The 52,789-nt window shown below is 41.8% G+C and overlaps 3 protein-coding genes across 3 annotated transcripts; all 3 read right to left on the minus strand.

Annotated features, from left to right (window-relative positions):
* Nucleotides 1-4,159: 4,159 nt before the first annotated feature.
* On the minus strand, nt 4,160-16,545 carry LOC142892529 (platelet endothelial cell adhesion molecule-like). The gene is made up of 13 exons (XM_076032741.1): nt 16,527-16,545; nt 15,263-15,547; nt 14,476-14,624; nt 13,995-14,133; nt 13,204-13,476; nt 11,130-11,402; nt 10,664-10,936; nt 10,231-10,509; nt 9,597-9,737; nt 7,873-7,917; nt 7,304-7,393; nt 4,227-4,283; nt 4,160-4,173 (listed from the first exon to the last, which is right to left on the minus strand). The coding sequence occupies exons 1-13, from the start codon at nt 16,543-16,545 to the stop codon at nt 4,160-4,162; spliced, it is 2,037 nt and encodes a 678-aa protein (XP_075888856.1).
* An 8,980-nt stretch (nt 16,546-25,525) lies between these two features.
* LOC142892530 (platelet endothelial cell adhesion molecule-like) lies at nt 25,526-35,060 on the minus strand. The gene is made up of 10 exons (XM_076032742.1): nt 35,042-35,060; nt 33,461-33,745; nt 32,647-32,919; nt 32,287-32,556; nt 31,822-32,094; nt 29,295-29,567; nt 28,857-29,135; nt 28,150-28,365; nt 25,863-25,937; nt 25,526-25,560 (listed from the first exon to the last, which is right to left on the minus strand). The coding sequence occupies exons 1-10, from the start codon at nt 35,058-35,060 to the stop codon at nt 25,526-25,528; spliced, it is 1,998 nt and encodes a 665-aa protein (XP_075888857.1).
* Nucleotides 35,061-35,729: 669 nt separating this feature from the next.
* Nucleotides 35,730-51,597, minus strand: LOC142892531 (platelet endothelial cell adhesion molecule-like). Its single transcript, XM_076032743.1, has 10 exons — nt 51,579-51,597; nt 49,875-50,159; nt 48,973-49,248; nt 48,613-48,882; nt 48,148-48,420; nt 46,250-46,522; nt 45,809-46,090; nt 45,213-45,317; nt 42,815-42,889; nt 35,730-35,908 (listed from the first exon to the last, which is right to left on the minus strand). Exons 1-10 carry the CDS (start codon nt 51,595-51,597, stop codon nt 35,730-35,732), a joined length of 2,037 nt encoding a protein of 678 aa, XP_075888858.1.
* Nucleotides 51,598-52,789: the final 1,192 nt, after the last annotated feature.

Raw genomic sequence — 52,789 nt, forward strand, 5'->3', positions numbered from 1 at the left:
ACATATGTATAATATAATAATATATATATGACGTATACATACATAAAGGTTCATGTAATTTGTGAGGTTTCTTAGGTTATGGATAAACAAGAAAAAGAGATTGCAAGCAGTTACTTAAAAAAGATAGTGAGGAGAGTGAGAAGAACCTGGGTGGGAACGTGCTGCTGATCACTCACATAGTTGTCGTGGTCGTCCATATCTAAAGGAGAAAAAAAATCATGTGAACACATTTGCGAGCCTCCTGAGTCATCGCAAGTCGTCTCAGGAGTCATTAGTTAAAATACCCTCCTACCCCACCGCCACCGTCTTACAAAGGCATCACTAGAAATCATTCAACAGGAAACATTCACATTCACATATGAGCACCCTACTCCAGCTGGCCTGAGTGAAACTTACAAACTGACATACAATGTAGTTTGAACCTCGGGCTGAAATCAACACAGCAGGATGGAGTAAATTTACTTGGAATTCATGTTTTTTTGGGGGATAGTTGAAAGTGTTTACACAACACATTTATATTTAATTTCTTACGTTTTCATCAAGGATGTGTTACTGTAAAATATACTAGACACATCCTGCTGTATGCCACACCTTTATTTTATTGTTTACTGTGCCATAGTAATATAGGACTGGAAGTTACTGCATGCTTTTGTATTCCGTGTTTGTGGAAACAGTTAGAATTGAAAACCTTTTTAATTTTTTTGTTTTAATTTGATGTACTTTATTTCTGTCTGCAAAGTTCAGTATCATCTCTCAAAAATATTTTTAAAAGCCTAAACCTTAATACCTGAAAAATATTCAGGTATTACACAATTTTTAAATGCTAGGATTTAGACTCACCGGGTGGTGAGTTTTGGAGCTCGCTGTACACCCTGTCCGTGCCTTGACTGCACGGGGCTGTCAACGAGAAAAAGCAGCACATAAGCATGATTGGACGTATAATGACGGAGTCAAACAAACACAGACTGTTTGATCTTTGACTAATGTGAAAAATAAGTAGTTAGCTTCGGTAGTTAGACTTCTATTTCTGTATACCAGATTTATTGAATCCGATTAAAACAGTATTTACATCCAAGACATTGTCACAGTCACTCCTCTGTATTTGTGAACAGTGTGACTGAGGGAACTGAGGGAACCCGAAAGCTGTGAGAAGAAGAGGAAAATGTGGTCGCTAACCCACGGACGACGACTGCAGGTCCTGGTCACTGTTGACCTCTGACTGGTAACGAGTAATCTCGTCTTGTTCACCATTGAGCGCAGTGTCTTCCACCGAGCCCTGCAGACAAACAGAGGAGAAGGGCCACTAAATACACACAATCCTCGCAGCTTGTCACATAACATAAAGCTGTTAAGATGGCGCCGACAAGGAGAGCCAAGGCCTTACGGGACAAGTTCAGACGCTCAACAGCAGCGTGTTCGGCTGTCAAAAGTTACCAACAGTCAAAAGTTACCAACTTTAAGAAAACAAAACAAAACAAAAAAAGCTGTGTTTGCTGTAAATCTGTGGAATAGGTGTTCTACTTTATTTTAGTCAGTGAATCATAAAAATGAATTACAATTTTAATGCGGAAACACTTCATAGTCATGCTGAAGTAAATGGGAGTGAAATTAAAAAGGTGTGTATATATGCACACACACACACACACACACACACACACACACACACATACACACATATATATATATATATACACACACACATATGTATAATATAATATGACGTATACATACATAAAGGTTCATGTAATTTGTGAGGTTTCTTAGGTTATGGATAAACAAGAAAAAGAGATCGCAAGCAGTTACTTAAAAAAAATAGTGAGGAGAGTGAGAAGAACCTGGGTGGGAACGTGCTGCTGATCACTCACATAGTTGTCGTGGTCGTCCATATCTAAAGGAGAAAAAAAATCATGTGAACACATTTGCGAGCCTCCTGAGTCATCGCAAGTCGTCTCAGGAGTCATTAGTTAAAATACCCTCCTACCCCACCGCCACCGTCTTACAAAGGCATCACTAGAAATCATTCAACAGGAAACATTCACATTCACATATGAGCACCCTACTCGAGCTGGCCTGAGTGAAACTTACAAACTGACATACAATGTAGTTTGAACCTCGGGCTGAAATCAACACAGCAGGATGGAGTAAATTTACTTGGAATTCATGTTTTTTTGGGGGATAGTTGAAAGTGTTTACACAACACATTTATATTTAATTTCTTACGTTTTCATCAAGGATGTGTTACTGTAAAATATACTAGACACATCCTGCTGTATGCCACACCTTTATTTTATTGTTTACTGTGCCATAGTAATATAGGACTGGAAGTTACTGCATGCTTTTGTATTCCGTGTTTGTGGAAACAGTTAGAATTGAAAACCTTTTTAATTTTTTTGTTTTAATTTGATGTACTTTATTTCTGTCTGCAAAGTTCAGTATCATCTCTCAAAAATATTTTTAAAAGCCTAAACCTTAATACCTGAAAAATATTCAGGTATTACACAATTTTTAAATGCTAGGATTTAGACTCACCGGGTGGTGAGTTTTGGAGCTCGCTGTACACCCTGTCCGTGCCTTGACTGCACGGGGCTGTCAACGAGAAAAAGCAGCACATAAGCATGATTGGACGTATAATGACGGAGTCAAACAAACACAGACTGTTTGATCTTTGACTAATGTGAAAAATACGTAGTTAGCTTCGGTAGTTAGACTTCTATTTCTGTATACCAGATTCATTGAATCAGATTAAAACAGTATTTACATCCAAGACATTGTCACAGTCGCTCCTCTGTATTTGTGAACAGTGTGACTGAGGGAACTGAGGGAACCCGAAAGCTGTGAGAAGAAGAGGAAAATGTGGTCGCTAACCCACGGACGACGACTGCAGGTCCTGGTCACTGTTGACCTCTGACTGGTAACGAGTAATCTCGTCTTGTTCACCATTGAGCGCAGTGTCTTCCACCGAGCCCTGCAGACAAACAGAGGAGAAGGGCCACTAAATACACACAATCCTCGCAGCTTGTCACATAACACAAAGCTGTTAAGATGGCGCAGACAAGGAGAGCCAAGGCCTTACGGGACAAGTTCAGACGCTCAACAGCAGTGTGTTCGGCTGTCAAAAGTTACCAACAGTCAAAAGTTACCAACTTTAAGAAAACAAAACAAAACAAAAAAAGCTGCATTTGCTGTAAATCTGTGGATTAGGTGTTCTACTTTATTTTAGTCAGTGAATCATAAAAATGAATTACAATTTTAATGTAGAAACACTTCATAGTCATGCTGAAGTAAATGGGAGTGAAATTAAAAAGGTGTGTATATATGCACACACACACACACACACACACACACACACACACACACACACACATACACACATATATATATATATATACACACACACATATGTATAATATAATATGACGTATACATACATAAAGGTTCATGTAATTTGTGAGGTTTCTTAGGTTATGGATAAACAAGAAAAAGAGATCGCAAGCAGTTACTTAAAAAAAATAGTGAGGAGAGTGAGAAGAACCTGGGTGGGAACGTGCTGCTGATCACTCACATAGTTGTCGTGGTCGTCCATATCTAAAGGAGAAAAAAAATCATGTGAACACATTTGCGAGCCTCCTGAGTCATCGCAAGTCGTCTCAGGAGTCATTAGTTAAAATACCCTCCTACCCCACCGCCACCGTCTTACAAAGGCATCACTAGAAATCATTCAACAGGAAACATTCACATTCACATATGAGCACCCTACTCGAGCTGGCCTGAGTGAAACTTACAAACTGACATACAATGTAGTTTGAACCTCGGGCTGAAATCAACACAGCAGGATGGAGTAAATTTACTTGGAATTCATGTTTTTTGGGGGGATTGTTGAAAGTGTTTACACAACACATTTATATTTAATTTCTTACGTTTTCATCAAGGATGTGTTACTGTAAAATATACTAGACACATCCTGCTGTATGCCACACCTTTATTTTATTGTTTACTGTGCCATAGTAATATAGGACTGGAAGTTACTGCATGCTTTTGTATTCCGTGTTTGTGGAAACAGTTAGAATTGAAAACCTTTTTAATTTTTTTGTTTTAATTTGATGTACTTTATTTCTTTCTGCAAAGTCCAGTATCATCTCTCAAAAATATTTTTAAAAGCCTAAACCTTAATACCTGAAAAATATTCAGGTATTACACAATTTTTAAATGCTAGGATTTAGACTCACCGGGTGGTGAGTTTTGGAGCTCGCTGTACACCGTGTCCGTGCCTTGACTGCACGGGGCTGTCAACGAGAAAAAGCAGCACATAAGCATGATTGGACGTATAATGACGGAGTCAAACAAACACAGACTGTTTGATCTTTGACTAATGTGAAAAATAAGTAGTTAGCTTCGGTAGTTAGACTTCTATTTCTGTATAGCAGATTTATTGAATCCGATTAAAACAGTATTTACATCCAAGACATTGTCATAATCGCTCCTCTGTATTTGTGAACAGTGTGACTGAGGGAACTGAGGGAACCCAAAAGCTGTGAGAAGAAGAGGAAAATGTGGTCGCTAACCCACGGACGACGACTGCAGGTCCTGGTCACTGTTGACCTCTGACTGGTAACGAGTAATCTCGTCTTGTTCACCATCGAGCGCAGTGTCTTCCACCGAGCCCTGCAGACAAACAGAGGAGAAGGGCCACTAAATACACACAATCCTCGCAGCTTGTCACATAACACAAAGCTGTTAAGATGGCGCCGACAAGGAGAGCCAAGGCCTTACGGGACAAGTTCAGACGCTCAACAGCAACGTGTTCGGCTGTCAAAAGTTACCAACAGTCAAAAGTTACCAACTTTAAGAAAACAAAACAAAAGAAAAAAGGTGAATTTGGTGTAAATCTGTGGAATAGGTGTTCTACTTTATTTTAGTCAGTGAATCATAAAAATGAATTACAATTTTAAGGCAGAAACACTTCTGTCAGGCCAGGAGTAGGGGCAGGACTCAGAGGATTTGAGGACAAAAGCAAATTTATTACACTTGCAGAAGACACTCAGATCAGAGTGATAAAACAAATAGGCTGTGTAACTCCTATGATGTCTAAGCTCGGGGCAATAAAGATCGGGGAAATAATTGAGAACACAAAATCACTCCAGAGGAGGCTAAAGGACTAGAGTCCAAATCATCAAAAACCTAAATCAAATCTAAAAAGTTTACAAAATCAAAATCACTCGCAGGGTGGAAAAAGGAACAAAGCCTATCAAACCAAAAACAAGTCTAGTCAAACAAGCAACAAAATCACTCTTAAGGAGGAAGGAACTCAAAACATAAATCGCCGGGCAATATGTATTAGCTACTAACAAAACTTAAAGTTAACAAAAAAAAAAATCACTCGATCCCGAGGAACAACTGTCTTACAACGTAATCAAGGCTAGACGTCACGAACAAAGACACTCTGGCACAAGACGAGAGGAACACAGACTATTTAAACACACACGGTAAAAAGGCACAGGTGGAAACAATGAGAGTGGTCTGGCTGCAGGACCTACACTACAATGGGTAATTGTGTCAGACGCCCAGAAGGAAAATGAGGAGGGGGGTGTGATCTGAAATGAGAGGAAGCTGAGTTAAGCTGTCAAAATAAAACAAGAAATGACGAGACAAAACCCCAAGACAAGACAAAACCTCACCACGGTGTGACAACTTCATAGTCATGTTTTGAGGTAAATGGGAGTGAAATTAAAAAGGTGTGTGTGTGTATACATATATATATATACATATATATATATACATATACATATAGACAAAACCTATATGTCTATATATATACATATATATACATATACATATATATATATGTGTATATATATATATATATGTATATATATATATATATATATATATATATATATATACATATATATATATATATATGTGTGGGAGGAAGCTGGAGAACCCGTCGTGGGTTCGATTCTGGGCCTGGGACCTTTCTGTGTGGAGTTTGCATGTTCTACCTGTGTCTGCGTGGGTTCTCTCCAGGTTCTCCGGCTTCCTCCCACACTCCAAAAACATGCATGTGAGGTCAATTGAACACTCTAAATTGTCCGTAGGTGTGCATGTGAGTGTGAATGGTTGTTTGTCTCTATGTGGCCCTGCGATGAACTGGCAACTTGTCCAGGGTGTCCCCTGCCTTCGCCCTAAGACAGCTGGGAGAAGCTCCAGCAGACCCCCGTGACCCTGAATAGGAATAAGCGGGTATGGAAAATGAATGTATGTATATACATATATATATATATATGTATATATATATATATATATATATATATATATATATATATATATATATATATATATATATATATAAGTATATATATATATATATATGTATATATATATGTGTATATATATATATATATATATAAATATATATACATATATATATATGTATATATACATATATATATATATATAGTGTGTATGTATAATATAATATGATGTATACATACGTAAAGGTTCATGTAATTTGTGAGGTTTCTTAGGTTATGGACAAACAAGAAAAAGAGAATGCAAAGTAGTTACTTAAAAAAGATAGTGAGGAGAGTGAGAAGAACCTGGGTGGGAACGTGCTGCTGATCACTCACATAGATGTCGTGGTCGTCCATATCTAAAGGAGAAAAAAAATCATGTGAACACATTTGCGAGCCTCCTCCTGCAAGTCGTCTCAGGAGTCATTAGTTAAAATACCCTCCTACCCCACCGCCACCGTCTTACAAAGGCATCACAAGAAATCATTCAACAGGAAACATTCACATTCACACATGAGTAAATTTACTTGGAATTCATGTTTTTTGGGGGGATTGTTGAAAGTGTTTACGCAACACATTTATATTTCATTTCTTACGTTTTCATCAAGGATGTGTTACTGAAAAACATACGAGACACGTCCTGCTGCGTGCCACACCTTTTCTTAATTTAATGAGAAAAATGGGTAGTTAGCATCGTTTTCTGGAAATGCCAAAAATCATACAGGGTTTAGAAAGGCCGCAGCGCCACTGGAGATAGCAGCAGTTAGTGCAGCAACGCAGAGACTTGCCAATTACTTGTAATTAGGGCCCCTTCCAGGATGTGCTGCTGTGCACCATCAACCATCAAGGAATGTGAGCAAAGCAGTTTTTATGAGGACGTCTGTCGTGTGGAAGCAAGTATTGTACATCAGTGTGAAGCGTACATTTTCTTTTTTTTAACTTTCAAGCAAAAAGAATAAGAGGTCGTGACAGGTGGTAAACAGGCAGACAAAACAAGTCAAAAGCGTGATTACCTCTGCTGGGATCCACTGGCTGGGCATTCACCACCTCCGTGTAGTCCACCTCAGGTTCAGTGGTCACCACGCTGCTCTCCTCGTTGTCCACTGTGTCTGAAAAGAACACTGCAAGACATGTCCATGCAAACCCTGTATTCTTCTGTTCAAGTCAAAGTTTGACTGTGATGCTAAATTCACAGAACAGAAACATGCGTCTCTGTCCTATCAGTGAACTCCATCTATTCCTCAACTCTGCTGCTCGTGCCAGTGTTTTGAATGCGTGTCCCTCACTGAGACCTTCACTATGTTAGTTACAGAACCTAATCCTCACCCTATAACAAGTCAGTTGGTTCGAGTCAATGATTCAGAATGTTAAAATTGATCTATGCTTATATTTGGAGAATCTCCCAGTTCTTCCTATATATATATATCTGGTATATATATATCTGGTGACCAAAACTAATTTTATATTGCTGTTTTCCCTTCATATATTTCTTTCAGTATAATTTTAACTTCTTTTATTATCAGTACATGAACCTGTTGTAAAAACAATTTCATGGAGTAATAGGAAAATAAATTTTGCAAACCAGTTTCAGGCGGTCTCTGAGTCCGAACGCTGATGTCAGCGCTGCCTGCACAGATACACAGATACACAGAATGGATAAACTGATGATGTCAGGCTTTGAACAGATTGTGGACTAATGCGGTGAAGAAAAAAATCTTGCCAGAGATTATCATCTGAGGCGACAGTGGCAAAGAAAAAGTTGGCATTTTAAATGGAAGAAACCACTGAAGAAGAAAAGACAAGTCAAAAGATCAGATCAGACCTGTGGGTGGCAGTTAGAGGGGAGAGGGAGCATTGGGTTCATTCCAACTGTTCACCGACTCATCAGTGAAGAGTCCAGTCTTTGAATGAACAGTATTGCGATCAAGTCTGTTTTTTTTTTTTGTTTTTTTTCTGTTTTCTTTGGGAGGCCCTGAAAGCCCATCATAAAGCATCTCCACACTGCGGCTGGGATACTGTCACTGCTCCTGTGGCTGATGTCGGCAGGAGAAAGCCCCTTGGTCGCTCTCCCCTCTTTGCCGTCTTGAATTCAGGCTGGAAGGCCTGGAAGAAGATAACGGGCCACGCTGAGCAGCTCGCAACAACTCTCAGCAAGAGCCACTGACTGACCGACTGGCATCACAGTGTGGTGCTAACACTACACAGTGTGAAGGTTTCGCTGCCTACAACGTGTGCATCCAAGAGGAGGGAGAAACACGGTACATGCATGCAACCAAAGGAGACAGACGGGGAGAGTAGAAGTCTCACCCAGCAGGAAGTGCAGCGCGGGATAAACACTCGGGGGGGTGTTAGAACGTGCGTGGATGAAAGGGGGATTGTTGTTGCTCTGAGGAAAAGATGTCTGCAGGAACGGCTGTTAGGCTGACGACCGATGAGGAAGGTTAGTGGTTCAGAGGTGGTGGAGGAGTAGAACTGAGCTACCTGTGGCCGCAATCTAAACCCCTGTGTCGTGGGTCAGAGTCACCATCAAAGAGTCATCTAGTAAAACTAAAGTCAATGTAGGCCGAGTGAGACATAACGCCACAATGGATTGAGCTTCATCAAAACAGAGTACGAGCTCCAAAAGTTCAAAAAGGAACAAATTACAAACTGGTGATTTTGCATGTGGACAAAGTCATCTTTCACAAAGCTGGAACACAAAGAAAAAGGTTTGAAAATAGTTAAACCCAAGAAGCAATGGCACTTTGTTTCTCAAGTGATCTTAATAAATGTCAATAATTACAACGTATATTACTTTGATTTGTTTTGTTGTTATAAATAAGACAATAAATAATAACTGCAGCTAAAAATGAATGACCATTATTAGTTTTTACGGATACCACCATGCCATTATTATTCTTATTGCTACTACTACTATCATTATTTCTATTCTTCTTCTTCTTCTTCTTATGATTATTTTGATGGTGATGATGAAGTTATTATTATTATTATTATTATTATTATTATTATTATTATTATTATTATTATTATTGCTATCATACATTCATTCATTCATTCATCTTCTATACCCGCTTATTCCTATTCAGGGTCACGGGGGTCTGCTGGAGACTATCCCAGCTGTCTTAGGGAGAAGGCAGGGTGACACTCTGGACAAGTCGCCAGTTCATCGCAGGGCCACATAGAAACATTATTATTGTTATTATTATTATTATTATTATTATTGTTGGCATTATTTTAATGCTTTTTTACACTGGGGGCAGGGTTTTAAAACAGTTATGTATGTGGTCCTGCAGGTTTTTTTGACACGAGAGGCCTGACTAGCCGGAGGATTGTAGGTCTCTTTACCTCTCTTGGATTTGAAGTACAGTTCAAGCACCACCACAAGCGCTGACACGACCAACGCACACACTCCTGCTATCAGGGCTTTCTTCCACAACGCCATGGGCACTGTGGAGACGCACAGAGACACACACAAGGACAGACGGTCAGTGGCTATAAAGTCTAAGATGTTCAGTTAAACACAGGAGCTTTCAGCAGCGTTCAAGGAGTTGATGTCACCTCCTTGCATGCACCGGAAGTCTTGGGCAGTTACTACCTGCCAATACCGTCCAATGGAAACCTGATTGTTTTTCTTTGGTTCGTCCTTTCACCTTCCAAGTTTTTCAGTGGGCCTCTCCTTCACTTTACACATATTTTTATGGATGTTTTCCCCCAGATTGATGCACGAATCCTTGATTATTAAGTTACGACGAAAGGAGACAACCTAGTGGTTAATTTATCATTTTCTCACCAGCTCTAATAATGCATGTGTGAAACTTAGTGTGATTTGGAATATTTTTGATCAAAGCTGATAAACAAAAAAAGATCTATAATAAAATGGTAATAAACAGAGGAAATACAATATCTGCCTCTAAAAATGCTTAAAAAGTTGTTTGCTCACCATGGATGTCAACAAAATCACTGTAGACGATGTTATTGGCGGGGTTGGCAGCCTCGCAGCGGTACCTGCCGCTGTGTTTCCTGGACAGGACCGGGATCTGGTAGTGTGTGTTGTGGCTGTAAGAGGTGACGGCGTACACTGGATTTTCATCATCCGAGCGGTACCACTTAAAGGTGACCGGCGGAGTGCCTTCAACGCTACAGATAAGGTAGAGACGGCCTCCTTCGGTGATTTCTGCCAAGTCTGGGATGACGGTCATGGTTGGGTTGGAGAGAGGCACTGTGGGGAGGAAAGAGATCAATGATTAGTGGAGATTTTCTCTGATCAGTAGCACTGCATTTGTGTTTTTGAGGTAAATGTAACGTAACGTAACATAACGTGACGTGACATGACGTGAAGTTACAATGTGAAAGTGCTAAACAGAAACATTTACCGGTGACCGCGTCGATGAGCCTCTCGCTGAGCTGTGGATTCTTCAGACTGTTTTTGGCCTCACACTTGTAGCTTCCTAAGTCGCTGGTGCTTTCGACAGTGAAGACGGCCTCCTCTGACGCCAGCCGCACCGTGGTAGCCCTCACGGGGGTGTATCCCTTCACCAGGGTGTAGTTGATTGGCAGGCTGCCAGTGTGCGACCGACAAAAGATCTTTACAGGCTGACCGAGGATCGCCGGGCCGACCACCGAGATCTCTGGGATGGAGACGGGAACTGGAGAGAGGAGAGGCAGAGACAGCCAACTGATTGGAGCAAAACAAGCAGCGAAACGTAGGCGTACATGATTTGTGAAGGCATTCAGTCCTAGGCCATCACTTCAGGTAGAAACGGCAACAAGAGATCTGCATTTGTGTTTGTGAGGTAAATTTAACATAACAATGTGAAAGTGCTGAACAGAAACATTTACCGATGACCGCGGCGATGAGCCCCTCGCTGAGCTGTGGATTCTTCAGACTGTTTTTGGCCTCACACTTGTAGCTTCCTAAGTCGCTGGTGCTTTCGACAGTGAAGACGGCCTCCTCTGAGGCCAGCCGCACCGTGGTAGCCCTCACGGGGGTGTATCCCTTCACCAGGGTGTAGTTGATTGGCAGGCTGCCAGTGTGCGACCGACAAAGGATCTTTACAGGCTGACCGAGGATCGCCGGGCCGACCACCGAGATCTCTGGGATGGAGACGGGAACTGGAGAGAGGAGAGGCAGAGACAGCCAACTGATTGGAGCAAAACAAGCAGCGAAACGTAGCCGTACATGATTTGTGTAGGCATTCAGTCCTAAACCATCACTTCAGGTAGAAACGGCAACATGAGATCTGCTGTCAAAGTTATGAGGAGTTATGAGACAAACCAACAAACTCACTGACACTCTTTTCAGGGAAAAATAACACATTAATTCATCTGCACCCAAAAACACAACATGCAAAGTCGACTCCTTCAAACACAAAACGTCAACACATTTTGAAATTCTTCACTGCAGGTGCAGTAGCAGAAAACATCTCGAAGACAAAACCTCATATATTTATGGTTTGGGATTGTTGATGCAGGAAGTGATTGTGTTTTAGAATCCTGGAGCCCTAAACCTTTGAAACTGTGGTCTTAATTTAGAAACCACTACGGATCAGTCTCTTCGTGTTTTAGCGCCATAATCAGCAGAACAATATTCGGTCACGACCTTGTCATCCCTCATGACATCTTGCACTCATCCCAAAATATTTCATCTGTAACATTTTCTGCACACTGGACTGACCATTGAACCATCCCTTTCCTGGTCCAATTAGTTCAGGTGGCACAAGCAAAAATGTGTCAGCTCAAACACACACACTGGCACCGGGACATTTTTACTTTCATTGTTCAGAAGCAAAAACTTGCATCAGACAATTCCAGACAATTTCTGTTCTCTGTTTGTTCACAAGAGGAGCAGTAGGTTGATGCTTTCAATTCAATGTCACTGATAACGTAATAAGGAGAAGTCCTTAAAAAATAAAAATCTTGTGTAACAAACATAAAATGTAACCAAAAATAAATAGAACATGAATAAAAGTCACACCAATAAATAGCAGACATATAAATCCCCTCACTATATGACACAATGTTTGCAGACACAATATATACATTGCAATAAACAGCATCAGCAGACACAAGAGAGAGATTTGTTGCAGCAGAAGCTGACTAATGGGATGGTTGTAAAAATGGTTGTGTGCATCCAGTGCAGTAGTTTAAAGTACAGCGTATGCATCAACAAACAGTTAACACGCAAACTTCAGTCTTGGAGGGTTTAGTCAAGGTTTCAGTTTTGTTTTTTGTTTTTTTAATGATCGATTGAAAATCAAGGAGTCACAGATGTGGCAGAATTATTTGCTTCAACTTTGCTCACAAAGTTAAGGCAAAGGTAAATCATTTATTTTGATTGCTTGAGACCACAAGTTTGAAACGTGTGCACTTGGAACAGATTCATCCATCCATCTTCTAGACCCGCTTCCTCCTGCACTCACGTTTGCTGGAGTCTGCTGGGGCCTATCCCAGCTGTCAGGGGGCAAAGGCAGGGTTGCACCCTGGACAAGTTGCCAGTTTATCGCAGGGCCACACAGAGACAACAACTATTCACACTCACCAGACAATTTAGAGTTTTAAATGCATGTTTTCACATGCATGTGTTTGGACTGTGGGAGGAAACCAGAGAACCCAGAGACAACGCATGCAGGCACAGGGAGAACATGCACACTCCACACAGAAAGGCCCGGGATCGAACCCTTGACCTACAGTACTTGCTGGGAGGCGACGGCACTAACCACTGCACAAAATAGTATCCGGTGGTGGTGGATGGATGGATGGATGTGAAAGCAATGTTAAGTACAACGTAGTGACGTTGTTAAATAAACACAACAAATTTGAACCCGGTGCATCGATTTGAATTAGAAACAGCAACTTTGAGCCAGTTTAAAATATCAGTGTATCATTAGAATAATGCACTTATGGTCGGTCTTACCTTTGGGACGCAGAGTGGAGATCTCACTGGATTTGGTGACGTTCTTGTCCTTGGCCACACAGCTGACATTGATCTCAGATTTAGGAGCCTTGCCATAGAACACCCCGTTACTTTTAGAGTAGAGGAAGTCCTGAGGTGGATCCAGACTGTACATCAGCTGGCTATCGTTGAGTCTCTCAGAGGCATAGCTGTCACTCCTACAGGTGAGCGTCACTTCGTCCTCCTGGAAGACTTCAGCTGGAGACAAGGTGAGGGTGGGCGCTGAGAACAGCTCTGTGGACAGATTTGGAATCACAGGAAATCATCAACGGGAGTGGTGTCATTGGTCGCCTATTAATTCCTAATAATCAGTCGTAACGGCAACAAGATCATACATGGAATTAAACACTTCCTTGAATTAAATCATTTCCCAAGGTGAAAGAGTGAAGCAAAGAACAAGCTCCTCGTCCTTCACTAAACAGGTCCTACCACTGACAGGTCCGACCCTAGACTGTAAAAATGGGACCCACTGCCTTCCTGTTTGGCACAGCATTTAGTGTTGGGATTTTGGGGTTTGATTGCCCACTACAGCCCTACACTGCTGCTCACCGCACCCTCTACTGTGGATCTCGAGGTAGGAATTCAATATTGATTTAATCGTTACACTGAATAGTGAAGGACACTTTTGTATGTGGTTGTTGATCAGCAAGCTAATTTCAGTGAACACAATACACACCTGATAATATACCAAATCTGACGTGATTAGTAAAAGTTTCCTTTTACAATGATAAAGACACAGCACAGCAACTCACCGGCCACTGAAATATTCTTTGAGGTTCTTTTCTCCACACGTTTCACTACCAGTTCACATGTAAAATCTGCTGGGCCCTTGTCCAGCACCAGGAGGCTGTGGTTGACTTTGGGGAATCCTTCACTGAGATGCTCGGTTCCCTGCATCAGGTACAGGTATGCATCACTCGTGCTGGGCAGAGAGGTGTTGATGCTGCATGTGAGGGAAAGTTGGTCTCCTTCATAGATCTTTTGTGGGCCGGTAATCTCCAAAACTGGCGTGATGGCCAGCTCTAAGTAGATCAAAGTAATAAAAGGCACAACAATATTATTTTAAATGTCCTCCATCCTTTAAAAACGTACAGGTCTGAAAACACTTTTACCTTTGACTGAAACACTGACAGTGTTGCTGTTCGGTGAGATATAATATCTCTGGCCTGTATAGATTCCATAGGAACAGTGAAATGTGTGGGTGCCACTGATGGTAACGAGAGGCGTCCACACTGCCTGGGTGGAGTTGGTTTTCATCGTCTTAATATTTTCGGAATCCCTGTAAAAGTAGAATTCTGCTGCCTGCTCAGGTGCCACACAAGTGAGTGTTATCTCATCTCCTTCGGTGGCCTCAATAGGGTTGATTTGGAGAACTGGAGCTTCTGGAGACAAAATCAGTTAGATGGGAGTGAGACAGCGCCACCTTTGGTGTCTGACAAATATGAAGGCTATAGCCACTTTCAAAATCAAAGTACTATTTATGAATACTTATTTTCTAGCTTGGCAATGAAGTCACATAAAAGTAACATTCACTTGCGATATTGTTTTTTTTAAGTGCATGGGTTTGTTCTTTTTTACGTCTGTGTTTTATCAAATCACATGATTTATTAAAAGCTATTTGAAAGAGAAAACATCTATTTAAAAAAAAAACAAAAAACGTTCACTTTCCTATATGATTTCCCCAGACCAGATTCTCGATGTGTCAATTTGTGCAAGTTTTTTTTTTTTTTTTTACAGACTAAGCACTGAGTCAAAGTGCAATCAGTTTTTCAGTTTCAGTTCAGCACAAAATGCAGGTGTACTTTGTAAGAAAGAAGAATTTGGAACATTGTGTAATGACATTCATAGCTGAGACTTTGCTAAATAAAGTCCCAAGTACCAAGAACAACCGCAAGAGTCACTGTGGCAGGTCATAGTCAAGACCTGCAGTAGTAGTAGTAGCCTCATTATTTTCCAGCCTGAACTGTGTCCTTGCTGGCGATCACACTCACGTGAACTTTCAGTCCTCATGCAAACACACCTGTCACCGTGAGCTCATGGTTGGAAGAGGTCTCCTCTTTGTCCCCAGATTTAACCCCACAGCTGTAGGGCCCTGAATTGGCCACTTTGAGATTGGTCAGTGGGCACAGCAGGTCATTGGAGCTGCTCATGTTCTGGGTGCAAACCACGTCTTCACTCTTGTAGATGGTGAACTGAACCACCTCTGGCTTACTGAGCACAGCCTGACAGCGCAGGGTCACATTGGTGTCCCAGGCAACCTCATGACTGGGTTTAATGGACAGAGTGACCTTTTTTATATAGGTTTCTGGGGAGGAAACAAAGACCAAAATATTTAGATTTTCCGGGAATCAACAACACAATTTTAGCTAAAAGCTAAGGAGTAAATAAAACACACCAACAATTCTAAAATAAAGGTACAATGTGTGTTGGGATTTAGTGACACCTATTGGAAAGGCGTTAGACTACCAGCATTTGAATTTCCATCCTGTAAGGATCTGAAATAACTTTTAGAGGCTGCCAAAATAATAATAATAAAATTAGAAATCTTTTTTCTAAGATAGTGCTGTTTTTTCCTGTCTGGGATTTTGAAGATAACTGTGGTGCAGCAGTTGTTTTGGATGCCATGTGGGGAAATGAGATTAGTTTTCCATGAAATATTGGAAAGCTCACCTCACCCAATTTCAATGAAACATTTATTTTTTCACAATGATGTGATTTTCATTAACATTAATAGGATAAGTGATTTTAATAGAATCTGTTAACAGAGGGCTTAATATTGTTTACTCAAGATCAAAAGTTTTTTTTGATTGAAAAAAACACTCGTGTCTGCTCCACTTGAGACATTTTGTTCTGTTAGAACATGTATTTGTTGTTATTCTCCAAAATTGTTTATGTCTTCTTTTACCTCATAACTAATCATATTTAATTCAATCTCATTTATTTGTTTTTAATTTCTGCTTGTTCTTCAAAGCTTTTTTAATTTTTATTTTTTTAAATTGCCTTTTATACATGTATACATATATATATATATATATATATATATATATATATATATATATATATGTATATATATATATATATATGTATATATATATATATATATATATATATATATATATATATATATATATATATATATATATATATATATATATATATATATATATATATATATATGTATACATGTATAAATATCCTCCACAAACACCAGACATACGTATATATACACATATATAAATATCCTCCACAAACATCAGACCAACAATGGATAAGACTCCACTTACTCTTCTGTGCAGCGGCCATGCTCTCTACATGGACATCTTGTAGAAGAAGTAGAAAGAACAGCAGCAAGTTAATCACACATTTTTCAAGTGCATTCCAAAGAACAAATCCAAGTTGTGAGTGGTCGGCATTCTTACAGCTGAACAGGAGCGAGGTGGTGGTGAGAAGCAGTGAGATGGCCATCGTCACTGAGGAACAAGCAGGCGGGTGGGCGGTGTTTTTTGGGGGTCAGATCAGGTGGTGGGTGGTTGGTTGGGTGAGGACGGCAGCAAGGTTCTCCCGTTGATGCAGTCAGCGGTCAGCCAGTGACGGCACTGATCAACCTGTGCAGCCGTTTGCTTGGATTCATTTGACAGGAAGTGACTGTTGTTTCCTCAAGATGTTCATGCTGCACACTGTTGTGGAATGTTCTCCTCTGGCCACCTTCATGGGTGTGTGTGAGAGAGAAACACGGCGGTCACAAGGGGGGTGCAGAGCAAAAGTCCCACTGATTATCACATCCCGAAGGATGCCATAGTCGATCCCTGGCTGGTTGATATAGTACGGCAAGAACGGCAAGACAGGAATACAAAAGTTAGTGCAGCAAAAGGTTGTGTGAGTGAAGATTAAAGTGAAGATTAAAGTTCTGCTTAGCTAGTAAATCTGTTTTCACCAACATGAACGTCTGTCATGCACCTGGATTAATTTTCGCTGGCTCAAACACCTCCAGCCACTGCAGTCGTTTCAGGCCTCAGGGGAAGTGACGGAACAAGTCAACACTGGGCCCGGGGGCGGGGCTACACGATCATCCCCTACCCCACCACCACCTTGCCCCCCCCCCCCCCGATACATTTTGATTGAGACAATAGATGGGATTCAGTTGCAAATGTTCATGTTTTAAATGTTTCATGTGAAAATAAGAAAAGAACATATTATAGTGTAGCCGGCAAAAACTGCATGCACCGACGTACAACAAAAAATCAGGGTACAGGTGTGTCTTTAATATTTTAATGGCAACCAAAAAATGCCTCCTCTTAGAGTCGTATAAGTACACAGAAGGAAAGGGAAAAAAATACAACAACAAAAAAATACGGCAGTGGACTGGGTGGATTACAGTCACTTGCTTCATCCACTCGACACAGTCACCTTTAACTCGACTGATGACCATACTGGCTTTGCTTTAAGCTGTTAGATGTTACTGCTGGATTGTAAACAATGAACACTTTTACCAGATCCGCCACAGATTTTTCATTGTGATCCCTGAAACAGGTTCTGAAAGAAAGCAGCTGGCCAGTGAAGCTGGGGCCGATGTCCCAACTGGAGTGCTCGCTTGGTGTCACTCCTCATCCTTTGCTTGCAGAAGTATGTTGGGGTGAATTGCATCAAACATGTTCACAATTGCATTTAAGCTAGTGAATCTTTAGGACAGTTGCTGGATGATTATATCAAGACATGCATTGAAAACGTTCACCTGAAAGTTGCTCTCTGCGTCTGTATGGCGGCTGTCTTCAGAAAGTTCATCAAAGTGACGCTGAACTTTTCTTACCCTGATTGTTTCAAACTGTTTGACTTCCTCATTTAGTATAGAGCAAGAGTGGCGGACTTTGTCTCCTCAAACTGTCCCCTATACTCGACCAAGCCACTGATGGTATTTTGCACTAGAGTAGATGCGTTGAGAATATCCACGGCTTTTGCTTGTGTCACAGTGGCGGTCCTGTCACCATGCCTCCAATTGATCATGCGGCATGGCTACTTGGCCAAGGGGATCCCTCTGGCTGAATGCTTTAAACGTGAATGGCCATTACCTGGGAGTGTGGGGTTCAAAGCCCGCCTGGGTCCTCTGTGCCTTGCCACACTTGCAGTAACTGTGAAACAGCATTCACGCTTTGAAATGGTCTGCATGTTGAAAAGATAGAAAGGAAAACTGGCTGAAGGCATTCTTGAGTGCACTTGCTTCATTGCACTCTTTGTTTTTCATCACTGGTCAAAGATATTTTGACAAGGGCTTTTATAATGTCTCCATATCTGTGCCTTAATGCACCAAGTGCATCATGGCGAGATGACCAGCGAGTGGGACATAAGCGTTTTAGTCTGATATTTCTGATCTCTGGCGTCATAAAATCCCTGAGCAATGACCATGGTTTTTACACTATGACCAACAAAATTGGAGAGCGTCTCTATAGCGTCAGAACTGCTTCACTCTAGGGACATTTTTAATAGAGTCATTGAGTACTAGGTTGAGATTATGAGCTGCGCAATTAACATAATGTGCGAGGGGCTCCTTCTCTGCTATTCTTGCTTGCACGCCTGAATACACAGCAGTCATATGTGCCACTCCATCATAGCCTTGTCCACGACAATTTCACAGATCTATTCAGTTTTTCTCTTTAAAACCAACTATTTTGTTTTCAAGCTCTGCAGCTGATGCCACTTCAGTCACGTCAAAACCCCAAAAGACTTCATTAATCTGTTTATCTGTTGCAATGTTCATGTCATTGTACTAAAAATATGTTGCTTTCTGCTACTCTTAAAAAATCTTTTGTCTTTTTTTTTAAATGGACACACCAGGCTGCTCCACTGGAGTTCAGGATTAAAGGAGGAAAGTAGTCACATACGAGTATGGCTGCACTCAAATGCACACAAATGCAGCCAGGTTCCGTTTAAACGTATATTACAAGCCAACGAAAAGACTTTAGTTCATCATTCTAGACAGTTAATCCAACTTGTTCATTCTAAAACGAGTTTGACAAGTCTTAACCACAGTTTCTCCAAAACAACGCTGCTTTTACTGCAATACGCCCGGCGCACATGGACGACGCTGCTTCAAATGAAAATGGCAACAAAAGAGAGACAATCTGGTGTCGTATTTGGTTTATTTTATCCATCTCACGCCTCGCCTTAAATCCATGTCCAGCGACAAAGTCTGGTGTCACAGGGATCAATCTGATTGTTTGCACTCGTCCTCTGTTTCTGCCGTGTTAAAAGCCTTTCCTTTATGTGCAGATAGAAAAATCCCCTCAAAGGCAATCTTTGGAGGAGAGGGGGTTGGAGCCAATTCAGTGCTCATGATTATTGTATTATTTCTATTATTAGTGATTCATCCTTTGAGATGGTGCAGCTGATATCCAAAGAACCTGGCAACCCGAGTTCTGAGAGAACACTGCGGTCGCATGCAACGTTCCCTCTAAACTGCGCGCTTGCGCAATCGCGCACTGCTTGCACATTCTCAGCGCACAAGAAAATCTCTGCAGCGCATAAAATGAAATTCAACACAAACGTATTAGGTGGCGCACCGCAACGCCTTTGGAAGGATGATTTTTTTCCTTTTCCTTCCAACTGCACCGGCACCATATAAGTCTAAAAGGCGGAGAAACTTTCCAGGCTGCAGCCGCGCGCTGACATAGATTGCGTAACAAAGCGAAGAGGTGCCACTCCGCTCTATTTCCACCGGCTTGCTGTTAACACACTGGCTTAGCTACTCTATTCCGAGAAGACGTATCACTTCGGCTTATTTTTCAATCGATGTAATCACATGCATGCTACTGCTCATTCATTGGTAGTTGAATTGTTAGGTGTGTTTGAGAAGTAATTTACATTAAAAAAAAATAAATTAACATATTGTTAAATATGAGGGGACGGGGGGGACGACGCTGAAGCCCTCCCCCCACAGTTTCAAACAAGAGGAAACCCTGATGGGCAGTAGAAATGCAAATAAAAACTGAGTAATTAGATATTTTACAGACAAAGAGTTACAGGAATTTACACTGTATCACAAGCTACAGCACACGTCATTGTGCAAAAATGTGAATGTTTTAATGTGAACAAAATGTTATATGTATCATTTCTTCCAGAACATGACCCTCAGCCAGGCCACAACTGAGCCTCACCCAGGCCAAAGCAGGACTCTTCCTGTGGTTAAGCAGGACTCTTCCTGTGACCAAAGCAGGGCTCTCACATATAACATACGACACATCTCCTGAAAAACAAGATTTTTGTCTTTTTCATTTTAAGTGGTTCAAATCACTTATATTAAAAGTAAACTCATGAAAATTGCTGCTGTAATTTGATTCCTTTAATAAGCCATATAACTTGCTATGATCCAAGGTTTTGAACAGGTGTGGTACTGGTGTGTGGTCTGATGTTGCTCACAGTGGTCCTCAGTGTGCTCAAGGAGCTTGTGTGTATGCCCAGACACATGAAAAATTAGAGGGAACATTGGTCGCATCCATAGTCTGTCTACATAATCTACGGCACTGTTAAAACCCCCCCGTTTCTCTGTTTTCCTTCAGCACAAGAGATTAAAACTACAGTAAAGAGTTTCCTAAACTAGCCACACAGTTGAAATGATTGGAATAGTAACAAATAAAACACAATTCATGTGATAACCCTGAAGACATTCCGTCTAAAACAAATGACGTGCTGGTCTCCCACGCTGGAGGTGTGTCCACGACCTCAGCCGGCAACCAGCGAGAGAGATCTTTGATATGTATTCAACCAACAGTGCTGACAACACGTACAGTGAACGGAGAAGGTGCATTAAAAATCAAAAACCACTTCACGGACCACTTATTAGCTGATCCAGATAACAGACAGATCACAAGGGTCACAGGACAGACCACTGTGGAGACTGTCGCAACCATCTTTAGCGCCCCTAGTGGTTGAGACCACTGGTCCGTACCAGACAGCAACTGGTCGCGACCAGTATCGTTTTGGGACAAAAAACCCAGACAACCCCAAACCTCTGCCGACGCCAACGCCACTTTTGCAACTTTGGAAACAAACGCTATGCACTCAGTCATTTCTGCGTCTACATGAAGTGGACTGGATTGTAACAGAATGTCTAAATTGTGACATTGTGACACATGAATACCCAGTCTACAGGTAGAACATGATCAAAGCAGCATTTTGACGGTAGGAACCCCTGATGGGTAGTAGAAATGCAAATAAAAACTGAGTAATTGGATATTTTACAGACAAAGAGTTACAGGAATTTACACTGTATCACAAGCTACAGCACACGTCATTGTGCAAAATGTGAATGTTTTAATGTGAACAAAATGTTATATGTATCATTTCTTCCAGAACTTGACCCTCAGCCAGGCCACAACTGAGCCTCACCCAGGCCAAAGCAGGACTCTTCCTGTGGTTAAGCAGGACTCTTCCTGTGACCAAAGCAGGGCTCTCACATATAACATACTACACATCTCCTGAAAAACAAGATTTTTGTCTATTTCATTTTAAGTGGTTCAAATCACTTATATTAAAAGTAAACTCATGAAAATTGCTGCTGTAATTTGATTCCTTTAATAAGCCATGTAACTTGCTATGATCCAAGGTTTTGAACAGGTGTGATACTGGTGTGTGGTCTGATGTTGCTCACAGTGGTCCTCAGTGTGCTCAAGGAGCTTGTGTGTATGCCCAGACACATGAAAAATTAGAGGGAACATTGGTCGCATCCATAGTCTGTCTACATAATCTACGGCACTGTTAAAACCCCCCCCGTTTCTCTGTTTTCCTTCAGCACAAGAGATTAAAACTACAGTAAAGAGTTTCCTAAACTAGCCACACAGTTGAAATGATTGGAATAGTAACAAATAAAACACAATTCATGTGATAACCCTGAAGACATTCCGTCTAAAACAAACGACGTGCTGGTCTCCCACGCTGGAGGTGTGTCCACGACCTCAGCCGGTAACCAACGAGAGAGATCTTTGATATGTATTCAACCAACAGTGCTGACAACGCGTACAGTGAACGGAGAAGGTGCATTAAAAATCAAAAACCACTTCACGGACCACTTATTAGCTGATCCAGATAACAGACAGACCACAAGGGTCACAGGACAGACCACTGTGGAGACTGTCGCAACCATCTTTAGCGCCCCTAGTGGTTGAGACCACTGGTCCGTGCCAGAGAGCAACTGGTCGCGACCAGTATCGTTTTGGGACAAAAAACCCAGACAACCCCAAACCTCTGCCGACGCCAGCGCCAGTTTTGCAACTTTGGAAACAAACGCTATGCACTCAGTCATTTCTGCGTCTACATGAAGTGGACTGGATTGTAACAGAATGTCTAAATTGTGACATTGTGACACATGAATACCCTGTCTACAGGTAGAACATGATCAAAGCAGCATTTTGACGGTAGGAAAGCCCGATTCAACATGTACACAAAGATTCACATGTCTATACAAATTAACTAATTTCCTTAGTTGCAGTAAGGAGAACTGTGAATGCCTTACCTCACGCCAGTGGTAAAAGGGAGTGAGCAGAGGACTGAGCTGCAGTTATACGTCTGTTGTTGTGGGGCATTGTCCAATCACAAGCCGGCATTTATGACTGTCATGTTTGAATAGCCAATCGCATGTCCTACATTGCTGCTTTGATCATGTTCTGCCTGTAGGTACCCGTTGAAAAAAAACAATAAACAAAAACAAAGAACGTTATGCAGTCAGTGTTCTGCATTGTGTATCTTTCATGCTCAAAGCCGATCCAACGTTCAACTCTATCCATAAACATGAAGAATTAACACAATGATTTAGAGGCTGGTAAGTATTGTTTGTCTTATACTTTTTTCAGTGCATAAAATTGTAAAATTGGAGACAGAAGAAAACAAAGTGCAATTGCCTGTGATATATTCATATTCAGTTCAAAAACCAAAATATGATACCAATTTGAAATAACAAATAAAAATTAAACCTGCAGGCAGGGGTTTGCGGGACTGAGCCGAAGTGGCCGCCGACGACGCCCGATGACCCCCGACCTCTGCCGACGACCGACAACGCCACCCCGACATCTGCCGACTCTGGAAGAGGTCTAAATAATCATAAGTCTGTGTATGCAAATGATGCAGATTTTTCACCTCCAGTTTTGTTTTGTTTTTTGTTGTTTTTTTGGATGTGGCTGACAAATGTAAATTTTAGGCCTTGATGAGACAAACACGTGGGTGTTTGAATGAGCACGGGGCTCAGTCCCGAATAAAAAATAAAATCTTTATGGGCCCCTCTCCCTACTCGGGCCCTGGGTAGTCAGGTCCACTTTCCCCCCCCACTACCACGCCCATGACTAAAGGTGCCATAGGTGCTGGACCAGCATTGAGCTGCCGTGCCAAAAGTCCTGTGTTAAGCTTGTTTATTTCATTCATAATCCAAACTCAGATTTTTTTAATGCATGAATTAAATACCATGTTCCAATACATTGTGATTGGATGCAAAATACATCTTGGTTCCAGTTTGATTCATATTTTATTGAAGATGTTAGAGCACACAATCACATAGAGTTGGAAAAATCACACAATTATTTGAAACACTTAGTACCTCATAAGTTTCAATGGCAACATCAAATCAAAGAACAATTCTCTACCCAAACTTCTCCTAAAATGTAATGCGCTGAGCTGATATAATGTACTATGCAATATATCCAAACGTTCAAGCCAGGACTACGAAGTGGAAAATACATATAGCAAATAAAGACATAGTGCATTTGGGAATCACTGATGAAGATCAAAAATAATGGTCTCGCGTGATGCTGTGAGATTCTCGGACCGTCGGTGCAATCCAAAATGGCGACACCCTGTCATTAGTAAACAAAACTTTGCTTGATTATTTTGCGAATTACATATATTTATAAAATAAAATAAAAAACGATAAAGAAGCCTGGAGGCCGAGGAGCGCTTAGTCGATCTCAAAAAAATATATCTGGACGACATCTTCGACCGAAGAGTTATGGGGAAGACGAGCAAGATGCCGACGCCGACGCCAACGCCGTCTTCCAAGCGAAGCCGTCCCGAAGACTCCCCCGGAGCAATTTCACCGCCCGGTAATTCGTCAATTGACATATTATTGTCGATCGAACAAAGGCTCTCCAGCGTTGATGCCAGATTAAATCTAATGGAAATACTCCAAAGAATTCCAGGCGCTGCGTGAGTCGCTGGAATTCAGCCAGCAACAGGTTGTCTCCCTAGCCGCAGAAAACAAGGAGCTGCGAGGGTCGGTTAAATCTCTCACTGAGGGAATGAGCCAACTTTAGGGTATAGGTATGTATATATCTATATATAGAGATTTTCTCTTTCTTTCTCTTTAGATTAATCAGGTTATCATTTGAATAAGCCCAGTATCTGACAATTAGCTATGCAATTTCTCGGCGGGCGACTATTCAGGGAAACAGTTCATCTGCAGCCTATTTTCCTTTCTCATTTAGTATTACCTCGGGGGCATCCAACATTTTAATTATCATTATCATCATCGTAAATACCATTCACACCATCGTGATTCTGCAGACAGTGAACAAGCTGCTGCTATTTCCTCATGAGATAAGTCAAATTGCTCATCCAGTACCTGGGCTTCCATGGGACAAAGAAACTTGTGCATTGAGGTGACCGAAGTTCATCCCTCCAATTATCATAGTGATGCACAGACTTTGTGTGCACGCAAACGCCTTTTGGTTTAAAACTCTTACAGATTTTGCATTTTCAATGAAGGATGAACTGACTGGTCCAGATATGCTCTGTGCATTATATTCCAGTATAGCACCCATCTTACCATCTTATCCCACAGAACTACCAATAATACACAACAATGACACAATATCAGCAATCAGTTTCAACCAGAGGGTTTTGTGTTGTTGTTGTTGTTTTTGTTTAGTTGTAAAGTAACTGAAAATCATTTAAGTTTTATTCTCATCATTTTCTACAACATCTTTCCAAGAATTAATTCAGAAATCATTCAGGTTAAAAAAAAAAAAAATGACAACAAGTAAACTGTTTTGTTTAATTCCCCCCCCCCCCCCCCCCACTAATGCTGTGGTGGTAATTGCAGAAGGTGGCCGCCGTCATGAAGCAGTAGAAGTGCAAGATCTGCGTTCCAAAGCTGTGGGGAAGCAGAGAAGACGTGACTGAACTGATGGTGGCAGCTGGGATAGATGTTGATTTATCGTGGCCCTCTTGCCCTCTGCACCCCTATCTGTCCTTACTATCAGGCTGCATTTGCAAAGTTTGGACTCAACATGAAAGGCGAACCACCCATTCACTTTCTTCCAGGGTTCAGTCCAGCGGGTGCAGCTGCAGTGGCACGAAGAAGATACCAGGAAAATATCACTGTTTCCATTTGCACATCAAGTCCTCACAAACACAGAGATGACCTTTAATGACCTTAAATAGTCTTTATAATCACAGTATCTACAGTAATTCCATTCCATGCCATCATCGTTTTTATAAATATGAATAATTACACCTGAAAAAAAAAAAGTTAATTTACTTAATTTTCCCAAGGTAATCGGTTTCCTAAATTTATTGAAGTAAACTCAACTTATTAGAATTTACAGTGTAAACAGGCAGACAAAACAAGTCAAAAGCGTGATTACCTCTGCTGGGATCCGCTGGCTGGGCATTCACCATCTCCGTGTAGTCCACGCTGCTCTCCTCGTTGTCCACTGTGTCTGAAAAGAACACTGCAAGACATGTCCATGCAAACCCTGTATTCTTCTGTTCAATCAAAGTTTGACTGTGATGCTAAATTCACAGAACAGAAACATGCGTCTCTGTCCTATCAGTGAACTCCATCTATTCCTCAACTCTGCTGCTCGTGCCAGTGTTTTGAACGCGTGTCCCTCACTGAGACCTTCACTATGTTAGTTACAGAACCTAATCCTCACCCTATAACAAGTCAGTTGGTTCGAGTCAATGATTCAGAATGTTAAAATTGATCTATGCTTATATTTGAAGGATCTCCCAGTTCTTCCTTTTCAAAAAATATATATATATCTGGTGACCAAAACTAATTTTATTATTGCTGTTTACCCTTCATATATTTCTTTCAGTATAAGTTTACCTTATTTTATTATCAGTACATGAACCTGTTGTAAAAACGATTTCATGAAGTAATAGGAAAATAAATTTTGCAAACCAGTTTCAGGTGTTTTCTGAGTCCAACCAATGCTGCTGTCAGCGCCTGCACAGATCCACAGAATGGATAAACTGATGATGTCAGGCTTTGAACAGATTGTGGACTAATGCGGTGAAGAAAAAAATCTTGCCAGAGATTATCATCTGAGGCGACAGTGGCAAAGAAAAAGTTGGCATTTTAAATGGAAGAAACCACTGAAGAAGAAAAGACAAGTCAAAAGATCAGATCAGACCTGTGGGTGGCAGTTAGAGGGGAGAGGGAGCATTGGGTTCATTCCAACTGTTCACCGACTCATCAGTGAAGAGTCCAGTCTTTGAATGAACAGTATTGCGATCAAGTCTGTTTTTTCTTGTTTTTTTTCTGTTTTCTTTGGGAGGCCCTGAAAGCCCATCATGAAGCATCTCCACACTGCGGCTGGGATACTGTCACTGCTCCTGTGGCTGATGTCGGCAGGAGAAAGCCCATTGGTCGCTCTCCCCTCTTTGCCGTCTTGAATTCAGGCTGGAAGGCCTGGAAGAAGATAACGGGCCACGCTGAGCAGCTCGCAACAACTCTCAGCAAGAGCCACTGACTGACCGACTGGCATCACAGTGTGGTGCTAACACTACACAGTGTGAAGGTTTCGCTGCCTACAACGTTTGCATCCATGACGACCGATGAGGAAGGTTAGTGGTTCAGAGGTGGTGGAGGAGTAGAACTGAGCTACCTGTGGCCGCAATCTAAACCCCTGTGTCGCGGGTCAGAGTCACCATCAAAGAGTCATCTAGTAAAACTAAAGTCAATGTAGGCCGAGTGAGACATAACGCCACAATGGATTGAGCTTCATCAAAACAGAGTACGAGCTCCAAAAGTTCAAAAAGGAACAAATTACAAACTGGTGATTTTGCATGTGGATAAAGTCATCTTTCACAAAGCTGGAACACAAAGAAAAAGGTTTGAAAATAGTTAAACCCAAGAAGCATTGTCACTGTTTTTGTATTCAAAACATGACCAGCCAACTTAAAGTCAGGGAATACCAGCCATCTGTCCTCAATTTTCCTGGAAATCTTGGAATTATTGCATTTTATGTCCTGTAGCTCCCCATATTTGGAGCACACGTTAAGGAGCTGCTGCAAACCGGCTGAGCTTGGGCTAAGTAGAACACAATCATCTGCGTACATAAGATGGTTCACAACCGTATCACCAAACACATTACACATTTTTAACTGTTCTGATAGACTGGTCATATAAAAATGAAATAAAATAGGGGATAGGATGCTCCCTTGCCTGACTCCATTGCTGACTTGGAAAGGGCCAGATACACAATCATCCCATTTCACCTGCATTGTCTGGTGTGCATACCAATACGAAAGGATTCTTATAATGTATTTGGGAATGCCCGCTTTGCTCAATTTTTCAAATAACTTTCCATGGTTAACACGATCAAATGCCTTGGAAGCATCTAAGAAGCACATAAATACTGAGGAGTTTTTCCTTTTGTAGCCAGTCACTAGTTCCTTTAGAATATAAATACACACATCTCTACCATGCTTAAGTTTAAAACCAACCTCATTATCTGCAGAGCTAATTAATGAAGTGACTCTTTCCAGAAGGATGTGTTCAACAACTTTAGACAGAACACTAGCAAGGGCAATGTGTCGGTAATTATCTGAACTGCTCACATTCCCTGCTTTATCCTCGATGACAGGGACCAAAGAAACAAGTCAACTCCTACTGACAATTCAACGACTGTCTCTTTTACCTACAACAAGAGAGGAGATGTGAAAAGAAAAGCAGTAGGAAGCAGTGAAGAAATGTTCGGTTTTGTTTTTTGACACGAGAGGCCTGACTAGCCGGAGGATTGTAGGTCTCTTTACCTCTCCTGGATTTGAAGTACAGTTTAAGCACCACCACAAGCGCTGACACGCTGCCCAGCGCACACACTCCTCCAATCAGGGCTTTCTTCCACAACGCCATGCGCACTGCGGAGACACAGAGACACACACAAGGACAGACGGTCAGTGGCTATAAAATCTAAGATGTTCAGTTAAACACAGGAGCTTTCAGCAGCGTTCAAGGAGTTGATGTCACCTCCTTGCATGCACCGGAAGTCTTGGGCAGTTACTACCTGCCAATACTGTCCAATGGAAATCTGATTGTTTTTCTTTGGTTCGTCCTGTCACCTTCAAAGTTTTTCAGTGGGCCTCTCCTTCACTTTACACATATTTTTATGGATGTTTTCCCCCAGATTGATGCACGAATCCTTAATTATTAAGTTACGACAAAAGGAGACAACCTAGTGGTTAATTTATCATTTTCTCACCAGCTCTAATAATGCATGTGTGAAACTTAGTGTGATTTGGAATATTTTTGATCAAAGCTGATAAACAAAAAAAGATCTATAATAAAATGGTAATAAACAGAGGAAATACAATATCTGCCTCTAAAAATGCTTAAAAAGTTGTTTGCTCACCATGGATGTCAACAAAATCACTGTAGACGATGTTATTGGCGGGGTTGGCAGCCTCGCAGCGGTACCTGCCGCTGTGTTTCCTGGACAGGACCGGGATCTGGTAGTGTGTGTTGTGGCTGTAAGAGGTGACGGCGTACACTGGATTTTCATCATCCGAGCGGTACCACTTAAAGGTGACCGGCGGAGTGCCTTCAACGCTACAGATAAGGTAGAGACGGCCTCCTTCGGTGATTTCTGCCAAGTCTGGGATGACGGTCATGGTTAGGTTGGAGAGAGGCACTGTGGGGAGGAAAGAGATCAATGATTAGTGGAGATTTTCTCTGATCAGTAGCACTGCATTTGTGTTTTTGAGGTAAATGTAACGTAACGTAACATAACGTGACGTGACGTGACGTGACGTGAAGTTACAATGTGAAAGTGCTAAACAGAAACATTTACCGGTGACCGCGTCGATGAGCCTCTCGCTGAGCTGTGGATTCTTCAGACTGTTTTTGGCCTCACACTTGTAGCTTCCTAAGTCGCTGGTGCTTTCGACAGTGAAGACGGCCTCCTCTGAGGCCAGCCGCACCGTGGTAGCCCTCACGGGGGTGTATCCCTTCACCAGGGTGTAGTTGATTGGCAGGCTGCCAGTGTGCGACCGACAAAGGATCTTTACAGGCTGACCGAGGATCGCCGGGCCGACCACCGAGATCTCTGGGATGGAGACGGGAACTGGAGAGGAGAGGCAGAGACACCCAACTGATTGGAGCAAAACAAGCAGCGAAACGTAGCCGTACATGATTTGTGAAGGCATTCAGTCCTAGGCCATCACTTCAGGTAGAAACGGCAACAGGAGATCTGCATTTGTGTTTGTGAGGTAAATTTAACATAACAATGTGAAAGTGCTGAACAGAAACATTTACCGATGACCGCGGCGATGAGCCCCTCGCTGAGCTGTGGATTCTTCAGACTGTTTTTGGCCTCACACTTGTAGCTTCCTAAGTCGCTGGTGCTTTCGACAGTGAAGACGGCCTCCTCTGAGGCCAGCCGCACCGTGGTAGCCCTCACGGGGGTGTATCCCTTCACCAGGGTGTAGTTGATTGGCAGGCTGCCAGTGTGCGACCGACAAAAGATCTTTACAGGCTGACCGAGGATCGCCGGGCCGACCACCGAGATATCTGGGATGGAGACGGGAACTGGAGAGAGGAGAGGCAGAGACAGCCAACTGATTGGAGCAAAACAAGCAGCGAAACGTAGCCGTACATGATTTGTGAAGGCATTCAGTCCTAGGCCATCACTTCAGGTAGAAACGGCAACAGGAGATCTGCTGTCAAAGTTATGAGGAGTTATGAGACAAACCAACAAACTCACTGACACTCTTTTCAGGGAAAAATAACACATTAATTCATCTGCACCCAAAAACACAACATGCAAAGTCGACTCCTTCAAACACAAAACGTCAACACATTTTGAAATTCTTCACTGCAGGTGCAGTAGCAGAAAACATCTCGAGGACACAACCTCATATATTTATGGTTTGGGATTGTTGATGCAGGAAGTGATTGTGTTTTAGAATCCTGGAGCCCTAAACCTTTGAAACTGTGGTCTTAATTTAGAAACCACTACGGATCAGTCTCTTCGTGTTTTAGCGCCATAATCAGCAGAACAATATTCGGTCACGACCTTGTCATCCCTCATGACATCTTGCACTCATCCCAAAATATTTCATCTGTAACATTTTCTGCACACTGGACTGACCATTGAACCATCCCTTTCCTGGTCCAATTAGTTCAGGTGGCACAAGCAAAAGTGTGTCAGCTCAAACACACACACTGGCACCGGGACATTTTTACTTTCATTGTTCAGAAGCAAAAACTTGCATCAGACAATTCCAGACAATTTCTGTTCTCTGTTTGTTCACAAGAGGAGCAGTAGGTTGATGCTTTCAATTCAATGTCACTGATAACGTAATAAGGAGAAGTCCTTAAAAAAAAATCTTGTGTCACAAACATAAAATGTAACCAGAAATAAATAGAACATAAATAAAAGTCACACCAATAGACATATAAATCCCCTCACTATATGACAGAATATTTGCAGACACAATATATACATTGCAATAAACAGCATCAGCAGACACAAGAGAGAGATTTGTTGCAGCAGAAGCTGACTAATGGGATGGTTGTAAAAATGGTTGTGTGCATCCAGTGCAGTAGTTTAAAGTACAGCGTATGCATGAACAAACAGTTAACACGCAAACTTCAGTCTTGGAGGGTTTAGTCAAGGTTTCAGTTTTGTTTTTTGTTTTTTTAATGATCGATTGAAAATCAAGGAGTCACAGATGTGGCAGAATTATTTGCTTCAACTTTGCTCACAAAGTTAAGGTAAAGGTAAATCATTTATTTTGATTGCTTGAGACCACAAGTTTGAAACGTGTGCACTTGGAACAGATTCATCCATCCATCTTCTAGACCCGCTTCCTCCTGCACTCACGTTTGCTGGAGTCTGCTGGGGCCTATCCCAGCTGTCAGGGGGCAAATGCAGGGTTGCACCCTGGACAAGTTGCCAGTTTATCGCAGGCCACACAGAGACAACAACTATTCACACTCACCAGACAATTTAGAGTTTTAAATGCATGTTTTCACATGCATGTGTTTGGACTGTGGGAGGAAACCAGAGAACCCAGAGACAACGCATGCAGGCACAGGGAGAACATGCACACTCCACACAGAAAGGCCCGGGATCGAACCCTTGACCTACAGTACTTGCTGGGAGGCGACGGCACTAACCACTGCACAAAATAGTATCCGGTGGTGGTGGATGGATGGATGGATGTGAAAGCAATGTTAAGTACAACGTAGTGACGTTGTTAAATAAACACAACAAATTGGAACCCGGTGCATTGATTTGAATTAGAAACAGCAACTTTGAGCCAGTTTAAAATATCAGTGTATCATTAGAATAATGCACTTATGGTCGGTCTTACCTTTGGGACGCAGAGTGGAGATCTCACTGGATTTGGTGACGTTCTTGTCCTTGGCCACACAGCTGACATTGATCTCAGATTTAGGAGCCTTTCCATAGAACACCCCGTTACTTTTAGAGTAGAGGAAGTCCTGAGGTGGATCCAGACTGTACATCAGCTGGCTATCGTTGAGTCTCTCAGAGGCATAGCTGTCACTCCTACAGGTGAGCGTCACGTCGTCCTCCTGGAAGACTTCAGCTGGAGACAAGGTGAGGGTGGGCGCTGAGAACAGCTCTGTGGACAGATTTGGAATCACAGGAAATCATCAACGGGAGTGGTGTCATTGGTGAAGGACACTTTTCTATGTGGTTGTTGATCAGCAAGCTAATTTCAGTGAACACAATACACACCTGATAATATACCAAATCTGACGTGATTAGTAAAAGTTTCCTTTTACAATGATAAAGACACAGCACAGCAACTCACCGGCCACTGAAATATTCTTTGAGGTTCTTTTCTCCACACGTTTCACTACCAGTTTACACATAAAATCTGCTGGGCCCTTGTCCAGCACCATGAGGCTGTGGTTGACTTTGGTGAATGCTTCACTGAGATGCTCAGTTCCCTGCATCAGGTACAGGTATGCATCACTCGTGCTGGGCAGAGAGGTGTTGATGCTGCATGTGAGGGAAAGTTGGTCTCCTTCATAGATCTTTTGTGGGCCGGTAATCTCCAAAACTGGCGTGATGGCCAGCTCTAAGTAGATCAAAGTAATAAAAGCCACAACAATATTATTTTAAATGTCCTCCATCCTTTAAAAACGTACAGGTCTGAAAACACTTTTACCTTTGACTGAAACACTGACAGTGTTGCTGTTCAGTGAGATATAAATATTCTGGCCTGTATGGATTCTATAGGAACAGTGAAATGTGTGGGTGCCACTGGTGGTAACGCGACGCTTCCACACTGCCTGGGTGGAGTTGGTTTTCATCGACTTAATATTTTCAGAATCCCTGTACAAGTAGAATTGTGATGCCTGCTCAGGTGCCACACAAGTGAGTGTTATCTCATCTCCTTCGGTGGCCTCCATAGGGTTGATGTGGAGAACTGGAGCTGGAGCTTTTGGCGACAAAGTCAGTTAGATGGGAGTGAGACAGATAAAAGTAACATTCACTTGCGATATTGTTTTTTTTTAAGTGCATGGGTTTGTTCTTTTTTACGTCTGTGTTTTGTCAAATCACATGATTTATTAAAAGCTATCTGAAAGAGAAAACATCTATTTAAAAAAAAAAAAACGTTCACTTTTCCTATATGATTTCCCCAGACCAGATTCTCGATGTGTCAATTTGTGCAAGTTTTTTTTTTTTTTTTTACAGACTAAGCACTGAGTCAAAGTGCAATCAGTTTTTCAGTTTCAGTTCAGCACAAAATGCAGGTGTACTTTGTCACAAAGAAAAATTTGGAACATTGTGTAATGACATTCATAGCTGAGACTTTGCTAAAAAAAAGTACCAAGTACCAAGAACAACCGCAAGAGTCACTGTGGCAGGTCATAGTCAAGACCTGCAGTAGTAGTAGTAGCCTCATTATTTTCCAGCCTGAACTGTGTCCTTGCTGGCGATCACACTCACGTGAACTTTCAGTCCTCATGCAAACACACCTGTCACTGTGAGCTCATGGTTGGAAGAGGTCTCCTCTTCGTCCTCAAATTTAACCTCACAGCTGTAGAGCCCTGAGTTGTCCACTTTGAGATTGGTCAGTGGGCACAGCAGGTCATTGGAGCTGCTCATGGTCTGGGTGCAAACCACGTCTTCACTCTTGTAGATGGTGAAGTCAACCACCTCTGGCTTACTGAGCACAGCCTGACAGTGCAGGGTCACATTGGTGCCCCAGGCAACCTCATGACTGGGTTTAATGGACAGAGTGACCTTTTTTATATAGGTTTCTTGGGAGGAAACAAAGTGCAAAATATTTAGATTTTCCGGGAATCAACAACACAATTTTAGCTAAAAGCTAAGGAGTAAATAAAAACACACCAACAATTCTAAAATAAAGGTACAATGTGTTTTGGCATTTAGTGACACCTATTGGAAAGGCTGTAGACTACAAGCATTTGAATTTCCATCCTGTAAGGATCTGAAATAACTTTTAGAAGCTGCCAAAAATAATAATAATAAAATTAGAAATCTTTTTTTCTAAGATAGTGCTGTTTTTTCCGGTCTGGGATTTTGAAGATAACTGTGGTGCAGCAGTTGTTTTGGATGCCATGTGGGGAAATGAGATTAGTTTTCCATGAAATATTGGAAAGCTCACCTCACCCAATTTCAATGAAACATTTATTTTTTCACAATGATGTGATTTTCATTAACATTAATAGGATAAGTGATTTTAATATAATCTGTTAACAGAGGGCTTAATATTGTTTACTCAAGATCAACAGTTTTTTTTGATTGAAAAAAACACTTGTGTCTGCTCCACTTGAGACAAGAATGAGAAAAATGTGTGGCTACCTGTGATGATGGGACTTTAAAATCTAAGTGAACATGTTTTTATTTTCATTAGAAATATCTTCATTTTGGTGGCAGTTAACTGTTGTAGTTTTATTTGTAACGAGAAAGTGGCTTAAATTGGTTTAACTATCCAGGCCATTAAAATACTCCACCAATCATGTTTGAGCTTCTAATATGTCACGGCCCTGGAGGCCTGTTAGAATCACCTGCCCAACAATCACTAATTTCCCATCAATCTTCAGACTTTTCATGAACTCATTTTTTTTCAATCAATTTTTTCCTGTTCATTTTGTTCTATTAGAACATGTATTTGTTGTTATTCTCCAAAATTGTTTGTCTCCTTTTACCTCATAACTAATCATATTTAATTCAATCTCATTTATTTGTTTTTAATTTCTGCTTGTTCTTCAAAGCTTTTTCAATTTTTATTTTTTTTAAATTGCCTTTTATACATGTATATGTATATATATATGTATATATATATATAAATATATATATGTATATATATATATATATATATATATATATATATATATTTATATATATATACATATAAATATATATATATATATATATATATATATATATATATATATATATATATATATATATATATATATATATATATATATATATATATATATATATATGTATATATATATACGTATATATACACATATATAAATATCCTCCACAAACACCAGACCAACAATGGATAAGACTCCACTTACTCATCTGTGCAGCTGCCATGCTCTCTACATGAATATCTTGTAGAAGAAGTAGAAATAACAGCAGCAAGTTAATCACACATTTTTCAAGTGCATTCCAAAGAACAAATCCAAGTTGTGAGTGGTCGGCATTCTTACAGCTGAACAGGAGCGAGGTGGTGGTGAGAAGCAGTGCGATGGCCATCGTCACTGAGGAACAAGCAGCACTGCTGGAGGTGAGCAGGGCTGTGACTGTGGTGGCGGGTGGGAGCAAGACAGAAACACAAAGGTTTGTGCAGCAAATTTTATGTGAGTGAAGATTGAGGTGAAGAATGAAGTGAAGAATAAAGTGAAGACTAAAATGAAGAATAAAGTGAAGATTAAAGTTCAGCTGAGCTAGTAAATCTGTTTTCACCAACATGAACGTCTGTCATGCACCTGGATTAATTTTAGCTGGCTCAAACACCTCCAGCCACTGCAGTCGTTTCAGGCCTCAGGGGAAGTGGCGGAACAAGTAAACACCGGGTCCGGGGGCGGGGCTACACGATCATCCCCTACCCCACCACCACCACGCCCCCGCCGCCCCCAGATACATTTTGAGACAATAGATGGGATTCATTTGCAAACGTTAATTTTTTAAATGTTTCATGTGAAAATAAGAAAAGAACATATTATAGGCTTAATGCTAAGTTTCTAGAGTAATTATGGCCCACTACAAGAAGGGTACTGGGCGAGCCTTGCGCTCTGCAAACTCGCCCACAATCTGCCTTATGTCAAATTTCCTGGCTGGCTCATTCTGGATGGACAGCACGGCCAGTCCACTCAGTCTGTCCTGTCCCATCGTGCTCCTCAAATAGTTTTGGATGAGTTTGAATTTGGAGAAAGAGCGCTCTGCGGTTGCCACGGTGACAGGGAGAGTCAGAATAAGATAAAGGCTGTGCAAACCTCACTGAATGTAGATGTTACTGCTGGATTGTAAACAATGAACACTTTTACCACATCCGCCACAGATTTTTGATTGTGATCCCTGAAACAGGTTCTGAAAGAAAGCAGCTGGCCAGTGAAGCTGGGGCCGATGTCCCAACTGGAGTGCTCGCTTGGTGTCACTCCTCATCCTTTGCTTGCAGAAGTATGTTGGGGTGAATTGCATCAAACATGTTCACAATTGCATTTAAGCTAGTGAATCTTTAGGACAGTTGCTGGATGATTATATCAAGACATGCATTGAAAACGTTCACCTGAAAGTTGCTCTCTGCGTCTGTATGGCGGCTGTCTTCAGAAAGTTCCTCAAAGTGACGCTGAACTTTTCTTACCCTGATTGTTTCAAACTGTGTTTGACTTCCTCATTTAGTATAGAGCAAGAGTGGCAGACTTTGTCTCCTCAAACTGTCCCCTATACTCGACCAAGCCACTGATGGTATTTTGCACTAGAGTAGATGCCTTGAGAATATCCACGCCTTTTGCTTGTGTCACAGTGGCGGTCCTGTCACCATGCCTCCAATTGATCATGCGGCATGGCTACTTGGCCAAGGGGATCCCTCTGGCTGAATGCTTTAAACGTGAATGGCCATTACCTGGGAGTGTGGGGTTCAAAGCCCGCCTGGGCCCTCTGTGCCTTGCCACACTTGCAGTAACTGTGAAACAGCATTCACGCTTTGAAATGGTCTGCATGTTGAAAAGATAGAAAGGAAAACTGGCTGAAGGCATTCTTGAGTGCACTTGCTTCATTGCACTCTTTGTTTTTCATCACTGGTCAAAGATATTTTGACAAGGGCTTTTATAATGTCTCCATATCTGTGCCTTAATGCACCAAGTGCATCATGGCGAGATGACCAGCGAGTGGGACATAAGCGTTTTAGTTTGATATTTCTGATCTCTGGCGTCATAAAATCCCTGAGCAGTGACCATGGTTTTTACACTATGACCAACAAAATTGGAGAGCGTCTCTATAGCATCAGAACTGCTTCACTCTAGGGACATTTTTAATAGAGTCATTGAGTACTAGGTTGAGATTATGAGCTGCGCAATTAACATAATGTGCGAGGGGCTCCTTCTCTGCTATTCTTGCTTGCACGCCTGAATACACAGCAGTCATATGTGCCACTCCATCATAGCCTTGTCCACGACAATTTCACAGATCTATTCAGTTTTTCTCTTTAAAACCAACTATTTTGTTTTCAAGCTCTGCAGCTGATGCCACTTCAGTCACGTCAAAACCCCAAAAGACTTCATTAATCTGTTTATCTGTTGCAATGTTCATGTCATTGTACTAAAAATATGTTGCTTTCTGCTACTCTTAAAAAATCTTTTGTCTTTTTTTTTAAATGGACACGCCAGGCTGCTCCACTGGAGTTCAGGATTAAAGGAGGAAAGTAGTCACATACTAGTATGGCTGCACTCAAATGCACACAAATGCAGCCAGGTTCCGTTTAAACGTATATTACAAGCCAACGAAAAGACTTTAGTTCATCATTCTAGACAGTTAATCCAACTTGTTAATTCTAAAACGAGTTTGACAAGTCTTAACCACAGTTTCTCCAAAACAACGCTGCTTTTACTGCAATACGCCCGGCGCACATGGACGACACTGCTTCAAATGAAAATGGCAACAAAAGAGAGACAATCTGGTGTCGTATTTGGTTTATTTTATCCATCTCACGCCTCGCCTTAAATCCATGTCCAGCGACAAAGTCTGGTGTCACAGGGATCAATCTGATTGTTTGCACTCGTCCTCTGTTTCTGCCGTGTTAAAAGCCTTTCCTTTATGTGCAGATAGAAAAATCCCCTCAAAGGCAATCTTTGGAGGAGAGGGGGTTGGAGCCAATTCAGTGCTCATGATTATTGTATTATTTCTATTATTAGTGATTCATCCTTTGAGATGGTGCAGCTGATATCCAAAGAACCTGGCAACCCGAGTTCTGAGAGAACACTGCGGTCGCATGCAACGTTCCCTCTAAACTGCGCGCTTGCGCAATCGCGCACTGCTTGCACATTCTCAGCGCACAAGAAAATCTCTGCAGCGCATAAAATGAAATTCAACACAAACGTATTAGGTGGCGCACCGCAACGCCTTTGGAAGGATGATTTTTTTCCTTTTCCTTCCAGCTGCACCGGCACCATATAAGTCCAAAAGACGGAGAAACTTTCCAGGCTGCAGCCGCGCGCTGACATAGATTGCGTAACAAAGCGAAGAGGTGCCACTCCGCTGTATTTCCACCGGCTTGCTGTTAACACACTGGCTTAGCTTCTCTATTCCGAGAAGACGTAACACTTCGGCTTATTTTTCAATCGATGTAATCACATGCATGCTACTGCTCATTCATTGGTAGTTGAATTGTTAGGTGTGTTTGAGAAGAAAAGAAAAAAAAAAAATTAACATATTGTTAAATATGAGGGGACAGGGGTGACGACGCTGAAGCCCTCCCCCCACAGTTTCAAACAAGAGGAAACCCTGATGGGTAGTAGAAATGCAAATAAAAACTGAGTAATGAGATATTTTACAGACAAAGAGTTACAGGAATTTACACTGTATCACAAGCTACAGCACACGTCATTGTGCAAAAATGTGAATGTTTTAATGTGAACAAAATGTTATATGTATCATTTCTTCCAGAACATGACCCTCAGCCAGGCCACAACTGAGCCTCACCCAGGCCAAAACAGGACTCTTCCTGTGGTTAAGCAGGACTCTTCCTGTGACCAAAGCAGGGCTCTCACATATAACATACTACACATCTCCTGAAAAACAAGATTTTTGTCTTTTTCATTTTAAGTGGTTCAAATCACTTATATTAAAAGTAAACTCATGAAAATTGCTGCTGTAATTTGATTCCTTTAATAAGCCATGTAACTTGCTATGATCCAAGGTTTTGAACAGGTGTGGTACTGGTGTGTGGTCTGATGTTGCTCACAGTGGTCCTCAGTGTGCTCAAGGAGCTTGTGTGTATGCCCAGACACATGAAAAATTAGAGGGAACATTGGTCGCATCCATAGTCTGTCTACATAATCTACGGCACTGTTAACACCCCCCACTCCCCCCCCCCCCCCACACACACACACACCGTTTCTCTGTTTTCCTTCAGCACAAGAGATTAAAACTACAGTAAAGAGTTTCCTAAACTAGCCACACAGTTGAAATGATTGGAATAGTAACAAATAAAACACAATTCATGTGATAACCCTGAAGACATTCCGTCTAAAACAAACGACGTGCTGGTCTCCCACGCTGGAGGTGTGTCCACGACCTCAGCCGGCGACCAGCGAGAGAGATCTTTGATATGTATTCAACCAACAGTGCTGACAACGCGTACAGTGAACGGAGAAGGTGCATTAAAAATCAAAAACCACTTCACGGACCACTTATTAGCTGATCCAGATAACAGACAGATCACAAGGAGCACAGGACAGACCACTGTGGAGACTGTCGCAACCATCTTTAGCGCCCCTAGTGGTTGAGACCACTGGTCCGTGCCAGACAGCAACTGGTCGCGACCAGTATCGTTTTGGGACAAAAAACCCAGACGACCCCAAACCTCTGCCGACGCCAGCGCCACTTTTGCAACTTTGGAAACAAACGCTACGCACTCAGTCATTTCTGCGTCTACATGAAGTGGACTGGATTGTAACAGAATGTCTAAATTGTGACATTGTGACACATGAATACCCTGTCTACAGGTAGAACATGATCAAAGCAGCATTTTGACGGTAGGAAAGCCCGATTCAACATGTACACAAAGATTCACATGTCTATACAAATTAACTAATTTCCTTAGTTGCAGTAAGGAGAACTGTGAATGCCTTACCTCACGGCAGTGGTAAAAGGGAGTGAGCAGAGGACTGAGCTGCAGTTATACGTCTGTTGTTGTGGGGCATTGTCCAATCACAAGCCGGCATTTATGACTGTCATGTTTGAATAGCCAATCGCATGTCCTACATTGCTGCTTTGATCATGTTCTGCCTGTAGGTACCCGTTGAAAAAAAACAATAAACAAAAACAGTTATGCAGTCATTGTTCTGCATTGTGTATCTTTCATGCTCAAAGCCGATCCAACGTTCTAACTCTATCCATAAACATGAAGAATGAACACAATGATTTAGAGGCTGGTAAGTATTGTTTGTCTTATACTTTTTTCAGTGCATAAAATTGTAAAATTGGAGACAGAAGAAAACAAAGTGCAATTGCCTGTGATATATTCATATTCAGTTCAAAAACCAAAATATGATACCAATTTGAAATAACAAATAAAAATTAAACCTGCAGGCAGGGTTTGCGGGACTGAGCCGAAGTGGCCGCCGCCGACGCCCGATGACCCCCGACCTCTGCCGACGACCGACAACGCCACCCCGACATCTGCCGACTCTGGAAGAGGTCTAAATAATCATAAGTCTGTGTATGCAAATGATGCAGATTTTTCACCTCCCGTTTTGTTTTGTTTTTTGTTGTTTTTTTGGATGTGGCTGACAAATGTAAATTTTAGGCCTTGATGAGACAAACACGTGGGTGTTTGAATGAGCACGGGGCTCAGTCCCGAATAAAAAATAAAATCTTTATGGGCCCCTCTCCCTACTCGGGCCCTGGGTAGTCAGGTCTACTTTCCCCCCCCACTACCACGCCCATGACTAAAGGTGCCATAGGTGCTGGACCAGCATTGAGCTGCCGTGCCAAAAGTCCTGTGTTAAGCTTGTTTATTTCATTCATAATCCAAACTCAGATTTTTTTAATGCATGAATTAAATACCATGTTCCAATACATTGTGATTGAATGCAAAATACATCTTGGTTCCAGTTTGATTCATATTTTATTGAAGATGTTAGAGCACACAATCACATAGAGTTGGAAAAATCACACAATTATTTGAAACACTTCGTACCTCATAAGTTTCAATGGCAACATCAAATCAAAGAACAATTCTCTACCCAAACTTCTCCTAAAATGTAATGCGCTGAGCTGATATAATGTACTATGCAATATATCCAAACGTTCAAGCCAGGACTACGAAGTGGAAAATACATATAGCAAATAAAGACATAGTGCATTTGGGAATCACTGATGAAGATCAAAAATAATGGTCTCGAGTGATGCTGTGAGATTCTCGGACCGTCGGTGCAATCCAAAATGGCGACACCCTGTCATTAGTAAACAAAACTTTGCTTGATTATTTTGCGAATTACATATATTTATAAAATAAAATAAAAAACGATAAAGAAGCCTGGAGGCCGAGGAGCGCTTATTTGATCTCGAAAAAATATATCTGGACGACATCTTCGACCGAAGAGTTATGGGGAAGACGAGCAAGATGCCGACGCCGACGCCAACGCCGTCTTCCAAGCGAAGCCGTCCCGAAGACTCTAATTCGTCAATTGACATATTATTGTCGATCGAACAAAGGCTCTCCAGCGTTGATGCCAGATTAAATCTAATGGAAATACTCCAAAGAATTCCAGGCGCTGCGTGAGTCGCTGGAATTCAGCCAGCAACAGGTTGTCTCCCTAGCCGCAGAAAACAAGGAGCTGCGAGGGTCGGTTAAATCTCTCACTGAGGGAATGAGCCAACTTTAGGGTATAGGTATGTATATATCTATATATAGAGATTTTCTCTTTCTTTCTCTTTAGATTAATCAGGTTATCATTTGAATAAGCCCAGTACCTGACAATTAGCTATGCAATTTCTCGGCGGGCGACTATTCAGGGAAACAGTTCATCTGCAGCCTATTTTCCTTTCTCATTTAGTATTACCTCGGGGGCATCCAACATTTTAATTATCATTATCATCATCGTAAATACCATTCACACCATCGTGATCCTACAGACAGTGAACAAGCTGCTGCTATTTCCTCATGAGATAAGTCAAATTGCTCATCCAGTACCTGGGCTTCCATGGGACAAAGAAACTTGTGCATTGAGGTGACCGAAGTTCATCCCTCCAATTTATCATAGTGATGCACAGACTTTGTGTGCACGCAAACGCCTTTTGGTTTAAAACTCTACAGATTTTGCATTTTCAATGAAGGATGAACTGACTGGTCCAGATATGCTCTGTGCATTATATTCCAGTATAGCACCCATCTTACCATCTTATCCCACAGAACTACCAATAATACACAACAATGACACAATATCAGCAATCAGTTTCAACCAGAGGGTTTTGTGTTGTTGTTGTTTTTTTTGTTTAGTTGTAAAGTAACTGAAAATCATTTAAGTTTTATTCTCATCATTTTCTACAATATCTTTCCAAGAATTAATTCAGAAATCATTCAGGTTAAAAATAAAAAAAAATGACAACAAGTAAACTGTTTTGTTTAGTCCCCCCCCCCCCCCCAACTAATGCTGTGGTGGTAATTGCAGAAGGTGGCCGCCGTCATGAAGCAGTAGAAGTGCAAGATCTGCGTTCCAAAGCTGTGGGGAAGCAGAGAAGACGTGACTGAACTGATGGTGGCAGCTGGGATGGATGTTGATTTATCGTGGCCCTCTTGCCCTCTGCACCCCTATCTGTCCTTACTATCAGGCTGCATTTGCAAAGTTTGGACTCAACATGAAAGGCGAACCACCCATTCACTTTCTTCCAGGGTTCAGTCCAGCGGGTGCAGCTGCAGTGGCACGAAGAAGATACCAGGAAAATATCACTGTTTCCATTTGCACATCAAGTCCTCACAAACACAGAGATGACCTTTAATGACCTTAAGTTAATTTACTTAATTTTCCCAAGGTAATCGGTTTCCTAAATTTATTGAAGTAAACTCAACTTATTAGAATTTACAGTGTAAACAGGCAGACAAAACAAGTCAAAAGCGTGATTACCTCTGCTGGGATCCGCTGGCTGAGCATTCACCATCTCCGTGTAGTCCACGCTGCTCTCCTCGTTGTCCACTGTGTCTGAAAAGAACACTGCAAGACATGTCCATGCAAACCCTGTATTCTTCTGTTCAATCAAAGTTTGACTGTGATGCTAAATTCACAGAACAGAAACATGCGTCTCTGTCCTATCAGTGAACTCCATCTATTCCTCAACTCTGCTGCTCGTGCCAGTGTTTTGAACGCGTGTCCCTCACTGAGACCTTCACTATGTTAGTTACAGAAACTAATCCTCACCCTATAACAAGTCAGTTGGTTCGAGTCAATGATTCAGAATGTTAAAATTGATCTATGCTTATATTTGAAGGATCTCCCAGTTCTTCCTTTTCAAAAAATATATATATATCTGGTGACCAAAACTAATTTTATTATTGCTGTTTACCCTTCATATATTTCTTTCAGTATAAGTTTACCTTATTTTATTATCAGTACATGAACCTGTTGTAAAAACGATTTCATGAAGTAATAGGAAAATAATTTTTGCAAACCAGTTTCAGGCGTTTTCTGAGTCCAACCAATGCTGCTGTCAGCGCCTGCACAGATCCACAGAATGGATAAACTGATGATGTCAGGCTTTGAACAGACTGTGGACTAATGCGGTGAAGAAAAAAATCTTGCCAGAGATTATCATCTGAGGCGACAGTGGCAAAGAAAAAGTTGGCATTTTAAATGGAAGAAACCACTGAAGAAGAAAAGACAAGTCAAAAGATCAGATCAGACCTGTGGGTGGCAGTTAGAGGGGAGAGGGAGCATTGGGTTCATTCCAACTGTTCACCGACTCATCAGTGAAGAGTCCAGTCTTTGAATGAACAGTATTGCGATCAAGTCTGTTTTTTCTTGTTTTTTTTCTGTTTTCTTTGGGAGGCCCTGAAAGCCCATCATGAAGCATCTCCACACTGCGGCTGGGATACTGTCACTGCTCCTGTGGCTGATGTCGGCAGGAGAAAGCCCATTGGTCGCTCTCCCCTCTTTGCCGTCTTGAATTCAGGCTGGAAGGCCTGGAAGAAGATAACGGGCCACGCTGAGCAGCTCGCAACAACTCTCAGCAAGAGCCACTGACTGACCGACTGGCATCACAGTGTGGTGCTAACACTACACAGTGTGAAGGTTTCGCTGCCTACAACGTTTGCATCCATGACGACCGATGAGGAAGGTTAGTGGTTCAGAGGTGGTGGAGGAGTAGAACTGAGCTACCTGTGGCCGCAATCTAAACCCCTGTGTCGCGGGTCAGAGTCACCATCAAAGAGTCATCTAGTAAAACTAAAGTCAATGTAGGCCGAGTGAGACATAACGCCACAATGGATTGAGCTTCATCAAAACAGAGTACGAGCTCCAAAAGTTCAAAAAGGAACAAATTACAAACTGGTGATTTTGCATGTGGATAAAGTCATCTTTCACAAAGCTGGAACACAAAGAAAAAGGTTTGAAAATAGTTAAACCCAAGAAGCATTGTCACTGTTTTTGTATTCAAAACATGACCAGCCAACTTAAAGTCAGGGAATACCAGCCATCTGTCCTCAATTTTCCTGGAAATCTTGGAATTATTGCATTTTATGTCCTGTAGCTCCCCATATTTGGAGCACACGTTAAGGAGCTGCTGCAAACCGGCTGAGCTTGGGCTAAGTAGAACACAATCATCTGCGTACATAAGATGGTTCACAACCGTATCACCAAACACATTACACATTTTTAACTGTTCTGATAGACTGGTCATATAAAAATGAAATAAAATAGGAGATAGGATGCTCCCTTGCCTGACTCCATTGCTGACTTGGAAAGGGCCAGATACACAATCATCCCATTTCACCTGCATTGTCTGGTGTGCATACCAATACGAAAGGATTCTTATAATGTATTTGGGAATGCCCGCTTTGCTCAATTTTTCAAATAACTTTCCATGGTTAACACGATCAAATGCCTTGGAAGCATCTAAGAAGCACATAAATACTGAGGAGTTTTTCCTTTTGTAGCCAGTCACTAGTTCCTTTAGAATATAAATACACACATCTCTACCATGCTTAAGTTTAAAACCAACCTCATTATCTGCAGAGCTAATTAATGAAGTGACTCTTTCCAGAAGGATGTGTTCAACAACTTTAGACAGAACACTAGCAAGGGCAATGTGTCGGTAATTATCTGAACTGCTCACATTCCCTGCTTTATCCTCGATGACAGGGATCAAAGAAACAAGTCAACTCCTACTGACAATTCAACGACTGTCTCTTTTACCTACAACAAGAGAGGAGATGTGAAAAGAAAAGCAGTAGGAAGCAGTGAAGAAATGTTCGGTTTTGTTTTTTGACACGAGAGGCCTGACTAGCCGGAAGAGTTTAGGTCTCTTTACCTCTCCTGGATTTGAAGTACAGTTTAAGCACCACCACAAGCGCTGACACGCTGCCCAGCGCACACACTCCTCCAATCAGGGCTTTCTTCCACAACGCCATGCGCACTGCGGAGACACAGAGACACACACAAGGACAGACGGTCAGTGGCTATAAAGTCTAAGATGTTCAGTTAAACACAGTAGCTTTCAGCAGCGTTCAAGGAGTTGATGTCACCTCCTTGCATGCACCGGAAGTCTTGGGCAGTTACTACCTGCCAATACTGTCCAATGGAAATCTGATTGTTTTTCTTTGGTTCGTCCTGTCACCTTCCAAGTTTTTCAGTGGGCCTCTCCTTCACTTTACACATATTTTTATGGATGTTTTCCCCCAGATTGATGCACAAATCCTTAATTATTAAGTTACGACGAAAGGAGACAACCTAGTGGTTAATTTATCATTTTCTCACCAGCTCTAATAATGCATGTGTGAAACTTAGTGTGATTTGGAATATTTTTGATCAAAGCTGATAAACAAAAAAAGATCTATAATAAAATGGTAATAAACAGAGGAAATACAATATCTGCCTCTAAAAATGCTTAAAAAGTTGTTTGCTCACCATGGATGTCAACAAAATCACTGTAGACGATGTTATTGGCGGGGTTGGCAGCCTCGCAGCGGTACCTGCCGCTGTGTTTCCTGGACAGGACCGGGATCTGGTAGTGTTGTGTGTTGTGGCTGTAAGAGGTGACGGCGTACACTGGATTTTCATCATCCGAGCGGTACCACTTAAAGGTGACCGGCGGAGTGCCTTCAACGCTACAGATAAGGTAGAGACGGCCTCCTTCGGTGATTTCTGCCAAGTCTGGGATGACGGTCATGGTTAGGTTGGAGAGAGGCACTGTGGGGAGGAAAGAGATCAATGATTAGTGGAGATTTTCTCTGATCAGTAGCACTGCATTTGTGTTTTTGAGGTAAATGTAACGTAACGTAACATAACGTGATGTGACGTGACGTGACGTGAAGTTACAATGTGAAAGTGCTAAACAGAAACATTTACCGGTGACCGCGTCGATGAGCCTCTCGCTGAGCTGTGGATTCTTCAGACTGTTTTTGGCCTCACACTTGTAGCTTCCTAAGTCGCTGGTGCTTTCGACAGTGAAGACGGCCTCCTCTGAGGCCAGCCGCACCGTGGTAGCCCTCACGGGGGTGTATCCCTTCACCAGGGTGTAGTTGATTGGCAGGCTGCCAGTGTGCGACCGACAAAGGATCTTTACAGGCTGACCGAGGATCGCCGGGCCGACCACCGAGATCTCTGGGATGGAGACGGGAACTGGAGAGAGGAGAGGCAGAGACACCCAACTGATTGGAGCAAAACAAGCAGCGAAACGTAGCCGTACATGATTTGTGAAGGCATTCAGTCCTAGGCCATCACTTCAGGTAGAAACGGCAACAGGAGATCTGCATTTGTGTTTGTGAGGTAAATTTAACATAACAATGTGAAAGTGCTGAACAGAAACATTTACCGATGACCGCGGCGATGAGCCCCTCGCTGAGCTGTGGATTCTTCAGACTGTTTTTGGCCTCACACTTGTAGCTTCCTAAGTCGCTGGTGCTTTCGACAGTGAAGACGGCCTCCTCTGACGCCAGCCGCACCGTGGTAGCCCTCACGGGGGTGTATCCCTTCACCAGGGTGTAGTTGATTGGCAGGCTGCCAGTGTGCGACCGACAAAAGATCTTTACAGGCTGACCGAGGATCGCCGGGCCGACCACCGAGATATCTGGGATGGAGACGGGAACTGGAGAGAGGAGAGGCAGAGACAGCCAACTGATTGGAGCAAAACAAGCAGCGAAACGTAGGCGTACATGATTTGTGAAGGCATTCAGTCCTAGGCCATCACTTCAGGTAGAAAGGGCAACAGGAGATCTGCTGTCAAAGTTATGAGGAGTTATGAGACAAACCAACAAACTCACTGACACTCTTTTCAGGGAAAAATAACACATTAATTCATCTGCACCCAAAAACACAACATACAAAGTCGACTCCTTCAAACACAAAACGTCAACACATTTTGAAATTCTTCACTGCAGGTGCAGTAGCACAAAACATCTCGAGGAGATTTGTTGCAGCAGAAGCTGACTAATGGTATGGTTGTAAAAATGGTTGTGTGCATCCAGTGCAGTAGTTTAAAGTACAGCGTATGCATGAACAAACAGTTAACACGCAAACTTCAGTCTTGGAGGGTTTAGTCAAGGTTTCAGTTTTGTTTTTTGTTTTTTTTAATGATCGATTGAAAATCAAGGAGTCACAGATGTGGCAGAATTATTTGCTTCAACTTTGCTCACAAAGTTAAGGCAAAGGTAAATCATTTATTTTGATTGCTTGAGACCACAAGTTTGAAACGTGTGCACTTGGAACAGATTCATCCATCCATCTTCTAGACCCGCTTCCTCCTGCACTCACGTTTGCTGGAGTCTGCTGGGGCCTATCCCAGCTGTCAGGGGGCAAAGGCAGGGTTGCACCCTGGACAAGTTGCCAGTTTATCGCAGGGCCACACAGAGACAACAACTATTCACACTCACCAGACAATTTAGAGTTTTAAATGCATGTTTTCACATGCGTGTTTTTGGACTGTGGGAGGAAACCAGAGAACCCAGAGACAACGCATGCAGGCACAGGGAGAACATGCACACTCCACACAGAAAGGCCCGGGATCGAACCCTTGACCTACAATACTTGCTGGGAGGCGACGGCACTAACCACTGCACAAAATAGTATCCGGTGGTGGTGGATGGATGGATGGATGTGAAAGCAATGTTAAGTACAACGTAGTGACGTTGTTAAATAAACACAACAAATTTGAACCCGGTGCATTGATTTGAATTAGAAACAGCAACTTTGAGCCAGTTTAAAATATCAGTGTATCATTAGAATAATGCACTTATGGTCGGTCTTACCTTTGGGACGCAGAGTGGAGATCTCACTGGATTTGGTGACGCCCTTGCCCTTGGCCACACAGCTGACATTGATCTCAGATTTAGGAGCCTTGCCATAGAACACCCCGTTACTTTTAGAGTAGAGGAAGTCCTGAGGTGGATCCAGACTGTACATCAGCTGGCTATCGTTGAGTCTCTCAGAGGCATAGCTGTCACTCCTACAGGTGAGCGTCACGTCGTCCTCCTGGAAGACTTCAGCTGGAGACAAGGTGAGGGTGGGCGCTGAGAACAGCTCTGTGGACAGATTTGGAATCACAGGAAATCATCAACGGGAGTGGTGTCATTGGTGAAGGACACTTTTCTATGTGGTTGTTGATCAGCAAGCTAATTTCAGTGAACACAATACACACCTGATAATATACCAAATCTGACGTGATTAGTAAAAGTTTCCTTTTACAATGATAAAGACACAGCACAGCAACTCACCGGCCACTGAAATATTCTTTGAGGTTCTTTTCTCCACACGTTTCACTACCAGTTCACATGTAAAATCTGCTGGGCCCTTGTCCAGCACCAGGAGGCTGTGGTTGACTTTGGGGAATCCTTCACTGAGATGCTCAGTTCCCTCCATCAGGTACAGGTATGCATCACTCGTGCTGGGCAGAGAGGTGTTGATGCTGCATGTGAGGGAAAGTTGGTCTCCTTCATAGATCTTTTGTGGGCCGGTAATCTCCAAAACTGGCGTGATGGCCAGCTCTAAGTAGATCAAAGTAATAAAAGGCACAACAATATTATTTTAAATGTCCTCCATCCTTTAAAAACGTACAGGTCTGAAAACACTTTTACCTTTGACTGAAACACTGACAGTGTTGCTGTTCGGTGAGATATAATATGTCTGGACTGTATGGATTCCATAGGAACAGTGAAATGTGTGGGTGCCACTGATGGTAACGTGACGCTTCCACACTGCCTGGGTGGAGTTGGTTTTCATCGTCTTAATATTTTCGGAATCCCTGTAAAAGTATAATTGTGATGCCTGCTCAGGTGCCACACAAGTGAGTGTTATCTCATCTCCTTCGGTGGCCTCAATAGGGTTGATGTGGAGAACTGGAGCTGGAGCTTCTGGAGACAAAATCAGTTAGATGGGAGTGAGACAGCACCACCTTTGGTGTCTGACAAATATGAAGGCTATAGCCACTTTCAAAATCAAAGTACTATTTATGAATACTTATTTTCTAGCTTGGCAATGAAGTCACATAAAAGTAACATTCACTTGCGATAGTTTTTTTTAAGTGCATGGGTTTGTTCTCTTTTACGTCTGTGTTTTGTCAAATCACATGATTTATTAAAAGCTATTTGAAAGAGAAAACATCTATTTAAAAAAAAAAAAAAAAAACGTTCACTTTCCTATATGATTTCCCCAGACCAGATTCTCGATGTGTCAATTTGTGCAATTTTTTTTTTTTTTTTTACAGACTAAGCACTGAGTCAAAGTGCAATCAGTTTTTCAGTTTCAATTCAGCACAAAATGCAGGTGTACTTTGTCACAAAGAAGAATTTGTAATGACATTCATAGCTGAGACTTTGCTAAATAAAGTCCCAAGTACCAAGAACAACCGCAAGAGTCACTGTGGCAGGTCATAGTCAAGACCTGCAGTAGTAGTAGTAGCCTCATTATTTTCCAGCCTGAACTGTGTCCTTGCTGGCGATCACACTCACGTGAACTTTCAGTCCTCATGCAAACACACCTGTCACCGTGAGCTCATGGTTGGAAGAGGTCTCCTCTTTGTCCTCAAATTTAACCTCACAGCTGTAGCGCCCTGAGTTGTCCACTTTGAGATTGGTCAGTGGGCACAGCAGGTCATTGGAGCTGCTCATGGTCTGGGTGCAAACCACGTCTTCACTCTTGTAGATGGTGAACTGAACCACCTCTTGCTTACTGAGCACAGCCTGACAGCGCAGGGTCACATTGGTGTCCCAGGCAACCTCATTGCTGGGTTCAATGGACAGAGTGACCTTTTTTATATAGGTTTCTGGGGAGGAAACAAAGACCAAAATATTTAGATTTTCCGGGAATCAACAACACAATTTTAGCTAAAAGCTAAAGAGTAAATAAAAACACACCAACAATTCTAAAATAAAGGTACAATGTGTTTTGGCATTTAGTGACACCTATTGGAAAGGCTGTAGACTACAAGCATTTGAATTTCCATCCTGTAAGGATCTGAAATAACTTTTAGAGGCTGCCAAAATAATAATAATAAAATTAGAAATCTTTTTTTCTAAGATAGTGCTGTTTTTTCCTGTCTGAGATTTTGAAGATAACTGGTGCAGCAGTTGTTTTGGATGCCATGTGGGGAAATGAGATCAGTTTTCCATGAAATATTGGAAAGCTCACCTCACCCAATTTCAATGAAACATTTATTTTTTCACAATGATGTGACTTTCATTAACATTAATAGGATAAGTGATTTTAATAGAATCTGTTAACAGAGGGCTTAATATTGTTTACTCAAGATCAAAAGTTTTTTTTGATGGAAAAAAACACTCGTGTCTGCTCCACTTGAGACAAGAATGAGAAAAAGATCAAGGAATGTGTGGCTACCTGTGACGATGGGACTTTAAAATCTAAGTGAACATGTTTTTTTTTTTCATTAGAAATATCTTCATTTTGGTCATTAACTGTTGTAGTTTTATTTGTAACGAGAAAGTGTCTTAAATTGGTTGAACTATCCAGGCCATTAAAACACTCCACCAATCATGTTTGAGCTTCTAATATGTCACGGCCCTGGAGGCCTGTTAGAATCACCTGCCCAACAATCACTGATTTCCCATCAATCTTCAGACTTTTAATGAACTCATTTTTTTTCAAGGATATTTTTTCCTGTTCATTTTGTTCTGTTAGAACATGTATTTGTTGTTATTCTCCAAATTGTTTATGTCTTCTTTTACCTCATAACTAATCATATTTAATTCAATCTCATTTATTTGTTTGTTTTTAATTTCTGCTTGTTCTTCAAAGCTTTTTTAATTTATTTTTAAAAATTGCCTTTTTCCTGTGTTATGAAGTTAAACAGAGGTACATGCACTACACTGTAGTAAATTATTACAATTACTATTAATCACCAATCATATAAAGTTCTCTATCAAAAAATAATACATATATGAATACACACACACACACACACACACACACACACACACACATCTATCTATCTATCTATCTATCTACATATATATATATATATATATATATATATATCTACATATATATATATATATATATATATATATATATATTTATATATATATATATATAAATATATATATATATATATATATGTATATATATATATATATATATATATATATATATATATACATATATATATGTCCCCCAAAAATCCATCCTCCACAAACACCAGACCAACAATGGATAAGACTCCACTTACTCTTCTGTGCAGCGGCCATGCTCTCTACATGGACATCTTGTAGAAGAAGTAGAAAGAACAGCAGCAAGTTAATCACACATTTTTCAAGTGCATTCCAAAGAACAAATCCAAGTTGTGAGTGGTCGGCATTCTTACAGCTGAACAGGAGCGAGGTAGTGGTGAGAAGCAGTGAGATGGCCATCGTCACTGAGGAACAAGCAGGCGGGTGGGCGGTGTTTTTTGGGGGTCAGATCAGGTGGTGGGTGGTTGGTTGGGTGAGGACGGCAGCAAGGTTCTCCCGTTGATGCAGTCAGCGGTCAGCCAGTGACGGCACTGATCAACCTGTGCAGCCGTTTGCTTGGATTCATTTGACAGGAAGTGACTGTTGTTTCCTCAAGATGTTCATGCTGCACACTGTTGTGGAATGTTCTCCTCTGGCCACCTTCATGGGTGTGTGTGAGAGAGAAACACGGCGGTCACAAGGGGGGTGCAGAGCAAAAGTCCCACTGATTATCACATCCCGAAGGATGCCATAGTCGATCCCTGGCTGGTTGATATAGTACGGCAAGAACGGCAAGACAGGAATACAAAAGTTAGTGCAGCAAAAGGTTGTGTGAGTGAAGATTAAAGTGAAGATTAAAGTTCTGCTTAGCTAGTAAATCTGTTTTCACCAACATGAACGTCTGTCATGCACCTGGATTAATTTTCGCTGGCTCAAACACCTCCAGCCACTGCAGTCGTTTCAGGCCTCAGGGGAAGTGACGGAACAAGTCAACACTGGGCCCGGGGGCGGGGCTACACGATCATCCCCTACCCCACCACCACCTTGCCCCCCCCCCCCCGATACATTTTGATTGAGACAATAGATGGGATTCAGTTGCAAATGTTCATGTTTTAAATGTTTCATGTGAAAATAAGAAAAGAACATATTATAGTGTAGCCGGCAAAAACTGCATGCACCGACGTACAACAAAAAATCAGGGTACAGGTGTGTCTTTAATATTTTAATGGCAACCAAAAAATGCCTCCTCTTAGAGTCGTATAAGTACACAGAAGGAAAGGGAAAAAAATACAACAACAAAAAAATACGGCAGTGGACTGGGTGGATTACAGTCACTTGCTTCATCCACTCGACACAGTCACCTTTAACTCGACTGATGACCATACTGGCTTTGCTTTAAGCTGTTAGATGTTACTGCTGGATTGTAAACAATGAACACTTTTACCAGATC

Source organism: Nelusetta ayraudi, unplaced genomic scaffold (genome assembly GCF_046127955.1).
Source record: "Nelusetta ayraudi isolate G7.1 ecotype Tasmania unplaced genomic scaffold, CSIRO-AGI_Nayr_v1 ptg000034l, whole genome shotgun sequence".
Classification (NCBI taxonomy): domain Eukaryota; kingdom Metazoa; phylum Chordata; class Actinopteri; order Tetraodontiformes; family Monacanthidae; genus Nelusetta; species Nelusetta ayraudi.

What these genes read in the sequence shown, in the direction of transcription:
- LOC142892529 (XM_076032741.1), bottom strand. An exon ending in AAACCAACTCCACCCAGGCA is followed by an intron (nt 14,134 to 14,475) that starts GTGTGGACGCCT and finishes TACCTGATGCAG; the next exon opens with GGAACCGAGCATCTCAGTGA. An exon ending in AAAGAATATTTCAGTGGCCG is followed by an intron (nt 13,477 to 13,994) that starts GTGAGTTGCTGT and finishes ATCTGTCCACAG; the next exon opens with AGCTGTTCTCAGCGCCCACC.
- LOC142892530 (XM_076032742.1), bottom strand. An exon ending in TGTCAGTGTTTCAGTCAAAG is followed by an intron (nt 32,557 to 32,646) that starts GTAAAAGTGTTT and finishes TGATCTACTTAG; the next exon opens with AGCTGGCCATCACGCCAGTT. An exon ending in TTCACATCTCCTCTCTTGTT is followed by an intron (nt 25,938 to 28,149) that starts GTAGGTAAAAGA and finishes TGTTCTTTTCAG; the next exon opens with ACACAGTGGACAACGAGGAG.
- LOC142892531 (XM_076032743.1), bottom strand. An exon ending in CCATGAGCTCACGGTGACAG is followed by an intron (nt 49,249 to 49,874) that starts GTGTGTTTGCAT and finishes TTTTGTCTCCAG; the next exon opens with AAGCTCCAGCTCCAGTTCTC. An exon ending in TGATTTTGTTGACATCCATG is followed by an intron (nt 45,318 to 45,808) that starts GTGAGCAAACAA and finishes GTGTCTCCGCAG; the next exon opens with TGCGCATGGCGTTGTGGAAG.